This window comes from Mya arenaria, chromosome 9 (assembly GCF_026914265.1).
Source record: "Mya arenaria isolate MELC-2E11 chromosome 9, ASM2691426v1".
NCBI lineage: Eukaryota > Metazoa > Mollusca > Bivalvia > Myida > Myidae > Mya > Mya arenaria.
This window is the reverse complement of record NC_069130.1, coordinates 33,825,613-33,897,701: the sequence shown is the minus strand read 5'-3', so window position 1 is coordinate 33,897,701 and position 72,089 is coordinate 33,825,613. Positions and strand designations below refer to the sequence as shown.

The 72,089-nt window shown below is 35.5% G+C and overlaps 2 protein-coding genes and 2 long non-coding RNA genes across 5 annotated transcripts; 3 read left to right on the top strand and 1 right to left on the bottom strand.

Annotated features, from left to right (window-relative positions):
* Positions 1-562: 562 nt before the first annotated feature.
* On the bottom strand, positions 563-1,979 carry LOC128245703 (uncharacterized). Its single transcript, XR_008263224.1, has 3 exons — positions 1,767-1,979; positions 1,342-1,473; positions 563-1,078 (listed from the first exon to the last, which is right to left on the bottom strand). It is a non-coding gene; the product is annotated as an uncharacterized LOC128245703 (long non-coding RNA).
* A 24,736-nt stretch (positions 1,980-26,715) lies between these two features.
* Positions 26,716-31,105, top strand: LOC128246888 (uncharacterized). Its single transcript, XM_052965417.1, has 5 exons — positions 26,716-26,863; positions 27,390-27,634; positions 29,410-29,570; positions 30,259-30,425; positions 30,861-31,105. The coding sequence occupies exons 2-5, from the start codon at positions 27,396-27,398 to the stop codon at positions 30,999-31,001; spliced, it is 708 nt and encodes a 235-aa protein (XP_052821377.1). The 5' UTR covers positions 26,716-26,863; positions 27,390-27,395; the 3' UTR covers positions 31,002-31,105.
* A 1,822-nt stretch (positions 31,106-32,927) lies between these two features.
* Positions 32,928-37,846, top strand: LOC128246889 (uncharacterized). Its single transcript, XR_008263388.1, has 2 exons — positions 32,928-35,033; positions 37,636-37,846. It is a non-coding gene; the product is annotated as an uncharacterized LOC128246889 (long non-coding RNA).
* A 2,678-nt stretch (positions 37,847-40,524) lies between these two features.
* On the top strand, positions 40,525-54,837 carry LOC128203519 (metalloproteinase inhibitor 2-like). Of its 2 annotated transcripts, XM_052904965.1 has the most exons (5): positions 40,525-41,351; positions 42,176-42,420; positions 44,223-44,362; positions 44,754-44,917; positions 46,093-46,593. In XM_052904965.1, exons 2-5 carry the CDS (start codon positions 42,182-42,184, stop codon positions 46,243-46,245), a joined length of 696 nt encoding a protein of 231 aa, XP_052760925.1. In that variant the 5' UTR covers positions 40,525-41,351; positions 42,176-42,181; the 3' UTR covers positions 46,246-46,593. The 2 variants fall into 2 exon arrangements, with proteins under 2 accessions (XP_052760925.1, XP_052760926.1); XM_052904966.1 differs by lacking the exons at positions 40,525-41,351; positions 46,093-46,593 and adding an exon at positions 54,810-54,837 and having other exon boundaries at positions 41,365-42,420.
* The last annotated feature ends 17,252 nt before the right edge of the window (positions 54,838-72,089 follow it).

The following is a 72,089-nucleotide window of genomic DNA, read 5'->3' as shown; positions in this document are numbered from 1 at the left end:
AATCAAATTAAGAAAACAAATCCCCTGGCATTAGTTGTATCGTTTTCTTTGTATAATTTTTGGATGGATTCAACACAAAACTTGTACAAATAATAATCATAGAAATTCTTCTTAAGGTCATTTCAGTAAAAGCTATTAAATACTGATACTTATAAACATACAAATAAAGCTCATATATGACATTACAATGCTCTAATATTAGCAGTTAATTTACAAACACCCTGTTATATAAAAATAAAATACATGAGCTTATACCACAAGTACTTTTACACAAGCATATACAACAATATAAAGCTATTGGTTAATAAGGTACAAAATGTGTCAACAATAATACAAAATGAAAGAAACTGCCTTAGCCTTTTGTCATTTAATGAGAGTAATTGTACGACCAATGCCCCTTCATCATAAAATTCCCTGACTTGTGCCAAAAAAACATTTTTCCCTGACCAATTTCAAAATTCCATGACTTTCCCCTGACCGTGGGAACCCTGTTAACATAATATACGTGCACATATCCAGTGTCAAATGTTGTCAACAATTATAAATAATAATCACCCCCAAACTGAGCATGTCACGATTTTATCAGAGAAAAACACATGGCTAAATAAACTTACGCCATGCATTGTTAAGTGATAACATCGAATATTTTTCTCTGGGTTACTAGCCGCCCAGGCAAAACCCCGTTTTTGTTTTTGAAATGGACGAGGAAACCTGTGTTCGTAAAAATGCGCGAAACAATTAATGTTTCTTAGACTAACCCTCCAAATATGAGATAACGGACATTTCTCAACATGCTCCATTCAACAAATACAAATATGATTTTATCATCCATATAATTTTCAATATAAGAATGTCACATCAGTATAGGAATGTCACATCAACAAAAGAATGCCACATCAATATAAAGATGTCACATTAATATAAGAATGTCACATCAACAATATAAATTTGCAACAACAATATAAGAATGTCAAATCAACATAAGAATGTTACATAAAGTCAACGAAGAATTGTCTTGTCAATAAGCACAAATCCTGAATTTTCGTTTCCATAGTGTTCCCCGTGAAACCGCATCCATCTGAAAAAAAAATAAAAAAAAATACTCAAACTTATTTCAAATGTTTTTTCTGAACATTTTAATTAAGGTATTGGAATCACAGAACGGTAAAACTTTCTTGCAAAGTATCAAATATATATATTGTCATTATCAACATTATGCAAGACAATCACTTTCCAGAATATGATTGCCCCTATTACACTTGAAACATTTTTTTTCTCAACACTATTTACCAATATCTTTGTATTACCATGATAAAAGTTTCATAAACAATTCACACCTACCTGATCCAGTCAGAAATCAGGTCATTGTGTCATCAGTGAGGTGTCACCCATTGTGTCATCAGTAGGGCGTCGCCCATGGCCAACTCCAAAAGCGCTCTATGCCAAAGCCAGGTCTGTGTTTTCTTCTTGGGGCTAAAATTACATAACACATCAACAATTCAATAAGCCTATCAATCATGTTTTTAACTATATTACTGTTAATTGGATGGCAAAAAGTACCGCTTTCATTACCCTTCAGAATACCAGCAACAAGAGCTTTGTCAACAACAGCACCACCATCATCTTTTTATGATCATAATTATTGTTGTACAAAATGATATTAAAGCTGGAGTGATATTTCAATTAATGATATTTCCTTAAATTAATATCGTTACCGTATTTTAATTCTAAAATCCAACCAAGCAAACTTTTTTTTAAATTCTTACCATGGCTGATGGAGCATTGTTGGACAGAGTATCACTTCCAGTTGCATGGTGGGGCCTTTCCGATTGCATAATGGGGGAGTTTCCGGTTCCATGGTGGGGCACTTCCAGTTGCATGGTGGGGCACTACCAGTTGCATGATGGAACACTTCCGGTTCCATGGTGGGGAACATCCAGTTGCATGGTGGGGCACATCCAGTTCCATGGGCGGGCACTTCCAGTTCCCTGGTGGGGCACTTCTGTTGCCCTGGACACTGAAATATTGAACCAAACCGTGTATATTTATTTCAATATAAAAGTTATATATCACTAAACCAAGTATAATAATTACAACAAATGTTAAACATATGGGCCAAATGAAGGATAAGTTAATCATCATCATCAAAAATGTCAAAAACAAAAGTAAACAAGGGCCATAATATGCAATTAAGATGTTATGGAGCTAAAATCTAATTGTTTGATGGTTGTGAACAACATGATGAGAAGTATAGACATCCTTAATATTCGAAAAGCTAAAAACAGTACCATAATCATGCAAGAAAAAAGTCTCATTCCATGAATACCCTTTACTGTTAGCATTTTACATTATTATTAACCAATGACCATGTATTTACCAATTATGGTCAACCATAAGTTTAATAGACAATGCTTACATGATCCAGTTCAGCCATGAAGCAAGTGTGTCATAATAGCCCAATTGTACGGGGCATCACTTCTGACTAGATGGTGGGACACACGCTGACCATGTATTTACCAATTATGGTCAACCATAAGTTTAACAGACAATGCTTACATGATCCAGTTCAGCCATGAAGCAAGTGTGTCATAAAAGCCAAATTGTACGGGGCATCACTTCTGACTAGATGGTGGGACACACGCTGAAATATAGAACGGACGCAGTCACCTATTTCAATAAAGGGTCAATTTATCATCAAAACAAGTAAAACAAATGTTAAATATTTTAATAAAATTTATAATAAGCATATATCGTTCAGAATGAATTCAAAATATATTATTTAACAAATATATTCATTATTTTTAAATAATTTCTATAATTATTATTTCAAACTTATTCGATCAAAGTCCCGCCAATATGCAAAAATATAAGCAAAAATAATTAAAAATATGTTTTATATCACAAATATATTTAAATTGCTTTAATTATGCCTTATATTACTTTTCACATCATATTAATGAGCCTTTCCTACTGCTACGTTTCCAAGCCCTCCAATGTCGAATATAATATTTACATATAATTATATATACATGAAAATGAAAAAAACAAAACATTTTCTGCTACTTGGGTTTGGTTTAAGAAATCTTGGGAAAGAATGCTGTTACCTTTTAGCATTTTCACTGTAAGATTTCAAAAATTAACAGAAAATGCCTTCACAGTTTTCATGTATTTCTTTAAAAACAAAATTTGAATTATTAAAACAAAGAATAAAATAAAATTTGTCCAAAATTAAAGTATGAACAGAAGAAAATTTGATCTATAAATTTTAATTCATAAATGATAGGCTCATGAAATATAAATGACCTATTTTGTGAAAATATTAGTTTTAAGCTAGACTGTTTTTAAAAGAACAAAAAAACAAGGTTGATCCAAATAGTGCAAATCATTACACTTTCTCCATATTTAAAAAAGCATCCTGATTTTTTACTTTTAACATATTTCAATACACATCAATAAGCAAAATAATACATATCTTTGTTGATCATGTTGTCCACATAATCTGATGCAAAAAACACTGCCACCGTGAGCCCCACAACCACCATCATCATCAACACCATTACTGCCGCCACCACCATCATTATCATCATCATCACCACCATCATTAGCACCACCAACATCATCATCATCATCAACACTATTACTGCCGCCAATATCATCATCATCATCACCATCATTAGAACCACCAACATCATCATCAACATCATCATTTTAAGTCGTTTTCCACTTTTCATTTCATGAGCCTTTTCTACCAGTCTATAACAAGCCACGTGCAAAATTATACATATGAAGCCAATCCATTATGTGCAATATTTTGTATAAAAATATTATATATAGATATACACGAATATGAAATAAACCTTTTCTGCTACCCAAGTTTGGTTAAGGAAATCTTGGGAAAGAATGCTGGTGCCTTTTAGCATTTTCACTGTAAGATTTCAAAAACCAACAGAAAATGCCTCCTCAGTTTTCGTGTATTTTTTTTAAAAACAAATTGGAATTAAGAATAAAAAGAATAATTTTGTTTTTGTCCAAACTTTAATAATGAACAATTGAAAATTTTGTCCATGAATCTTAATTATTTAATGATAGGCTCATGAAATATAAAGTGACCTACTTAGTGAAAACTTTTCTTTTAAGCTAGACAATTTCTTAAAAAGAAAAAAACAACAACGTTTATCCAAATAGTGCAAACCATTTAACTTTTTCCATCATTTAAAATGCATAATTGATTTTTTTTTACATTGAACAAATTTTTAAACACAAAAATGACAAATAATACATATCTTTGTTGATAATGTTGTCCACAGCATCCGGTGCGAACAAGACTGACATTGTAGACCCAGAACAACCATCATCATCACCAGCACCACCACCATCAGACCATACACCAGCACCACCACCATCATGACCACCATCACCACCAGCAACACCTCACCCAGCATCTGCACAAGCATCAGCACCACATCCACCAGCACCATCATGACCACCAACACCACCGCCACAAGGACAACCACCACCACCATCATGACAACCACCATCATCACCAACAAAAACAGCACCAGCATCACCATCATCACAACCACCATCATCATCAAGACCACACCCACCATCAACCAACACCATCATTATCATCACCAGCACCACCATCATTACCACCATCAACACCAGCATCATCACCATCTATTCCTTTTGGATGATTGAACACTTCCTATCAAATAGACACTGAAACATGGAACCAAAACAGTTACTTATTGCAAGAAAACTCTTATACATAATTGAAACAAACATCATAATTAAAGAAGAAAATATCAAAGGTATTAAAAATGTGCTAATATTTAACTAATATCAGTCAAAATTAATTTAAATAAATATATGTTTATAACTAATATATTTACATTACTTAAAATATTTCTAAATTGTTTTTCACTTCTCAATTCACGAGCCCTTCCTACCAGGTATTACAATCCACGTGCAAAATTATACATATGAAGCCACTCCAATGTGCAATATTTTATATAAAAGTAATATATATTAATATACACGAATATGAAATAAACCTTTTCTGCTACCCAAGTTTGGTTAAGAAAATCTTGGGAAAGAATGCTGGTGCCTTTTAGCATTTTCACTGTAAAATTTCAAAAACCAACAGAAAACGCCTTTTCAGTTTTCGTGTATTTCTTTAAAAAAAAATGGAATTAATAATACAAAGAATAATTTTGTTTTTGTCTAAAATTTAATAATGAACAATTAAAAATTTTGTCCATGAATCTTAATTATTAAATGAAAGGCTCAGCAAATATAAAGTGACCTACTTAGTGAAAACTTTTCTTTTCAGCTAGACGTTTTCTTAAAAAAAAACAAAAACAACAACGTTGATCCAAATAGTGCAAACCATTTAACTTTTTCCATCATTTAAAATGCATTATTGATTTTTTTTACATTGAACAAATTTTTAAACACAAAAATGACCAATAATACATATCTTTGTTGATAATGTTGTCCACAGCATCCGGTGCGAACAGGACTGACATTGAAGACCCAGCACAACCATCATCATCACCAGCACCACCACCATCAGACCATACACCAGCACCACCACCATCATGACAACCATCACCACCAGCACCACCTCACCCAGCATCTGCACAAGCATCAGCACCACATCCACCAGCACCATCATGACCACCACCACCACCAGTACCCTGAAAAACACCACCGCCACGAGGACCACCACCACCACCATCATGACAACCACCATCATCACCACCAAAACCAGCACCAGCACCACCATCATCACAACCACCATCATCATCAAGACCACACCCACCATCAACCAACACCATCATCATCATCACCCACCATCATTACCACCATCAACACCAGCATCATCACCATCTCTTCCTGTTGGATGATTGAACACTTCCTATCAAATAGACACTGAAACATGGAACCAAAACAGTTACTTATTGCAAGAAAACTCTTATACATAATTGAAGCAAACATCATAATTAAAGAAGCAAATATCAAAGATATTAAGAAATGTGCTAATATTTAACTAATATCATTCAAAATTATTTTAAATAGATATATGTTTATTACTAATATATTTACATTACTTAAAATATTTGTAAATTGTTTTTCACTTCTCAATTCATGAGCCCATCCTACCAGTCTATTACAAGCCACGTGCAAAATTATACATATGAAGCCACTCCAATGTGCAATATTTTATATAAAAGTAATATATATTAATATACACGAATATGAAATAAACCTTCTCTGCTACCCATGTTTGGTTAAGGAAATCTTGGGAAAGAATGCTGGTGCCTTTTAGCATTTTCACTGCAAGATTTCAAAAACTACAGAAAATGCCTCTTCAGTTTTCGTGTATTTCTTAAAAAAACAAATTGGAATACCAAGAATAATTTTGTTTTTGTCCAAAATTTAATAATGAACAATTGAAAATTTTGTCCATGAATCTTAATTATTAAATGATAGGCTCAGGAAATATAAAGTGACCTACTTAGTGAAAATTTCTTTTAAGCTAGACAATTTCTTAAAAAGAAAAAAAAACAACGTTGATCCGAATAGTGCAAACCATTTAACTTTTTCCATCATTTAAAATGCATAATTGATTTTTTTTTTACATTCAACAAATTTTTAAACACAAAAATGACCAATAATACATATCTTTGTTGATAATGTTGTCAACAGCATCCGATGCGAACAAGACTGACATTGTAGACCCAGCACAACCATCATCATCACCAGCACCACCACCATCAGAACATACACCATCACCACCACCATCATGACCACCACCACCACCACCTCACCCAGCATCTGCACAAGCATCAGCACCACATCCACCAACACCATCATGACCACCACCACCACCAGTACCATGACCAACACCACCGCCACGAGGACCACCACCACCATCATCATGACAACCACCATCATCACCACCAAAACCAGCACCAGCATCACCATCATCACAACCACCACCAGCATCACCATCATCACAACCACCATCATCATCAAGACCACACCCACCATCAACCAACACCATCATCATCATCACCAACACCATCATCATTACCACCATCAACACCAGCATCATCACCATCTCTTCCTGTTGGATGATTGAACACTTCCTATCAAATAGACACTGAAACATGGAACCAAAACAGTTACTTATTGCAAGAAAACTCTTATACATAATTGAAACAAACATCATAATTAAAGAAGCAAATATCAAAGATATTAAGAAATGTGCTAATATTTAACTAATATCATTCAAAATTAATTTAAATAAATATATGTTTATTACCAATATATTTACATTACTTAAAATATTTGTAAATTGTTTTTCACTTCTCAATTCATGAGCCCTTCCTATCAGGTATTACAAGCCACGTGCAAAATTATACATATGAAGCCACTCCAATGTGCAATATTTTATATAAAAGTAATATATATTAATATACACGAATATGAAATAAACCTTTTCTGCTACCCATGTTTGGTTAAGGAAATCTTGGGAAAGAATGCTGGTGCCTTTTAGCATTTTCACTGTAAGATTTCAAAAACCAACAGAAAATGCCTCTTCAGTTTTCGTGTATTTCTTTAAAAACAAATTGGAATTAATGATACAAAGAATAAAAAAAAAATTGTCCAAAATTTAATAATGAACAATTGAAAATTTTGTCCATGAATCTTAATTATTAAATGATAGGCTCATGAAATATAAAGTGACCTACTTAGTGAAAACTTTTCTTTTAAGCTAGACAATTTCTTAAAAAGAAAAAACAACAACGTTTATCCAAATAGTGCAAACCATTTAACTATTTCCATCATTTAAAATGCATAATTGTTTTTTTTTTACATTGAACAAATTTTTAAACACAAAAATGACCAATAATACATATCTTTGTTGATAATGTTGTCCACAGCATCCGGTGCGAACAAGACTGACATTGTAGACCCAGCACAACCATCATCATCACCAGCACCAGCACCATCAGATCATACACCAGCACCACCACCACCAGCACCACCTCACCCAGCATCTGCACAAGCATCAGCACCACATCCACCAACACCATCATGACCACCACCACCACCAGTACCATGACCAACACCACCGCCACGAGGACAACCACCACCACCATCATGACAACCACCATCATCACCAACAAAACCAGCACCAGCATCACCATCATCACAACCACCACCAGCATCACCATCATCACAACCACCATCATCATCAAGACCACACCCACCATCAACCAACACCATCATCATCATCACCAACACCACCATCATTACCACCATCAACACCAGCATCATCACCATCTCTTCCTGTTGGATGATTGAACACTTCCTATCAAATAGACACTGAAACATGGAACCAAAACAGTTACTTATTGCAAGAAAACTCTTATACATAATTGAAACAAACATCATAATTAAAGAAGAAAATATCAAAGATATTAAGAAATGTGCTAATATTTAACTAATATCATTCAAAATTATTTTAAATAAATATATGTTTATTACTAATATATTTACATTACTTAAAATATTTGTAAATTGTTTTTCACTTCTCAATTCATGAGCCCATCCTACCAGTCTATTACAAGCCACGTGCAAAATTATACATATGAAGCCACTCCAATGTGCAATATTTTATATAAAAGTAATATATATTAATATACACGAATATGAAATAAACCTTCTCTGCTACCCATGTTTGGTTAAGGAAATCTTGGGAAAGAATGCTGGTGCCTTTTAGCATTTTCACTGTAAGATTTCAAAAACCAACAGAAAATGCCTCTTCAGTTTTCGTGTATTTCTTAAAAAAACAAATTGGAATACAAAGAATAATTTTGTTTTTGTCCAAAATTTAATAATGAACAATTGAAAATTTTGTCCATGAATCTTAATTATTAAATGATAGGCTCAGGAAATATAAAGTGACCTACTTAGTGAAAACTTTTCTTTTAAGCTAGACAATTTCTTAAAAAGAAAAAAAAAACAACGTTGATCCAAATAGTGCAAACCATTTAACTTTTTCCATCATTTAAAATGCATAATTGATTTTTTTTTACATTCAACAAATTTTTAAACACAAAAATGACCAATAATACATATCTTTGTTTATAATGTTGTCAACAGCATCCGATGCGAACAAGACTGACATTGTAGACCCAGCACAACCATCATCATCACCAGCACCACCACCATCAGAACATACACCATCACCACCACCATCATGACCGCCAGCACCACCAGCACCACCAGCATCACATCACCCAGCATCTGCACAAGCATCATCACCACATCCACCAACACCATCATGACCACCACCACCACCAGTACCATGACCAAAACCACGGCCACGAGGACAACCAGCACCATCATCATGACAACCACCATCATCACCACCAAAACCAGCACCAGCATCACCATCATCACAACCACCACCAGCATCAAGACCACACCCACCATCAACCAACACCATCATCATCATCACCCACCATCATTACCACCATCAACACCAGCATCATCACCATCTCTTCCTGTTGGATGATTGAACACTTCCTATCAAATAGACACTGAAACATGGAACCAAAACAGTTACTTATTGCAAGAAAACTCTTATACATAATTGAAACAAACATCATAATTAAAGAAGCAAATATCAAAGATATTAAGAAATGTGCTAATATTTAACTAATATCATTCAAAATTAATTGAAATAAATATATGTTTATTACCAATATATTTACATTACTTAAAATATTTGTAAATTGTTTTTCACTTCTCAATTCATGAGCCCTTCCTATCAGGTATTACAAGCCACGTGCAAAATTATACATATGAAGCCACTCCAATGTGCAATATTTTATATAAAAGTAATATATATTAATATACACGAATATGAAATAAACCTTTTCTGCTACCCATGTTTGGTTAAGGAAATCTTGGGAAAGAATGCTGGTGCCTTTTAGCATTTTCACTGTGAGATTTCAAAAACCAACAGAAAATGCCTCTTCAGTTTTCGTGTATTTCTTTAAAAACAAATTGGAATTAATGATACAAAGAATAAAAAAAAAATTGTCCAAAATTTAATAATGAACAATTGAAAATTTTGTCCATGAATCTTAATTATTAAATGATAGGCTCAGGAAATATAAAGTGACCTACTTAGTGAAAACTTTTCTTTTAAGCTAGATAATTTCTTAAAAAGAAAAAAAAAAACGTTGATCCAAATAGTGCAAACCATTTAACTTTTTCCATCATTTAAAATGCATAATTGATTTTTTTTTACATTCAACAAATTTTTAAACACAAAAATGACCAATAATACATATCTTTGTTGATAATGTTGTCCACAGCATCCGGTGCGAACAAGACTGACATTGTAGACCCAGCACAACCATCATCATCACCAGCACCAGCACCATCAGATCATACACCAGCACCACCACCACCAGCACCACCTCACCCAGCATCTGCACAAGCATCAGCACCACATCCACCAACACCATCATGACCACCACCACCACCAGTACCATGACCAACACCACCGCCACGAGGACAACCACCACCACCATCATGACAACCACCATCATCACCAACAAAACCAGCACCAGCATCACCATCATCAAAACCACCACCAGCATCACCATCATCACAACCACCATCATCATCAAGACCACACCCACCATCAACCAACACCATCATCATCATCACCAACACCACCATCATTACCACCATCAACACCAGCATCATCACCATCTCTTCCTGTTGGATGATTGAACACTTCCTATCAAATAGACACTGAAACATGGAACCAAAACAGTTACTTATTGCAAGAAAACTCTTATACATAATTGAAACAAACATCATAATTACAGAAGAAAATATCAAAGATATTAAGAAATGTGCTAATATTTAACTAATATCATTCAAAATTAATTGAAATAAATATATGTTTATTACCAATATATTTACATTACTTAAAATATTTGTAAATTGTTTTTCACTTCTCAATTCATGAGCCCTTCCTATCAGGTATTACAAGCCACGTGCAAAATTATACATATGAAGCCACTCCAATGTGCAATATTTTATATAAAAGTAATATATATTAATATACACGAATATGAAATAAACCTTCTCTGCTACCCATGTTTGGTTAAGGAAATCTTGGGAAAGAATGCTGGTGCCTTTTAGCATTTTCACTGTAAGATTTCAAAAACCAACAGAAAATGCCTCTTCAGTTTTCGTGTATTTCTTTAAAAACAAATTGGAATTAATGATACAAAGAATAAAAAAAAAATTGTCCAAAATTTAATAATGAACAATTGAAAATTTTGTCCATGAATCTTAATTATTAAATGATAGGCTCATGAAATATAAAGTGACCTACTTAGTGAAAACTTTTCTTTTAAGCTAGACAATTTCTTAAAAAGAAAAAACAACAACGTTTATCCAAATAGTGCAAACCATTTAACTTTTTCCATCATTTAAAATGCATAATTGATTTTTTTTTACATTCAACAAATTTTTAAACACAAAAATGACCAATAATACATATCTTTGTTGATAATGTTGTCCACAGCATCCGGTGCGAACAAGACTGACATTGTAGACCCAGCACAACCATCATCATCACCAGCACCAGCACCATCAGATCATACACCAGCACCACCACCACCAGCACCACCTCACCCAGCATCTGCACAAGCATCAGCACCACATCCACCAGCGCCATCATGACCACCACCACCACCAGAACCATGACCAACACCACCGCCACAAAGACAACCACCACCACCATCATGACAACCACCATCATCACCACCAAAACCAGCACCAGCATCACCATCATCACAACCACCATCATCATCAAGACCACACCCACCATCAATCAACACCATCATCATCATCACCAGCACCACCATCATTACCACCATCAACACCAGCATCATCACCATCTCTTCCTGTTGGATGATTGAACACTTCCTATCAAATAGACACTGAAACATGGAACCAAAACAGATACTTATTGCAAGAAAACTCTTATACATAATTGAAACAAACATCATAACTAAAGAAGCAAATATCGAAGATATTAAGAAATGTGCTAATATATAACTAATATCATTCAAAATTAATTTAAATAAATATATGTTTATTACTAATATATTTACATTACTTAAAATATTTGTAAATTGTTTTTCACTTCTCAATTCATGAGTCCATCCTACCAGTCTATTACAAGCCACGTGCAAAATTATACATATGAAGCCACTCCAATGTGCAATATTTTATATAAAAGTAATATATATTAATATACACGAATATGAAATAAACCTTTTCTGCTACCCAAGTTTGGTTAAGGAAATCTTGGGAAAGAATGCTGGTGCCTTTTAGCATTTTCACTGTAAGATTTCAAAAACCAACAGAAAACGCCTCTTTAGTTTTCGTGTATTTCTTAAAAAAACAAATTGGAATACCAAGAATAATTTTGTTTTTTGTCCAAAATTTAATAATGAACAATTGAAAATTTTGTCCATGAATCTTAATTATTAAATGATAGGCTCAGGAAATATAAAGTGACCTACTTAGTGAAAACTTTTCTTTTAAGCTAGACGTTTTCTTAAAAAGAAAAAAAAAACGTTGATCCAAATAGTGCAAACCATTTAACTTTTTCCATCATTTAAAATGTATAATTGATTTTTTTTTACATTCAACAAATTTTTAAACACAAAAATGACCAATAATACATATCTTTGTTGATAATGTTGTCCACAGCATCCGGTGCGAACAAGACTGACATTGTAGACCCAGCACAACCATCATTATCACCAGCACCACCACCATCAGACCATACACCAGCACCACCACCATCATGACCACCAGCACCACCAGCACCACCTCACCCAGCATCTGCACAAGCATCAGCACCACATCCACCAGCACCATAATGACCACCACTACCACCAGAACCATGACCAACACCACCGCCACGAGGACAACCACCACCATCATCATGACAACCACCATTATCACCACCAAAACCATCACCAGCATCACCATCATCACAACCACCATCATCATCAAGACCACACACACCATCAACCAACACCATCATCATCATCACCAGCACCACCATTATTACCACCATCAACACCAGCATCATCACCATCTCTTCCTGTTGGATGATTGAACACTTCCTATCAAATAGACACTGAAACATGGAACCAAAACAGTTACTTATTGCAAGAAAACTCTTATACATAATTGAAACAAACATCATAATTAAAGAAGCAAATATCAAAGATATTAAGAAATGTGCTAATATTTAACTAATATCATTCAAAATTAATTTAAATAAATATATGTTTATTACTAATATATTTACATTACTTAAAATATTTGTAAATTGTTTTTCACTTCTCATTTCATGAGCCCATCCTACCAGTCTATTACAAGCCACGTGCAAAATTATACATATGAAGCCACTCCAATGTGCAATATTTTATATAAAAGTAATATATATTAATATACACGAATATGAAATAAACCTTCTCTGCTACCCATGTTTGGTTAAGGAAATCTTGGGAAAGAATGCTGGTGCCTTTTAGCATTTTCACTGCAAGATTTCAAAAACTACAGAAAATGCCTCTTCAGTTTTCGTGTATTTCTTAAAAAAACAAATTGGAATACCAAGAATAATTTTGTTTTTGTCCAAAATTTAATAATGAACAATTGAAAATTTTGTCCATGAATCTTAATTATTAAATGATAGGCTCAGGAAATATAAAGTGACCTACTTAGTGAAAATTTCTTTTAAGCTAGACAATTTCTTAAAAAGAAAAAAAAAAACAACGTTGATCCGAATAGTGCAAACCATTTAACTTTTTCCATCATTTAAAATGCATAATTGATTTTTTTTTTACATTCAACAAATTTTTAAACACAAAAATGACCAATAATACATATCTTTGTTGATAATGTTGTCAACAGCATCCGATGCGAACAAGACTGACATTGTAGACCCAGCACAACCATCATCATCACCAGCACCACCACTATCAGACCATCCAACAGCACCACCACCATCATGACCACCACCAGCACCACTTGCACCACCTCCACCAGCATCAGCACCACATCCACCATTATCAGAACAACATCCACCAGAATCATCATGACCACCACTACCACGACGACCACCACCACCACAACCAGCACCAGCACCACCATCATCACCACTGTCACCATCATTATGACCACACCCACCATCAACCAACACCATCATCATCATCACCAGCACCACCATCATTACCAACATCAACACCAGCATCGTCATCATCTTTTCCTGTTGGATGGTTGAACACTTCCTATCAAAAAGACACTGAAACATGGAACCAATGCAGTTACTTATTGCAAGAAAAATCTTATATATAATTGAAACAAATATCATAATTAAAGAAGCAAATATCAAAGATATTAAGAAATGTGCTAATATTTAACTAATATCATTCAAAATTACTTTAAATAAATATATGTTCATTACACTAATATATTTACATCACTTAAAATATTTGTATATTGTTTTTCACTTCTCAATTCACCAGCCTTTCCTACCAGTGGGCAGTCTATTACAAGCCAAGTGCAAAGTTATACATATGAAGCCACTCCAAAGTGCAATTTTTTGTATGAAAATATTATATGTTGATATACACGAATTTGAAAAAAAAAATTTGCTGCTACCCGTGTTTGGTTAAGGAAATCTTGGGAAAGAATGCTGGTGCCTTTTAGCATGTTCACTGTAAGATTTCAAAAACCAAGAGAAAATACCTTTTTCAGTTTTCCTGTATTTCTTTAAAAAAAATGATTTATTAATATGAAGAACTTTTTAGAAAATTAATCAAAATTATTGATTTAATAATTGAAAAATTTGTCCATAAATTTAATCATTGAATGATAATCGCATGAAGTATAAAGTGAAAAGATTTCTTTCAAGGTCGACTGTTTTTTTCTTCTAAAAAAACAACATTGATCCAAATAGTGCATATCATTTAACTTTCTCCATAATTTAAAATGCATAATAGATTATTTTTACTTTGAACAAATTCAATACATAGGAGTGAGCAAAAAATACATATCTTTGTTTATGATGATGTCCACAGCATCTGGTGCAAACAAGACTGCCAATGTAGCCACATCACAACCATCATCATCACCATCATCATGACAACTACCACCACCACCACCATCACCATGCCAATGTAGCCGCATACCACCAATCTAAATAAAACAGCTTAGGTACAAAGGCAAAGACATTTAAAGAACTTCAAAGGTAAGCTTAGGGAGAAACGAGTGCCAGGGATCATCACCATCATCATCATCATCATCACATGACCACAACAACAAACACCATGACCACCACCACCACAAACATCATCACCACCACCACCATCACCACAAACATCATCATCACCACCACCACCGCCCCCATCATCGCATGACCACAACAAAAACCATGACCACCACCACCACAAACATCACACCACCACCACCACCACCACCACCACCACCACCACCATCATCATCATCATCATCATCATCATCATCATCATCATCATCATCATCATCATCATCATCATCATCATCATCATCATCTAAATACAATACCATAGTCCACAATCCATTACATACTCATTATATTGACTTTGTTCACCTGGTCAAGTTCAGCTATGAAGCCATTGCATCGTAACTGCGTGGACACCCATAGCCTACTCCACTGCAAGAGGCATCTCTTCTGGTTGGATGGTTGGACACTTCAGTTTTGCAGTAGCTGAAAAACGGAACAGCTGCAGTCTCTTATTTCAGTAAAGAATTTATTCATAATCAAATCAAGTATCATAGTTAAACAAATATTAAACATTTGAATAAAAGTAGTAATTGACTGAAATTGTTGAAGATACGTGTGTGTTCTTGAAACAAATATAGTTATCTTATTTAATTTTTTTCTTGTATTGATTTGCACTTTATATTCATAAGCCTTTCCTTATGTGCCTTTTTACATTTTCACTGTATTTCTTGAAAGAAAAAAATTGAATTGTTCATTTTGTCATTAGTTTTTATTCATAAAATGATATTCTCATGCAACAGTAAGTGACATATTAAGTGAAAACTTTGTTTTAAGCTAGGCTGTTTTTCTCAAAAAGTCCATCCAAATAGTGCATATCTTTAATCTGTATATCTTTTGCCATATCTTAAAACACAATGTTTTTGGGACTTTCAAAAAAGACTTTTAGAACTTCAAAGTAGCATTATCTACTAGTATACCATGTTTACACATAGATGTTAAGTTTCATACACTAAAATCACCTGATGCAATGCAGCTATCAAGCCAGTCATCAGTGAATTGTCATCATCATCATCATCATCATCATCATCATCATCATTGAAATCACCATCAATATCAACATCCAACAGCAGCATCATCTCCCCCATCATCACCTTCATAATATTCAAGAACATCACATGCATTCTTTTCTCACTAGCATTATCTATATATTTACCAAAAGATGCTAAGTTTTATACTCTTTGATCACCCGCTTAAATCCAACTGTCAAGATATTGTCATTAGTGAGTTGTCGCCCATAACCAACTCCATTGCATGTTTCATCACTTCAGGTGGACGGGTGTACACTTGCGGTACAGTGGACACTGAAACATTGAACTGATGCATTCACTTACAAGTATCAAAATTAAACAAATACTAAACATTAGAATGTCTTGAATGAATATTAAGTTTAATGGTCATGTGCCATCATTATCAACATCATCATCAACATTGAAATCATCATCATCATCATCAAGACCATTATTACCATCCATTACATATTTAATCCTTGTACAGTGACTATGCATTTTTCTCACCACTACTAGCAACAAACAAATATTAAACATATTAATTGTTTATTAACTAATATTATTCAATAGTAATAAAAAATAAACGGCTCAATAACTATAACAAGAACTACCATTGCACACTTAAATTAATATTAAGACATAACTTTCAGTTATCACCTTTCAGAACGACAAGTGTTGTATGGGAAACGAAATCGAATATTTAGGGGATTCGGTTTTGGTTAACGTAATCCGTTCTGATTAGGGCGGCGCAAAAGCACATTTACCGGTACCCTGTATTTGCAATCACTTTCCAATAGGACTGCTATAGTTGACATTATAATAGTACGATCGCTGTTGTAGAGTTATGATTATGAAATATTCTCTTACTTTAAACTGAATGCCTTCATATGATAAAGGTTATTATTAAATAAGATATCCAAATCATATCCAATTATAGATTTTTGGTAGATAAGGCGATAAACCGAAACTGGACCTTTTTACTTTTAGTCAATTGCACACTTCAACAAGAGCTGTCACAGAGACAGCGTGGTCGACTATTACGCCGCTTTTTTTGTGTAAGGATTGACGTTTTGGCAAAACATGGATCACTGTAAAATTAAATTAGATTTCAATGCAATACATGATGTATTTGCTGAGATATTAACATGAATGTGGTTACATGCAAAAATTTAACCAGAATTTCTAACTCCAATAATGAAGGGCCATTAAATTTGCAAAATATAGTTATCTTACTTGGTTACTCAAGTAGGTTGGGTGGTTGAGTACCATTGTATAAAGTCTCAATGAAATACATGAAGTAGTTGCTGAGATATTAACCTATGTGTGCTAACATGCAAAACCTTAACCAGAATTTCTAAGTCGCATAATAAATTGGGCAAAAATGATTTAATATAAAAGAGTTATCTTTCCTGATTAATTAAGAAGGTTGAATGGTTGGGAGCCACAGTGTATAATGTTTCAATGTAATTATTATGAATACATGATGTATTCGAATTTCTGTCGAATAAAAAAGGGCCATAATTTGAATTTAATGCAAACTAGAGTTATTCTACTTGGTTATTTAAGTAGATTGGATGGTTGAGTACCATTGTATAAAGTCTCAAGGCAAAACATCAAGTAGTTGCTGAGATATAAACCTATATGTCCTTACAAAATCCAAAATGGCGGCTGTCACATGTTGTATTTGACCTAAATACAACCTGTTTTCGACCATGACCTTTAACTATACTTCACAACAACAGTTTGTGCACAATATTTTTCATTTTAATTGGTATAAATTGTTTTAACTGTTTAAAGTATTTTATTTATTTTTCAAAAAATTAAATACATATTTGCCATACAGTCACTTTATAGTAAATTATCATCACAAGAGGAGCAAAGGAATGCATCATCCCTTCTTATGGCTTTCACATGTTTACAAAATGATAAATTCACCCATCATGAACCCTTGCATCACTGGCCCAACTCTGAATGAGCCTCATATGACCTGCCTATAATGTATAATTTTATGATAACTGAGAGCCCAATTATAATTATATATATTACCTGTAGATAAATTTCATTAATTTTAGAATAAGCAATATACCATATTTTGATGCGCTTTTAATGTTGTGCACTATACTTAGAAAATGATAGAGCATAGATTTTAGGCTCTGGTAGATATGTTAAATCAGCAAACAAAAACAACACGATTTTAAAGAAGTATTTTACACATGAAATTATTCTAAATGAAGGGTTTAATTTGGCATTAATTAAAAATGACTAATCGGTGTTTTTTTTAACACGAGCATTCCCATTCTTTTTCAAATGAAGTTTTCTGCCGTTAACAATTGGAGCTTTTTTTTAGGTTACACACCACCATTGTCATTTCCTCTATAATTCAATGTGGAACTCCTCAGCTACTTTACATCGTTTTTCAATGAAAAATGGCCGAGATGTTCCGAATGATGTGAAAAGGGAGGCGGTCAAATGTTTTTAATAGCATACTGTGTCAAAACTTGCCCCATTAACGATTTTTGTATCAAGCTTTGGAACAGCTGTTTTAGCTGAACTAGTTTTACTGAAATATATGAGCGCATCATCAACTACTTCACGTTTAAAAGTTAGAAACGAAGTTGTAAATCACATTTAATAACTTTAACAATGTGCTGTGTTCAATGTTCAATGGAAATAAGAGTTTTCTCTTGTTTGTGTCATCCTTGGTTCGGTGTGCCTGTCATGGCTATTGATAATATCATGTATGTATAATGTTATTTACTATACATGTTTATTTTAAATGTTCATGTGCGTGCATTCCTTACTAAAATAAATATATCTATCTATATATATATCTATATATATATACATGTCTTCTGAACACTCGGCCCAATTGTTAAATCATTTCTTTCATATACAAAGCTCACCTAAATTATCCACCATTGCGCCACCAATTAAGTGTCACTTAATGCGTCTCTTTAGCCAACTCCATTGGAACGCTTTCATATCCGGTTGGATGGAGCGACACTTCCGGTACCGTTAGCGCTGAAACATTGAACCAATATGTATATTCTAAAATGCCGATTTAGACTTTACACGAACAACACTAACTAACATCATTAATAAAAGACATTTTTAAGATGATTTAAAGTGGTAACACATAAGTAAAATACATGAGCCGCATTGCGCCATTTTTGGCCTTCGGTCATCTCGTTGACTGTCAGTATCTGATTGAATATTTGAATTAAATGACATTGCAGAAAGCAATACTTAAAATCTCGTGATGATGTGACTATATATCAAGGGTGCGTGTTTACAAGTAATTAAGACATTGTATTCCACATTTAGAAAAAATACATTTGACGTCACGCACATGACAGGCTTACGAACGTACATAATTTATATTACGTGCAACATCAATAACGCATCAATATTACAAGGCGTATAATCTTAGTTGTTTTCTTAATACGAAATGTTTCTGGACCATAAATAAACATATAAACATTTAGTGTGTCATTTTTGTACTGATAATCCATAGGGCTATTTCACGCATAGACTATGAATTCAGTCAAAATAAGTCGGGACGAAATCCGTGTTTGCTATGGAATTTCTATTTAAATATAATCATTAATCTTATTGAAAGGATTGTCTGTAACAATTTGCAGTATTATATGCATGTATGTATGTATGTATGTATACACGAAAATGAAACAAGTACATACTTGTTCGGGTTAAACATATATATTGGGAAAGTAGCAAACGCTTATATAAGAATGTTTATTGTAAAAAGAACAAGCAGAAAATGCATGGTCGTGTATTTCTTATATTCATATTTACTTGTGGTCATTTTGTTGTTCGCTGTCTTACAACATTTGAAAGCAAAAGAAACAACAACATAAAATCAGTAGAAACAGTTCGGGATATTCGTACAAATCATTAAAATTATCAGCAAACAAAGTGCATGTAAAACACACAACATACCTACAATCCCGAAGACAACCATTGTGAAACGTCAGTGTTATCTCGGTTCCCGCCTTCAACTGACCAATTTAAACGGTAAATGCAAGGCTGACCACATACACATAATGTATCGCTCCATGTATTCACACCTATACACATGTCCAGGGGCTAGAAGGCATATGGCCATTACTTAGTCTATTTGGTTTCGATACTTTCATTCAGAGTGTAGACGCGCTGGTCCGGCACGGATTAAATTTATTATACTGCTCTATGCCTCTATTGCGAGCTGTCCTAGCGGGGTGGAGTTGAAGTAAGTATGTTTTGTATTTCATACAGCATTCATTTTTTTGTGTGCAATATATTCATGCATGTTTAATTAATTGGATCTTTATAATTGCAGAGTGTAATATGTGAATCATTTGCGATCTACATACCGCGTCGGGGTTACTAACTTACTTTACTTTACTGTACAGTACAGTACTGTAATTGTAACTTACTCGATACTGATTTTAGGGATTGTTCAAGATACCGCATCGAAGGGCGAGGCTAGAACAAATAAAGCGTGCCGGTCTGTTCTGCTCATAGGGTCAGGATCATGCTTCCTTGAGTTTTTATTCTTTTATACACATCGTTATTGAACTTTACCACAGCTATATAAAACTGTTGACTGTTACCTTAACGTTGCTTCCCTTTATTAAATTTATTTTTGCAAAAATTGTATACAGACCTTCTCCACTTTTTAAAGGTAAATAGCATTGTTGTTTGGTATGAAAGAAACATATTAAGATGTGTAATACTTGTATAATGGTGTATATGATTGATATTAATCGCTATTTTTTTTTGCTTTAAATTCGGGCCAGTACTGTACTGTAAGTATATGTAGTTCCGTAACTTAACTTTTGGTATTGTATAGCCACAATCATTTTTTTTTTAAATTGGATATTAATTTTGTTCCCTTAATGGCACAAGTCGAATGATTTACTACTAAGTAAAATATATTCTTTTGAATTCTTTATGAACCAGATACAATTAATCTGAAAAAGAACGTGATTGACTGTATGGTATACCAGTACTGTATAACATATATTTAACAGCTTTACAACAAACCTTGCAATGAGAAGGGTGATAATTTTGTTCATGTGTTAAATTTATCAATGCTATCAATGATAGTGAGAATTTCTTGCATTTGCCAAATGTTATAAATGAATTAAGCATTCAAATATCAGAACAACTGTATGTTATCTATAAATACAATTGAAATTTCACTATTAGGGAAACATATTACAAAATATAAACAGATTGAAGTTGAATTTTTCGAATTTGCTAATATTTTTTATTTAAATAAGATATAGAAAATGACATAAACATGTTTTTATTATTATTTTCTCATATTTAAATGCCTTCATAAGTAGATAAATGAACAATCATAGAAAGGGAGAGACTTCAAATTAATACAATGTTGAATAAAAGCACATCCTTTAGCAGCAAATCAAAGACGTTGATATAAACAGAAATAATTTAATATTTATAAAAAAACATTTAACAGAACAGAATGTTTATTCAACTTAAGCATATATTCCTCATCGTTATAAACACAAAAATAAATACACATATTAAATATTGCATATTACATGCATGAAAGAACAAAATGAATTATTTTGCATTATACTATTTACAATCAAGTTATACAATACCGCGAGAAAAAAGCCAACTTAAAAATACTAATTAAGCAGAAGTGAATGTGAGGAGGTCTTTAGGGGTTATTTATACATTCAAGTCTCTTATTTTAAAAGCTAAAAGTAGCTAATCTTACTAACTGAGATTTATTGTCAGAACTAAGTAATGATATAAATTTTACCATAATAGGATGTCTGACATAATATCTAGGAATATAATTCTGCCTTATATCATTATACGTAACATTGGACAAACTATTACAAAATGAAATTCATTCTCAATATCGTTTAATTACACAGTGTACATTTCCTATCTTGTCTATGAATATTGTTATGTCTCCCAAGTCAAATGTTTAGATTATGGGAGGATAATCAGAGCTTAGCTAAAATAGTTCTATATTTGAAATTTTCCAGTAAAACAGTGTAAGTTGATATCTTTTAACGTTTCCTATTAGTATGATTTCCTTAAACAAACCCGGGTGACGATAGTTTTTACTCTGTCGGCCCAATTTAGACTTTGTGGGTTGTTAACATGATATAATATTTATATAGACACATTTTTTTTGTTTTCCTTCAATCCATACTACAGTACACTCCACGCGGAACTACCACTTTCCTCGGTGACTCGGATGCGTTTTTAATTTATCGCGGATTTCCGCCGAGTACGCAACCTTTTTCCTCGCTAGATTTCGCCGAGTTGCACCGAGTTAATCGTTTTCTGTGGAGGGTTTTATTGCCTGTAGCGCCGGTGATCGTATCGATTTATTGACATAACTCCGCGTTTTGTGCAGAGCTACTACAGAACATTGCTTCTGTTAAAACAGTATTAAATAATTTTTCAAAGTGAAGTAAGTTTTTTTTCCATATCAATTTTCATCAGCATCGTCTAACAACTGTTGTTTTTCACATTATGTAATTAAAAGATATACCATAGCGTGTGTTTGTGTTTGTTATTGTCATCTTTCTCTTACTATATTAAGGTGTTGAGAACTTAATAAGATTGGAGTAATGAAGGTGATGAGAACTTTGTAAGTGTGAATATTTTTCGGTCATTATTTCTTAATTTGCATTTTACCACTTATTAATTTATCCGTAGTTATCAATGGTTCTAAACTTATTTATTACGCATATAAGTGTAAATCCTTCATCAAGTTAATTAAAATCCCATTCAACACCATTGTACACATGCATTGAAATAAATAACACATTGTATCGGCTTCAGATCAGGCTCTGTGATAGAGACAGGCAGCCAAGAAAAGCATGTCTGGCTGAGACTTAAAGTAGCAAATTGTGTATTCAAATACTTCAACCTGCCATCTGTGATATAGTGAATATGACTTAACCATTATTAATAAGAATTTTCATTTATTATTAATAACAATCTGTGATACATGAAGCTATATTTATTTTCATATATAAAAGTCATTTATTCGCACGTTATAATTTACATTTAAACTGTTATTTTACACTTTACTGTTTACATATCTTTTTATGCTTCATTATAATATCATGGTGCATTATATTATATTATGTGACATTATGCAAAATAATTACGATTCCACTCGCAGTTCAAAATGCAACACTGACAACTCCCACTCGCATTTCAGCATGCAACACTGACGACTCCCACTCGCAGTTCAACATGCAACACTGACGATTCCCACTCGCAGTTCAACATGCAGCACTGACGATTCCACTCCCAGTTCAAAATGCAACACTGACGACTCCCACTCGCAGTTCAACATCCAACACTCCCACTCGCAGTTCAAAATGCAACACTGACGACTCCCATTCGCAGTTCAACATGCAACACTGGCGACTCCCATCCGCAGTTCAAAATATAAAAAAGCTTCATTCATAATCTGTTAATTGTGAAATCTTGGTGCTAGATTCGGAGAGTACGGGGGATGTTCTATAGTTTAATATCTAATCATACGACATACGTATGGGTTTTGCGTTGTCATGGTAAAAGATAGAACTCGACGAAAAGCTCTGGTCTCTGCTTCGTTACTGCTCTTATCAAGTCACGCCGCAGCACCTAAAAGCGGCAATTTTGCATGTGTTCTTTTCCTGAGCTAATTATTAATGCTAGTTTTACATTTAGTATCTTACTACGATAAATATAAAGTGTAGCATATAAAATTATTACCTTTGAATAGTAGATGAGAGGGTACTGCATGGCTTAGGATGACGCCCTTCATGTCGAAGAATACGATGGCCATCATATTTTTCACAAACGTCCTCACCAAAGCTCGATAAGTATTCTAAGTATTCCACACAGAACTGTCTTGTTTAGTTTCGGGATCAATAATAAAAAATAACCAACGTTTCATCAGATGGATTCTAGCAATCTGTTATGTCATGTCTTCTGTATTTCTACAGAAAAGTGTTACTATCAGCAACTCGTTGTTGTTTCTCCTGGACAATGAGAACACGTGAAATCCAGCAAGCACAAACCATTATTTTATGAACAGAAGCAGTCCCAAGTCCAACTTTCGATATGATATCCCGAACAGTTCTCCTGTCAGCTATCAGTAACGTCCCAATCTCATCTGCTTTTCCTGACGCTGAGTTGGGATGTCCAGCCCTTGGATTATCTACTGCATCACGCGTAGGGTCTTTCTTGAAAGTGTTGTACCACTCATAGACCAGAGTCCTCGACATAGCCGTAGCACCATACGTATTGTGGATCATAAATAATGTATCTTGTCTGCGTTTACTTATCATGACGCAAGCTTTGCCGGAATATCGTTGTTCTGGTTTCATTCTTAATAAAGTCACTAAATGCCTCAACTTGTTTACCGAGCAGACCGGAATTAACGTCATGGACGTCCAGTAGTTTCCCGGAATAACGTCAACATTAGTTATCTTCAATTTGCAGAGCTAATTAGGACCATTAATGTAAAACAAACTCGTAATCAAAGAATATGTGTATGCATAATTTGAATGAATAGATGACACGGGAAGGTATAAATACTGAATAATTCATATGAAAATATCTAGAAATAGCCTTTTTTCCGAAACTTTCCGGACACTCCTCGTATGCTTAAAATACGAGACCATGGTGTCCGTTATTGACATCTGAACTCAGCTCGTAAATTTGCAAATGATTAGATTAGCCGGTATGAGACTTCGTATGGCACGGCAATACCACGGAAGAACGGTGGTTACATTTCAAGTTCAATAATATTTAAAGATTCCACGATTTCAACTTCACCAAATCATGATATGTTTGTGGTGAAATTATGAACTCGTGGAGTTCCTAAAACGTGATTTCTTGAAGTTAATATCGTGAATTTGAGTTGCGTTTATAATCATTGCATTTGCAAGAAATAAGCATTCAAATAAAATTGTATTTGACTGTATTGATAGAATACAGTGATGTAGCTAGATTTGAGAATAATGTAATAGAGTTTATAATACATTCCGCTGCGTAGTATTTGCTTAAAAGGGACCACCAAGTTGTTCAAATTGATTAGTCTTGTTAACTAATTTGCAAAACAGATAAATGTACTCTATGTATATGATATTGTTAGAGAACATTTACCTAGAAAAGTATACCCCTAATCCTATTCCCAAAAGTAGAGGTGCAACTCTATATTCTAAGGTGCAGGTCACCATATTCAGGTGCATCTCTTTATTGGAGAGAATAAAAATAAAACATGTTCGAATTACACCTACAATATTTAGACGCACCTCTTATTATAGAGTCACATTTCTATTTTGTGCTTTACAATTTTACATCAGTTAAAATTCACAACAGTTTAACAATTAAGGTGCACCACTGTACTGAGGATACACTTGCGAACTGATATTCACTCAAAAATGCGTTGGCTGGTAGCATAAGTTTTTAAAACAATAAACGAAATGTGAAATAGTGTGTTTAAGTTATTACGAGCATGCATATCGTGCAGAGCTCATACATGTGTCATATGTGATATGTTTATCAAATACTATCGATACATTTTTTTTATTTTTATGACAGAAAAGTACTTCTTTAAAGCTGAATCCTATAATATATATTGCGTGTTATATTTCTTTAAATAAAAGTTCTATACTACCAAGGAAATGAAATCCGAACTATAAAGAATTGGCGTGATATGTGCAACAATACAAAATAACACTCTTAATGAGTTTTGTTTTTATTTTACATGCCTTTAATTTAACCAAACTATTCTCCATTGCAATGTTTAAAAATAAATATGAATAATATGTTCGAAATATAAGATCATATTTAAACGTTGTATTTATGGGTTTGATAACAACGTAATTAATATCTATGATTACTGTGATTACTGAGTACTCAGAGTTATGCACCTTATATCTTAATGCCATCAGTCTGGATCAGAGGAATTTATTTGGTAAACGGGAGAAATTACGAGGTATTGATAAGGGCTGCAACAATTACAGCAATTTGGTAGCATTTTATGAAGTTCTCCGGATAATTATTTTGGCCGAAAAACTATGACATTTTGAAACATTTTATGCGAAAACATACATAATTGTAAATTGTTGTCTCGTTTTGTTATACGGCCATTGCAATTGTTAACAAGCATCAGTGTAGAACGCATGGATGTATTTGGTAATTTCACTTTGTAACAAGGCGGGAAATTACGTGTAATTGATAATAACTGGAATTATTACAGCCATTTGACGTCATTTTGAGAAGTTCACTGGATGATTATTTTTGCTAAAAACGTTGCCAATTTCAACCATTTTATGCGAAAGACCTATATATTGTATTCTTATGACTCTCTGTGTGATACGGCCGTTACAATCTTCGTAAGGTAAGAGGTTTCACTTTATTTCTAAATATATATTTTATTTATAATACGACATGCACATCGTTTTGTATTTTGTATTACAATTCTAAACGTGTTTTTTTGCATTAAGTATTTTTATTAAGCTTGTAATAATCAGTACCATTTAAAATCATGTTTAGTTTTGCTGATGAAATTTTTATTTTTTATTTAAACAATTGGGTTGTTCTTGTAACATTCATATCATCCTTTTTGTAGTTAAATAGCGTATTTTTAAGTTAATACTGTTTTAAGTATTCTTATGATAGTAATATCAAAGTTAAATTCCAACTGCGTTTTACTGCTCAAATATGCAAGCTGTTGTACAGAATTAAAGATCGAAAACATGATATGAAATTATTTTTCAATGCGCACGTTATATCACTATCCATGTTTTAGACCGACACATCGTAAAGCTCCGAACAAGTTTCTTATTAAAAAACAAATGTACGTTGTTCCATCAAGATTTAATCCCTCAATAAGATAACCAAATAGCACAGACATTTTTATGTAGGGAAAAATGATTCGACTGATGATTGTCGCCCTAGCGGTGGCCCTAGCGCTGCTTATAACGACTCCATGTGCGGAGGGCTGTTCCTGCACACAACGGGAGCCCGTGGATTTCTATTGCAACATGGACTACGTGGCCCTTGTTCAAGTCCGGAATGTATCTGAACCCTTCTATGAGGATATCATGGAACAAGGTCCTCGGCAAAATCCAGTGTATGATTATAAAGTCGATGTTCTGCAGGATATAAAGTAAGTGCACTTTTGCATTTCACAGTTGGATTCAAAAACTAATTGTTACCAGCGCATGCATGGTAAATGTAATACAGAGAATGGGTAACCTTCTTCCTACAGATAAGGGTTAGTCGTACAAACAAACGTCCACGCCACTAGCGGATTGAGAGGATGGTTAGGGGAGCGAACACTTGGAAATTGTCCATGCGTAAAGTCAAGATCATTAAACATGTTCATAAACCAATGAAAACTGAAATTTAAGATTATTAATCAACTATTACGTTTTTGACGAGATACAGAGACAATTCCGATATCAATACCAGACAATTGAAGACAATATATGCCAGAATTCGCTCAATATCTGCCAAACACGGCCAATATCAACAAAACCCGCCTAATATGAGTTTCCTCCGTTTTGATTGGCTACAAAACTCGCCTAATATAGGATTTGAGAAATGGGCCATTTTTATTGGCTGTCGAAACTCGCCTTATATGAAAAATATACTCGAACTTATTTTTAAATGTAGCCTTTTTGTTTTCCGTTTCCCGACTGTTTTGAAATTTTTGTGCTTCGTATAACTTTATTTGGAATACTTGAACCTATTGAATGATTGCACCACTTTGTACGGTCTGATATGACAGTTGTATTTAACTCGTTGGTGGATTTTACGACTAATATGATATTGTACGCCGACAAAATGGACGACGAATGAGAAAAAATTGACGTTTTGGCAAACGATTTACAAAATTAAGACGAAAAGACATGCTTCCTTACAATGTACATTGCTTTATTCATAAGTATGTGCAATTTCACTATAAGGATGTATGTCAAAATCAGCAAAGTCAAGTCTAGAAAAGCAGACACCATGCATGAATAAGGGATAAATACGGCTTCAATGTGAACCAAAGGTAAGTAAAAGACTGTTTTTAACCTAAACGGTAATAGGTAATTAATAAAATACTTATTAATTAGGTGATTTCATATTTGCCCAGTTATTTGTCCTCGGTCAGCTGTATTTGCCCTTCGCCCTTTCGGGCTCAGGCATCTACAGCTAACCTCGGACAAATAACTAGGCCAATATGAAATCACCTAATTAATAACATTATATTAAACTTTTCTTTTCTGTCGCATCAACTGCATCCTTAAGTTTATTTAATAATCAATATGCAAGAAACAGTTGTGAACACTGAATGTTTTTGTTTTATTAATCAATTATTGCTCTAAACAAACTTTCCATTAACGTTTTCTGACCAGACATGTATATCACTAGGATATGTGATAGAATAAGGTTATAAAGTAGTTAACCTACTTTATAAAAAGTGAACGACGCTAGGCTTTAAAGCGGTGAAATGAGTTAAGAAGTTTTTACGGCAATTACTTAAGTATTTTCGAAAAATTGGTGTCTGATTATTGTGTATTACTTTTGTGAACAATGAAAGTATTAGTTTTAAATATAAAAACAAGAGCTAGTTTTATCAATTTAAGAAAATACTCAAGTCAGTCTAGTTTTGATTGATCACTAATGAGCAATTCCATTCATTTGATGCTTTATAAATTGCTAGACATATATAACGTCTACATACAGCGCGCATATTTCCAACACATTTAGCACATCACGTTAAACTATATTACACCTTCTTTTATGGTACGCGGTTTTCGTTTACTTTTAAATAATAGTGTATAAATAATATTACATTATTATATTTATTATAAAAATATGTTTCATGATAATATTTATTTTTAAGAGTAAATGATATGATGTGAACATGATTGTATTTTTTGTCTTTTTAAGGGGTACAATCTACTCGAATCCTTTGCTTACCTGGAAACCTTTGCTTCAAGCCCGGAGTAACTCGGGGTTGTGCGGTGTCACTTTTTTACCTGATAAAGTTTATCTCATCATGGCCGACTTTGCAGACAACATGAAGCCTTGGGAAGATGGACTAGTTCTCAGTACGTAGAGTATGCGTCACGTTTTGGTGACGGTCTAACGCAGGCATTTTCCCCGTCATTTATTCTATAGGTGACGGGATTAGGCACTTTTCATGGGCGACTCCATGAGTTAACGTTAGTGCGGACGTAACTTAGGGGCGTAAGCTTTAATCTTGCACCCCTCTCTCAGAACCGAAATTCATTTGGATTAATGTGTTGGCAGCGCCCACCTAGATCCGCTAGTAGCTTTTGTTCTGTTAATTAATATGTAAAACATCGTTGTAATCCGATTGTGTGGTTCGTATCATCGGTTTGAGGCTGCTTACAAAACGGGCCGAAAGCATTTCAACGCTTTAAGCGCTTTGATTGATAATATGCCAGTAACTTTCAAAACAAGCTCTATAGCTGCCGTTCGATATCGTGTGCCAATCATCTTCAAGCACATCGCCTGGGCAAACGCCCCGGAAATGTTAACACATGCAGTACATATTTTTATACATTCATGATATTTTTTATTCTACAGCTTATAAGTTTAAGTAAAATATTTCGATGAGACACATTATAACATCTTCTTTCGTTTTAATCCGTTTCAATATATCATGCATACAACAGGATGTAATTAACGGTTGCAATCTAATTGTGATATATCAAAATCTGTTGTTTTTTTTTATTTAGGTACTACATGTATATTGTTGTTGTTTTCCCTCAGCTTCTTGGTCGTGCGCTTTCAACCGTTACATCGACATCTCAAATCTACAGGTGGCCAGTGCCGAGGTTCAGTCAATATTGTCCTTTCTACTAAGCCGCAATTTCACGTGTGAAAATGTCGCTGAAAAACGTACGCTCGCCAAGTTCTTCGCACAGAGGTCACATTCAGTAAGGCCTTTAGTTTAGTTTAAACTTTATTAAGTGTTTACGATTGTGGATAAAATTTATTTAACTTACGCTAAGTAAATTTGTTAAAAAAACCCACTTAAACCGTCAACATTGCATTTGAATTTAATTGCAGTTATACAAGAAAATGTATCGTACACATGTATTCGGGGCGGATTAAAAATATCCGACAATCGGGGACGCTATGTGTAAGGTTACTCGATAAACCCCGTTACCGCCTTCTGAACGAGTCCATGTTCGGATTGTTCAATCCGCTCGGCGTACATGTGACAAATACTTATATTCTGCTACAGACAAAATTTGAGATCATGAAAAATAATAAAAATAATTTAAAATACAGTGTGCCCCTATGTATATAAAGAGACACTATATGAAAAAACAAAGAGAAAACCATGTTAACGATTGTAAATATTACAGACACTGGAAAAAGATCTTGGGGATTTGTCGGCTTTGCAAGAAAAGGCTAGGAATACCCAAACAGACCTGCAACGGAATGTCGATGCGCAGGCGGGAACAGACAGGCTGCGCAAACTTCTCAAGGCTGCGTTTCAGAAGTAAAACGGTGGAAGAAAATAGATCGGAAAACTGGACTGTTTATCAAACACATGCATTGTTTGATTTGTAAATAAATAAGTATATGTACATAAAGCAATATCCAAGAACGTAGCTGTTGATATGTTGCCATATATTGAGCCTCTGGTGGTAATTACTAAGATTAAAATGAAAACTTCCGGGACAAGCCTTGTGGTTTAAAACTCTGATATAGTTTGCCCCTTTTAGAGGCACAAGGTAAGGGCCAAACTTGCACCGAACAAGAGACACAAACGTACAAAACCACAAACAGACCAAATCATTCGGAGCTCCTCGGCCATTTTTTTCAAAAACAACCTCGGATGTATTTGGACGGTTTACATACTCAAAATGTTGTACGTTTAAGTCCGCTGCAAATAGATCGCGTAGTAATCTTATTTAGCAGTTAAACTTTATGACTTAACTCTTGGGAATCTTAATTATGTTTGCAATAAAACACTTCACTGGCAATCAATTTAAACTGAGGTCAATAAATACAACTCTTAAACACTACATTTAATGAATGATATTATTCAAATAATTACGAACTACTTCAACTGATGTACCGGCATACATCCGAGGTTGTTTTCGATAAAATGGCCGAGGAGTTCCGAATAAGACCAAATATGCATTAAATTAACTTTATCAATAAATGATGCGATTACCGCCTTGGAATGGTCAGTAAAACACGAGTTTACTGGAGCACAAGTTTACTGAGTTTGTTAGAACACGAGTTAATTGAAAGTTTAAACCAGTTCTTACACGTGAATATGTAAAATGATTAACTTGTTCAGCTTACAAAGAGGCTCATGCTTTTTATACGTGTCGATATTCTTTTTAACATCAGGATATAACTTGATGTACAGCTACTGATAGATGGATCATAGACACTTTGCCTTTGGTGTTTAGATGCATTCGTTATATAACGTGAAACGTATTAAGGACTCCGACTTACGAATAGTTCACCATGAACTCTATCAAAATAATGATAGCTCAGGTATCAATTAATTGGTTAATCTTTTACTTCTATATCAAACAAATGGTCTTATTTGGTACAGAGACAAATTTTCCACTTCATCATGATCATACAGAAATAACAAACCAAGATTCTTTTGTACTAATAAAGCATGGTGAAGTATCCGCAGTGCAGTATTGTGTACGGGCAAATTAAATATAGTGCACTTATTAATGAATACCTACTGTCAATTAAACTATCTAAGTCTATTCTTAGCGTTTGTAATTGTGTCCAAATGAACTAAAGGTAATGCGTTCACTATCATCGTTTTTGTCCAGGAAGATGACTTTTATGCACACATCTGATATAACAATGAAATATTGGCCTTTTGGGTGGGAATATATAATGTTTTGAACCAAATTAATGTGTAGGATGCCACATGACCTGTAACAAGCGTATGAAGGCCACTTTACATTTGTGAACGAACGTACGACAAAATATCGAATGATGGTAAATTAATGAAAAAAACTAAATCAAACATGCGATCTGTCGACACGTGTGTTGTAATAAATGTCCAATGTCTGTATTGGCTCGCTTTGTCTTTTTCAGAGAGACAAAACTAAAATACAACAGCAACAAAACGAAAAAAGTCCAATTTCGTATTAATTTTTCTAATAAAGTCATTTCATTGAATATAATGGAACTGATGCACTTAATTATTTGTATGTTTTTCATATACCTTTTTTACGTCAGTCTAACACTCCCGAGTGAATATGCTAAATATGTCACTGAGCCGTTTAGTATTCATTGCCGATAAGGAACGGACGGTCAACACTGCTTTCTCAAAGTTTTCGAGTCTGTTAGTGGGCAATGCTGGAGCTCGCGATGACCGAATAGCTGCTCTTGAAGCCAAAGTTGACCAGTTACAGCTGCAACTTGAAAAAGTTTCCAAGGTAAATGTTATGTTTCGGATATGTGATCTAAATGCGTTGTTTGACGAGACCAGAATGTATATTTAGGCACGGTTTACAAGCGGTTCGGGGACATGATTCCTAGTTATTGCTGATAATATAGGACGCGCTCAGGCGCTTTTTTCCGCTTGGAATAAAAACACACAACAAGAAGTCCAACCATAAAAGCAAGCTTAATAGTTTAATATGTCTTGACAAGACTTCCATAGCACATATCTTTCAGAAATGAAAGGCAGAAGGCGCGACAAACGTGTTTTAGGATATATGAACATTGTTTTTTCATTACACAAGTTAATTGCTAGTGAAAAGTTAATTAAATGAAACTCGCTATTGACCGAGAACGTTTTGAGTATTTGTAATTGGTAAAGTAATGCAAAACGTTTTAATTAAGTTCTTATGGTTCTGCGTAATTATCAATAATTATCTGTTCCCCGTAAGATATAGTTAAGATTCTTTGACTTGTTTGTGATTTTTGTGGCGTAAGTTTGTTTTTGGTGTTTATTTTACGTATATGCTGTTTATATGTTTGTGTTTATAGTATATTGTCGTTTGGGTCTTTGCCTTGTTTCCCTAAACAGGATTATTTTTGAATTTTCGACTACTGGGCTTGTCCCTGTATCTTTCATGTTATTATTGCTTTTAATATAACATTAACGTTGCAATTTTATGAACGTCCTTAAAAAATGTGGCATTGTAATTCACAATCGTAGATCGTGTCCATACCGGATTTCGATGTTCGGTACTTATGTTTGTAAGCCGCAGTCGTTAATCGTTTTCAATCATACGTGTGCCAAGTAAGGCTTTCACAGCCATTGGGTTGACGATCAAGTGTCCATTCTCTGGACCATTGATCGGCTACTTATATATGTGATAAGAACCCAGCTCTAGTTTATACGACGTATGCAGACTATTGCCTCTTTGCGAATCCCACTCGGCAGTATGTTTTCTTGTGAGGCTTTCCCCTGTCAATGCGCTTTGTTGAAACATTGTGGATGTACAATTACTGCCGGATATCTCTATGTGGGAAAATTGTTCTTATTGTAAATGTTTTGCAAAAATGGCCACTCATATTCGCGCGCTCTATCTGACCTGTCTCTAAGCAACACTGGACTTTGGAGTGAACTTTTTGACAACTACGGCTTATATTTAAGATTATATATTTGTATGTGTCGACTGCATGTTTGACAACGTTAAATAGTGAATTCTGATAGTCAAACTACAACATCTGCATAATGCATCGGTATAGCGCGTATGTTCATCTGTTTTGTACGCTACTCAATGCCAGTGCCAATTCAAGGGAATTACCTCATACCACACAGTGAATCCAATCAACTTCCCGTCAAGTATAGATTTCAAAATAAACAACTATCAAAGTTATAACGTTATTAATTAAAGGAAAATTTTGAACAATCGGCCATAAAAAAAAACACTATTAATGTTTATTTCTACAGGGAATGCGATAATAAAAAAAGGTTTACAAAACAGTAGATAATGATGGGTTCTATCACCACAAACCGTACGTATTTATGTAATGTATGATGATAGACCCATTCATGTGGGCACCCGTGAAATAAGTATGCGTCGGTTTAAATAAAGTTTTTGAGTCTGATTTCAAAGATGATGGCAAAAATGTAAACACACACAATTTTTGGGCCATATTTTGACCGGGTTAGTAGTAATATTAATACATTTCCTTTAAAGGATGACACTCTTTCGACTCAACTGATTTAAGTTTCTGTCGAGTTTTTGTTTATAATTGTAGGATATAGAACAAAAGGGTTTTCGAAATCAGACACAAAGATCCCACTTGAAAGCACGCATACTAACTTTACGCGTATCACTGCGCCTGTGATTGTTGATTATAATAATAGTTATTGTTGTCAAAGCTAGTATGGTATCATTTAAGAATCAGATAGTTCTGTGTATTCTTACAGTATTTTACTATATAATTATATCATCTAGGCCGGATTTTATGCTGTAAAGGTATTTGACGCGTTTCAAAATAATGCATTACAATACATTTTTTTGTTCTTCTGTAGACCAAAGACGTGGAGGGAAAATCTGGGCCAAAGATTACAGTCAGCAGACGTCAAGGTTATTAATATCATTATGGAAGAATAATGCAGTTTTAAGAGAAACTAGTGTATTTGGAAGCCTAAAGGCAATAGAGCCGACAGGGCATTATTATTTATGGGAAGTATATTATTAATACTACCATGTTGATAAATTGCTCAAAACACAGTGTTCTCTACATTTTTTGATACACATTTGCAGGCGCAATTAACATATTCCACCTCATTTTATTTCATAATCAATCATACAGTACACTCTCTATTCTAATGTTCTGCCAAGGACCAACATATACAGTAGGGAATACTGCACAGGTCCAGCACTGTTCAACTTTCAAACGTTTTGTTGTTCGAGCACTACCTTGCATGACTCATCACTTGAATGCAAATCAGGTTCTCGCCTTTAACAAGATCACTACAAATCTTGGCAGCGCATATCATGCCAGTGGACACTTCATAGCCCCAGTAAAGGGTAAGACATTCTTGTATTATATTTTACAAAACGATTACATGACAAGCATCATGTCTCTCTTCCAGACGAATTTGCGTCAACATAATGTAGTGGTAAAAAAAGTTTGCGACCTTGTTTAGAATTCTTTTTTGGATGGATGTGATTTCAAATGTTTCGAAACGAATAGTTAGATTAAACGTATACATTAAATTGATATGAGTTTGCAAGTTGAAGTATATATTTGATTTCTGTATCTCTTAGTTAGCCATAAAATGTAATTCTATTTATTGCTTGTTCATTTGAAATATGAAGGTTACAAAACACCCTGTATGCATTAACCAGCTTATTTAAGTGTCTACACAGTTCAATATCTGCAAGGTAAAATATGTTTTATTCCATTTGAGGTCTGTATGTTTTCACCGTCAGTGTCGTGATTTTTACCAAGGAAATATTTCTCCATCTCAAAGTGGTGAGTTTGATAGTGTTTCTTACACACTGTGCATATATAAGTGTTAAATTATGTAATATTAAGAAAATGGAACCCGGAGATAGACCGCATATAGAAATGACCATACATATGACGCAGCGTTATGCAGACGCAATTCTCAGAACTATGATAATTATATGAAATGTTTGAATCATGTGCCACCTAAATATGTCAGGATTGTCAAGCGTAAGAAAAAATGTATGTGTTCAGAAGTAACGAGCTCACACTTTCATGATAGTAGTCGAAGTTCGTGCAATGTCAATTTTTGATAAATACAACAGTACATGTCACGTCAATGCAACAACTATCACCGATTGCACGTGCGTGATACTGAGACTCATAGTTATTAAATATCACAGAAAGTTAACATGAATTAAATCATACTACTAGAATATATATAACTTCAGATATTTATGATAAAGCGTTATGATCTTGTAACACATTTAAATATTTTAACGAATGAGATTACATTTGCACAGGCTTACCCGTAAAGCATTTGCTCAAGTACAAGTGCTTATTTCCAACGGGGTCCATGTCTAAGGTATTTAAGTTATTAAATAGTGCTCAAGCTTTGCAATTATGGAACGAGAATAGCAATACAAATGGGACAAGATAATTGGACGCAAAAGCTATAACAGTAACCTACTTGATTCGTGTACATTTATTTCCTCGCACTGGACAGACATACGGCTTACCGTACATATGCACATAAGCCTTTACAGGCAAAAGGCCTGGCTTATATATATGGCTTAGCGTACATGTACACTTACGCCTTAACATGCAAAAGGCCTGATCGATACATACGGCTTAGCGTAAATGTGCACTTAAGCCTTAACATGCAAAAGACCTGATCGATACATACGGCTTAGCGTAAATGTGCAGTTAAGCCTTAATAGGCAGAAGGCCTGGTTGATACATACGGCTTAGCGTAAATGTGCAGTTAAGCCTTAACATGCAAAAGGCCTGATCGAAACATACGGCTTAGCGTAAATGTACACTTAAGCCTTAGCATGCAAAAGGCCTGATCGATACGTACGGCTTAGCGTAAATGTGCACTTAAGCCTTAACATGCAAAAGGCCTGTTCGATACATACGGCTTAGCGTGAATGTGCACTTAAGGCTTAACATGCAAAAGGCCTGATCGATACATACGGCTTAGCGTGAATGTGCACTTAAGCCTTAACAGGCAGAAGGCCTGGCTGATATATACGGCTTAGCGTACATGTACAGTTAAGCCTTAACATGCAAAAGGCCTGATCGATACATACGGCTTAGCGTAAATGTGCACTTAAGCCTTAACAGGCAGGAGGCCTGGCTGATATATACGGCTTAGCGTACATGTAAACTTAAGCCTTAACATGCAAAAGGCCTGGTTGATACATACGGCCTTGCGTACATGTGCACTTAAGCCTTAACAGGCAGAAGGCCTGATTGATATATACGGCTTACCGTACATGTGCACTTAAGCCTTAACAGGCAGAAGGCCTGATTAATACTTACGGCCTAGCGTACATATGCACTTAAGCCTTAACATGCAAAACGCCTGATTAATACTTACGGCCTAGCGTACATGTGCACATAAGCTTTAACATGCAAAAGGCCTGATTGATATATACGGCTTAGCGTACATGAGCACTTAAGCCTTAACATGCAAAATGCCTGCTTGATAGTGTATCTTCATTTTTTCAGGACGGACAAACATATGGCGGAGGCTACGTTGACGCAAGGGTTGCTACAGGCGATTGTAGGGTTGGTTCTTACACATGGGTTGTGGAATTGAACCCGTCCTCTATGGTATGGTTGGAGAATATTTATGACACTGAATTTCACGGAAATGGACTGACGTACTTTTCTGGGTTTCTGCTGTATGAAACAGAAGTCAAATAAATCGCGAAATTATTGTATCAGTTATATGGGATCCCCGCTGATATGCATTTACGCACAGGTCCCCAAACTTTTGTTATTGATTGTTTATGTACAGGATGCCCATTATGTGTGCCGCGGTTATTAAGTTTTGGACCTCAGCATTGTAACACTGTGAAGGTGAAGACGGTAAAAAAGAGTGTTAAATCACTATTTTAATAGTAATGCCTTATTATAAATCTTTTTCAACATTCCTTCAGTTTTAAACTGAGTTGATCATCGACAACCACTGTACTCCTTGTTAAGACTCGGACGCTAACATTGCGTTCAAGTGTATGCAAAATAAACGCTTCGTATTTGGAGTATAATTAACGGAAAATACAAACAACCAAAAACTCAATTATTGAGTCTAAATATATAGTCGATTGATTTAATCATTGATATACTGATTTGATCGATATTGACCTACGCTAAATCATTTTCAGCAATGCGGTATCGAGTGAAAATAAAAGAGCATGTCACAGATACAGCACGCTCGACTTTTTCACAGCTTTAATACCTTATATTACTAATACTATTACAGCGAACCTTAACCAGAATTTCTAACTCAATCAAAAAGATTCGTAGGATGCATTGTATGCCAAATACAGACATCGGGCGTGATTCATTAAGTTGGTTTGGTAACTGAATACCTTTGGGGGGATGAGGGGTGAGGAGGTCACGTAGTTGCTGATATATTTACCTACGTGTGCTGACATGTTAAACCTTAAATCAGAAATTCTTAGTTGATAAAAGGGCCATAATTTGCATTATATGCATAATAGAGTTATCTTAATTTATTTATAAAGAGAGGTTTATAGACGGGAACACTTGTCTTATTAAAATGACAAAGGACCATAATTTTTGTTATTTGCATATATTTTGACGTCGTTTGCTTTGGATCCATAAAAATAAGTTTAGACATGGCTTAGACACACTAGATGAGCTCATATCTATGACACAAAACATGAGTGGTCGATATTGCTTTGTTTTAATCTAAGAATATGTTATTGTAGAACACATAAATTACAATGATGACAACATCAATGCAAAGTTAAACTCAATATTTGATACAAGCATAATAAAATCACACATGCAAGGGGATGGGGCCACGAGTTTATTTTCAAACATAAGTTACGGCCCTTTTCTATACATACGATATAAAGCTTCTTCTTTTTCTACTCCTAACCCTTGGAATTAACTTTGCTTTGATTAAGTTTATACAAATCATAAAAACTTGAAGACAATGAAATTTGATCGAATTCAAATATATATTTTATTTAGACATAACTAAGACTGTTTGAACAGTTCCAAACTTAAAGGAAAACATTGTGCCCGAATGGCCATACTGATTATCATCTATTTATTTATTTATCATAAAACATGAAACTGCTATAAGGTCGTGCTTGAGATAATAACGCCATTTGCAAAGTTTCTGTTTCCTAATAATTTGAAAATGTATTTATTATGCAACTGTTTAACGATCACGGACTTAACAAGATAATGCTAATTAAAACCATTTTAAAAATTATGCATGCAATTATGCCAACTCTCTCAATGCTTTTTACGACAATGTGATACAATGTTGACTATAATTGCCTTAAACGTTTAATGCTGAATAAATGTAATGTGATTTCATGTTATGTTTTAGTCCCAGTAGCCTTGTGGTTTAAACGTCGATTTTTTATTTTTTAGTTGACTTTACTGGCGTGGGTTCGCCCAACAAAAACGACAAAATACAAAATATTTTATTACTGTACTTTTTTTGCAATTTTGACATAATAGTGTTAAGTAATTATACAATGAATGTACGCAGGAATGTTGTACCTGTTAAAAACTATATGCTTTTATTTTCAGGTCGCCAGCTCTTTGTTATGTTTTAATATGTTATGTATGTTTGATATTCATGTCGGAAAATGGCTCATTGAGGTACTGTTTCTTGTTAACATACACCCGGATTTTAATAAAAATGCTTGTATCTTTTATCTTGTAAAAGTAAAACATTATGTTGTCGCTAGTATTACACGTAGTTATCACGTTTTATCAATACATTCAGTTTAATGCTTCAGTTTCCACTCTGTTTGATTGTAAATGTTTTTCAATATTCCTGCATACATTCATTGTATGATTATTTAACTCTTTTATGTTAAATATGCAAATAAACAGTACAGTAATAAAATAAAAAAAGTATTTTGTCGTTTTTTTTCATTCAGATGTTCACAAAGTCCATAGCATTCCAATCATTATATAGATGCTATATCATTGACGGTTTTTGTTTGGTTAACGGAAAACACTCGTGTATCTATATTCTAGCAACATACACGATGTGGTTCATTGTTCTTATAGAACAAATGAAAATGCAAAAGGGACAATCAAGTTGTAAAAATCTATAAGATTGATTACTACTTAAGGGGACTAGACATCAGATGCTCCCAAAATCGGCAAATACAGTATTTCCCCAAAACAAGCCAAGCATTATCAATGCCACCTTGTATGAGGGCGGTATACATTATTTTACATGCTTAAAAGAATAAAAGCAATAATCATGTCCCTGTATAAGGTGATTCGCCCTGTTTAAAAATAGCACAAAATGGTTTTCCAGTTTAAAAACGCGTAAAACTTTTTTTCCGAAAGCATGCAAGTCATGTGATCGTTTCACACACTAAACTGCCAATATGCGTTTTAGCAACTCTCTGTCATTTTCAGCAGAATAAACCAGTTTCAAAACTTTCCTTTGATAAATTTCATCACCGAAGTTGATGACAGATCTGTGTCTAAGTTAATTCCAGCCGTTTTCCGCATCATGTTTCTTCTTCCGGGAAGACATGAAGTTTCTATATTTAGCATGTGAAAGTCACGTGATCATTACAGATAAAAAAATTGACACTATTTTTAAGTTTTCTGGTTTTTACGTGGTAGACAACCCAAGTAAATTTCGAATTGGAAAAATGGGCAAAAGCTGCAAAAGATACATGTGTCGTAAGCGATACGATAACCAGTAAGTGAGATTCAATGCAATTTACACAAAAATATAAATTTCATGAAAGTTTTTGACAATTTCTTTTTCTTGCAATTGTATCATCTTGTGTCTAGTCCCTTTAATATATAAACCTTTCAAGTTATGATATTTTAAGCTAATATGAAGTGCTTGCATTTCTCTCGTACGCGGGCGCCACACACTGTATAATAGGTGGTTGTAAAGGTCACTAGGTTTATGTTCATCTAGCATATGGTAATAATTTGACGACGTACTAGAAGATAAATATGGCCAGTCCTTAAAACCAAATTTTCAAGTAAGTTATGCAAATAAAAAATGGTATCGCCAATGAGCAATGGGGAGTTGGTGGGAAAATATGAGTAAATCATTATGGCTGGAAAAATAGCAGCAATTTGCCATCATTTTATTAAGTTGGAAGATAATTTATGCTTTAAACGATGTCAATTTAAAATATTTCACGGCTAGGACCTTTATATTGTATTAACATGAGTTTTTGTGTCATAAGGTAAGTCGTTTAATTTATTTTTAAGACATTTATTTTATTAATAATACGACATGCACATCGTTTTCAATGCTATTTATGAAGTTGTAAACATGTATTCTTAATATAGTATTTTGTATTAAGCATATAACCATATAAAAACTTGTTTAATATTGCTGCTGAATATAACTTTTTAATTCAATAACTCGGGTTGAAGGTGCGGTAGCATTTATATCATCTTCATAACAATCGCTCCGGGAGAGCAATTCTTGATAACCATACAGAGACCTATGGGTAGGAGTGGATAGTTAAAATGCGTATATTAAAGTGAATAGTGTTATAATTGTGCACACGAAAGTAATTGCAAGGTTAAGCCCAGTCTGCGTGCTACTGCTCTAATATGCGAGGTAATGTACCGACAGAAAGAACGAAAACACTTTCAAACGTGGCACAAAATTTATTTTGCGATGACATCCGGCCACAATTTCTCGAAACTTCTTAAGTCCTTTATAACAGGATTAAGTTAAACTCACTATTTTTGTTGTTCTATAATATGCGTTATATTTACTTCTTTAAGAGTTTTTTGAAATTATATAAGAAAAATCTGTATGCTAATTAGAAGAAACCATTTTTCATTTAGCAAAATTTATTATTAGTATGTATTTTGGCTAATTGAAATAAGCGACTTAAGCCTGTAAAGCTTAAGAAGTTTCGAGAAATTGGGGCCCGTAAATCATTGTTTATATTTCGATCGACACATAGTATGAAGCTGCATCGTAAAGCTACTAACAAGTCTCGTATTAAATACATAAAAATGTTACGAAATAGTTCAGAAAACTTTCCTTTAGGAAACAATGATTCGGCTGATGATTGTCGCCATAGCGTTGACCCTGGCGCTGCTGCTAATGACTCCCCGGGCTGAAGGATGTTCTTGCCTTCCACGAACGCCCGCGGAAATCTATTGCAAGTCGGACTACGCGGCCCTTCTTAAAGTAGTGGATGTTTCTGAGCCTTTCTATGATGATAGCATGCAGCCAGGGCCTTGGAATATGCCCTTGTTTGATTATGATATAGAAGTTCTGACGGATTTCAAGTAAGTGAACTTTTTGCATTTTACACTTGGATTAAAAACAATTAACTGTGTCCAACGTTGGTATGGTTAATGCAATAAACGCATAAAATGTAAAGGGGTGCTTTACTTCTTTCAAATAAAATGCCGTAAACATAAACATTTATGTCTCTAGCGGATTTTAATGTGGGTTAGGTGAGGGACCACTATCAATTTGTCTAAACGTACCTTTATAACATCAATATTGGAGTAAACAACATTAAAGCATAGTTCTTAAAACATGTTGGTGACGTCATTCATTGTTGTTCTCTTTCCACTCAATATAGGTTATTGGACTGCGTTTCGTACTTCCATCTAGCTGAGATTTACCTTAGTTTGAGTTGTTTAAAACTGATATCAAAATGTCCAAAAGACTATATATTTCATAAATTTCGTCCTGAAAATCTTTGAATTCATGAACTTTTCTGCATATTTATCACATTTATGACTACATAAAAGGTTGTGTAATGCCTCGAATGAGTGTTTACAGGCATGTTTCATACTTTGACAGTAGAAGCAGATAGTTTTATTCTGCGTAAAACAGTACTTTTGTGTCTCGCTTGCAGATTATGATACGGTCCATATCTTGAAGAATGGACTGTCTAATATTTAAATAGTGGACCGTTACTGTTCAAATAACAGACAATCAGTAGAAAGAGTAGAAACATAAGTATTTTGTTGTTAACTTACTGTAGACTCAGGGCGTGTGTCGACAAACATGTTATTCTGAGTATTAAAAATATAGCATGTATTGTAGATTTTACAACATATTAAGTATAATTTTCTCCAACCCTCTTACAAATTTAAGATCAAATATTTGGACATTTACAAAATTATAACTGCACTTGGTTGATATTGCAAAGAACCTCTACTCCCGTTTTCTTGGAAAATTTTAATGTACTTACTCAACTGAGTAATCTATTTGAATCCTTTGTATATTGCAACTTTAAACAGAAACATATTCTGATTATTTCAAATGTAGAATATGTATTTATTTCTTTATATGTTCACTATATGTTGTGCATCAACTTTATCTTTAAGGTTTATTAAATAATCAATATGCAAAACAACCGCTTGGGAACAATGATTTCTTTTGGATATAAGCCAATCTGTTCTGTTCTGAATAAGATTCTCTTAAATCCCGATAAACATGATAGAATATGGTGAAAACACAGTAAATTTAGCTGTAATGTGATGAAAAAAGTTGAGTAAATTATTGAACAATTACTTAAGTATTTTCGAGAAATTTGGGACTGATTGGTGTGTAAGACTTTTGTCAACAATATGTTTAAAAATGTTTCTTATCAATTTAAGAAACTCCTGTAAATAATACTGTTTTGAATGACCAAAAATTATATTCTATTCATTAGATGCTTTATTATAAGTGCTAGATATATAAAAACGTCTCCATATTACGCACATACTTTTTATACATTTATAATATTACGTCAAACTGTTTTACAGAGATATAATTTATCAACAATATATAATGACGTTATATCAGTAAATACCGAAAGGATCAAAGCTATGAATATAGCTTTTGTTTACGTTCTTGAAGCACTTCTACAGGCAATAGAAAACTTTGTTCGGATTGCGCCTCCCTTCCCGAATTAGTAGAATCTAAAACCTCCATTTTCGATACGCGGTATTCATTTACCATTAAATAAGAGGTTATAATATAATATAATAGTATCACTATTTACAACAATGTCTAATTATTTTATTAATTAGTATTCATTGTAAATGTTATGATATAAACATTATTGTGTTTTCTTTGTGTATCTCAGGGGAAATATCTTCTCGAACCCATTGCTTCAAGCCAGCAGTAACGATGGATTGTGCGGTGTCAGTTTTGGTAATGGAACCTACCTCATTATGGCAGACTTTGCACCAAACGTGAGGCCTGGTGGACACGGAAAAGTTATCAGTACGTATTGTATGCATGTTCTTTTGACGACGGTCTAACGCAGGTATTTTCCCGTCATAAGTGCTATAAATATAGGTGACGGTATCAGGCGGCTGCCAGGGATTTGTAGGTCATCCGCAAGCACGCCTGGGCGAACGCCTCTGAGTTGGTAACATATGCAGTTCTTATTCTTATATATTTGTTAATCTAAAGTGTTCTTTCTACCGCTTATTAGCGTTGGTAAAATTATTCGAAGAGGTACATTAAAACCTCTTTTTTCGTTTCAATCCGTTTCAAAATAGCATGTACATATTTGGATATAATTTACTGTTGCAACTTGAAGTGTGATGTAAAGGTTATATATAATTTGTTTAGTTCAAATGCTACATGTATGTTGTTGTTTTTCCATCAGCTTCATGGTCGTGCGCTTTCAACCGTTACATTGATTCCTCAAACCCAGAGATGGCCGCGGCCGAAGTTGCGTCATACATGTCCTTTCTAACTGATGATTTCTCGTGCGAAAATGTCAGTAAGAAGCGTACGCTGAAGGAGTCGTTCGCAAAGAAGTTCAATTCAGTAAGGGCTTTTTTGCAGTATTCAGTTTAAACGTTATTATGTTTTTTTAACAAAGGTGGATAACATCATATTAACCAATGCTTGTTATCATATTAACTAATGTTTAGTAAATCTCTTTTGTACGATGTTATTCGAGAGTGTGGTTATGGGAAAACCAAAATGCCCAAAGAATTTTTCCGGCAAACCAAATTCACGTAAGCCCTTGACCCGGAATTGAACTAGTTTGGCATTGGTGAATAGTGACGCACTACCAACTTTGCTTACCGTAAATAATGCGGTAATTTAAAGACAATTTAGCAACGAGCAAACCCAAACCCTTATTTTATTTTATTTTCCATGAGGCACATTAAAATACAATAGGCCGATTGTTCAAAACAGTATTTAAGTTAACAACGTTGTTAACGAATCGTTGTGAACATTCATATCATACTACTTGGAAAGTTTTAAGAATACCGGTAATATGTTGTGTTTTGAATAAAATGTATGATCCCTTTAGACCAAAATTTCATTTAAGAAAGTTAACAGCGATAGCTGCACCCAATTGCTTTGAATAGTTTTGGAGAAATGATCCAGTTTTCTATTAAAATGATATTGTAACAAATTACCCATGCGTTATAATAAACTTCAAATTATCATCCGTCTATGTTCAAAACTTTAAACATTGTATGATTTTTTGCATTACAGAGAAATTAGATACAATATAAGATAGAACGACCCAGAAGAGCAGAGTTAGAGCAAGTGTACATCACTTAAAAATAAATACAAAATTAAGTGAATTCTTCAAAACGGCTACGTCAGTCGGGAAAGATTTGACGTTCACTTTAAATCACGGAACATCATGACGTTGTCGTCAATAAGCAACTTTGCACGCGCAATTTGGTGGATTATTCACAAACAACACTAACACGTCAACATTACCTTGAATTTAAATTTTCGGTATGCAAGAAAAAAGTATCGTTCACATTTCACATATATGCGGGGCGGATGAATAAAATCCGACCTTCGGGCACGCTTCGTTGCCGATAACTCAGCAAATCTCATGTGGCTTCCGAACGTGTCGAACGACTTCCCTTGAGTCAAATTTATCCACCCGCAACGCCGACATGCAAAACAAACTTATATTCTGCTCCGGACAAAATTTAATAAAAGATAGATAACGATTGTAAATATTCCAGGCACTGGAAGAAGACCGTGGAAAATTGTCCGCTTTGCAAGAACAGGCTAGAAAAGCCCAATTAGGCCTGCAACGGAAAGTCGATGCAGGCCGGGAACAGACAGGCTACGCCAACTTCTCAAGGCTGCGTTTAATTCCTTCGCAAATACTTTAAGATTTTTATGCATTTACTCAAATGAATCAAAACCATGTAGTTTTAGATACTTGAAATACTCATTTGGTATGTGGACTACCCATACACTTTCCATTCCATTCGGCACAATATGACTTTACTTAATGCTTTACGAGCTCTGATTTGAACTGTTAAAGTGTATAATATGCATTAAGTAATGGTTAAAGGTTGTTAGTATGTACTTACACAAGTAAATGGTTTAATGCGACACAGTCACATAACCATGAATTTTGTGTAAACACAACAATCTTAAAAAAGTCAATTAAGAGCCAATAAAGGTTATTAAAAACATAGAAAATATTCTTATGAATGAACACACTCACCAAAAGAACTGAGTAAATGCTAAACTGACATACTATATTTTCAATTAAAATATTTTGATTTGATTTCTTACGTCAAATTACCACTTAATTGCTTCATCAATACGATCCATGTTTTTCCTGGATTTAACGCGTGTTCCGGTTAATATCCGGGGAATAAACCTGTCTGATTTCGATGACCCAGATCCTATTTTAAACACATAGCGTTCATTTTGAAAACAATTGCGTATTCTGTTTTTTATATTGCCTTTTTAATTTGTCGATATCAGAATAATGGCGTTTTCTATTAGTTCATTTGCGCAATTACACAAAAACGCAGTTTATTCGCACTATATTTACCGCTTAACATATTTGAATATTCCTTACAGCGCTATTTTTAGCAAACTACTTAATATACAGAACGAGATACTTAGCTATTTGAGCTGATTAGTAATTATGTAATTTAGATGTAAATGTTAATGTAAATTAGCAGTGCTAACAGCGCTGAGATTAATACGCGTCAAAAGGTGAAAAGGTTATGATGATCTGCCGATGATAAATTCCGAGGTATGGTTATAAAAGTCAGAAGGCCTAGCGGCATACAGTCTAAAAACAGAAACAAACAGCGACTTGCGCTATTTAACTGGTTGGCATTCTTTACACGCAATGCCGAGCCCGAGGTCGATTCTACAAAGATTTGTTTATAATCACGGTTTTTAGTTGTAAAGAAAGTACACCGACCTATGATTCAAAGACTGTACCCCGGTTTCAGAGGCAACACTGGTTCTTTTGTACGTATAATACCAAAAGTGCCGTCGTTTTGAGACCATCTTAATGAGCGGGGGATGGATACCTTGTTGTCTGGATTGATTGCAATTCTTGCGCGTTACCGATCGACAAAATATTTGAAATAAGAATGATTACCAAAATAAGCAACACTACATATTCACGAAGTAAGCCTTCCAAACATAATATCAAAATCAGCTCGTAATAAATGATACTAAATTATCCCCATTAATTGCGCATTTAATAATGCATGTGTACGAGTAATGTCTTTTTCAACGTTGAAAAATGACTCGATACAGCCTGTGTTGTATTCAATATCTGTCTTGATTTGATTCTTGAAAAATGCGTGGTATAAACAACCAACATGTATAGGTAATAAATTTAATTAACATGACCACAGGATTGACCAAGTTTGATTTGGATAACCGACCTTGATCAGTTTTAAACGAGGTAAAACTTTCATGCGGCGAAGGGTCATATTAATTAAAGGTAATTAATTAGTGAAAAAATCAATTAACGGTCGGGGTCAGTTTTTAATTTTAAAGATGAAATTTCTGAATAAAAAAGGAACATATTATAACATCAAACGCTATCACAAAAGGCAGTTTATGAGCGCTGAGGGCAATCGTATCAGTAAACTTGCAAAGAAAGATTCAAAGTCATTCTGGAAAAATATTAAAAAAACAATATGAACAAAAGGATAGGGACCCAACTAGAGTGACACTAGATAATATGTGTGATCATTTTGATAATTTATATGGTGTACATGTAACCAATACTACTAATCATACGACGCCTACAAATACAACTATTCACGATGATGATTTAGATATTGTGTTTACAGAATCAGAAATAAAAGACGCTGTCTTCGCACAGAGTAATTCAAAAAGTCCCGGAAGTGATTTACATATTGCAGAAATATTTAAAAACACTTTTGACATAATTTCGCCATTTTTAGTAAGTTTCTATAATAAATTATTCAATGATAGTGTGTTCCCCGGGAATTGGGAAGAAGGTATTATAATCCCAATTTTTAAAGGCGGGGCTCATGAGGCTAAGAATTTTCGAGGAATTACGCTAAATAACATATTATCGAAAATATACTCAAAATTACTAGTAAATCGACTAATAAAATGGTCGGATTAATGACAACAAGTTCGGTTTCCAAAAAAAAAAATCGACAATCGACTGCATATTTGTATTACACGCCATCATCACATGATCTCTTGCAAATAAGAATAAAATATATGTTGCATTTTTTGACTGGGAGAAAATGTTTGACCGGATTGATAGGGTTTTATTGTGGAGAAAACTCTTGTCTTCGAATATAAGTACAAAATTTGTAAAAAGACTACAATCTATGTATTCTGTTGTCAAATCATACATAAGATACAGAAATGAAAGGTCTTCTCCAATTGATTCTAACATAGGCGCCAATCAGGGGTACCCGGCTAGTAGCATTTTGTGTCTCTTTTTTCTAAACGATATCTTAGAAAGTATAAATAGCAACTTAAATGTCATATTGGAAATTGATGACCTGAAAATATTCATGTTATTATTCGCTGATGACGAGATAGTTTTTGCAAATGATCCTAAAACTTTACAATAAATGTTAGATGACATCGAAAGCTTATGTAATACGTGGGGTTTGCGTCTTAATGTAAATATTAAAAAAAAATTATGAAAATGGTCGCCATACCTTATATTACTTCTATTTGTATTACTCTAAGATCGATGTTGTCTCTTCATTCAAATATTTGGGTGTATATCTTTTTAAAAATGGAAACTGAAATCGCACTCAACATAGAGTCGCCCAACATTAACTCGCTTGTTTTACCAATACTAAGTTATGGGGCAGAAGTATGGGGCTACCATGACGAACCGGATGTAGAAATTTAACACTTGACATTTTGTCGGAAAATATTAGGTGTGAGTCGCTCTACCAATCGCGAAGCTCTGTATGGTGAACTTGGTCAAATACCAATGTCAATACACAGAAAAATACTGTTTATAAAGTACAGCATACGATTGATTACTTTAAACGAGAACTTCTTAATACATAACACATATAATATGCTAAAAAACGATACTAATAATGAACTAAACTATAAGGGAAATGACTTGGCATTCAGAGTTAAGCAGATTCTAGATTAACACGGGCTTGGCTATTTCTGGGAGAACCAGCTTAATATGCTTATCGATTTTAGTGTTATAAAACAGCGTATACTAGATAATTATCATCAAAGCTGGTATCAATCCATAAATAACTCAGGACGTCTTGAAACATATTGTTTTTTAAACATACATTTTGCATAGAAAATTACCTTTTTGTTGTAAAAGATTCAAAATTTAGAAAAGCAATGTCAAAATTTAGAGTTTCATCACATGATCTACAAATTGAACGTGGTAGATACGTTAACACTCCTAGATCTCAAAGATTATGCATCTACTGCAACCAAAGAATGATTGAAAGTGAATATCACTGTTTACTAATATGTCCGAAATACGCAGACTTAAGAACCAAATATATTAAAAGATACTACTACACGTGGCCGACAAAGCAAAAGTTTATTAATTTGTAATCTAACAAGACAAATAAATCCATAATTAATTTATCAAAATGTATATACTATGCAAACATCTTAAGAAACTAATATGCATGTTGTTGTTTGTATCCATAAACAATGTGCTGCTCTTCTATTAAAACAATTCGTGTCTAAATCCATGCCTTGCACATGTATGTATTTTGTATTTGCTATATACATGTCTGATATGTTTAATGCAATAAAATGTTGAATTTGAATTTGAATTTAAAAAGTATATGGAGTCAATTTTCAACGAGGTGGCACACTTTAATACTTAGCCGGCTTTTAGCCATAGTAATTTCCCGGAGAAGTCATTGATACAACCATGGTTGACAATTCCATACGTTTTTATTTATTCATGACCGAATTAATTTATCAAAACGTTTTGACCATGATTGAATTACTCACTTCGTCGTAAGCAGCAATTTGCCTTTAGGCCCCGTCGTACATTCTTTGTGACACAGATAAGGTGCACACACTGTGTTTAGTATACGCAACATTAGCACGGCATGCCTTAGGTTATCGCGCAATAATTCCCCATAACCTAGTTTATCGAAATAACTTGTGATATTGGTTGATATCAAAGGTTTCAGGCGCCGTTTTCACAATAATACACCATGACCTAGGTTATCGAAATAACTGTTGATATTGGTTGATATCATAGGTTTTTCGCGCCGTTTTCACAATTATTTACCATAACCTAGGTAATCGAAATGACTGTTGATATTGGTTGATATCATACCGTTCCTCGCGCCGTTTTCACAATAATTCACCATAACTTAGGTTATCAGTGGAAATCACAGGTTTTATAAATTATTGTTTAAACGACATGCCATACAATTTAACTGCTTCGTTGTTGTTTTCTGCAAAGGTCATCTCCTTTAAATGTGCCCCCTTTCAATGTTAGTGTTACAAACTGCTTTAATCGAATATAATGCGTGATCGGAATTAAGATAACCCTTTTATGCCCTTGATGCCTCTGCTCCCGGATGAAAATGAGTATAAGCAGTAGCTAACCTTAACACAATAAACACTTTAAATAAAACCACCTGAGAAGTTAAAATAATTGTTATTTATGTACATCAATTCGTGATCCGTGGTGTGGTGGAGAGAACTATACGTTTCCATAGTTTTCACATCGCAGAAGATAGAGTTTCGATTTATTTTCATCTTATTTAAATTAGAAAGAATGCCATTATTAATGCATATACAAAAGGTATATCAGTGAGTTAAACCTACTTGCCGTTTGCATACCAAAATCTCCTTCATTTTCTGTCGTATTCTGCATATAACAATTATATTCTGTAAATCTAAATACCAAAACATACCAAGCGTGTTTCGGCGTATTATGTGTCATGTTTACTCCATAAAAGTCAATAAAAGTCGCTTTGTGCAAATCTGGTTTTTGCCTTTTAAAACCACATTTTGTGATTATATATGTACTTTGATACCGATACCATATATAGACTATCTGCATGTCTTAACTCGTCTAAAGAATAATTCCAATTTATTATACTCGTACCTAGTTGCACACCTGTAATTTATATAAAGGAAAACAAACGTTTTCATGTTAGTGTGATCAGATGAGGAAAGTCAGTCCTTTGTATCGTCTTACATACAGACAAGTCTTCCTGTCTATCCGTCAACAGCCCACGTCCTCGTAATATGGGGCATCCTTGTCTCACCGTCAACAGCCCGCGTCCTTGTAATATGGGGCATCCTTGTTTCACCGTCAACAGCCCGCGTCCTTGAAATATTGGGCATCCTTGTTTCTAACCGTCAACAGCCCGCGTCCTTGTTATATAGGAAATCCTTGTGTCTCACCGTCAACAGCCCGCGTCCTTGTAATATGGGGCATCCTTGTGTCTCACCGTCAACAGCCCGCGTCCTTGTAATATGGGGCATCCTTGTGTCTCACCGTCAACAGCCCGCGTCCTTGTAATATGGGATATCTTTGTCTCCCTATCAACAGCCCGCGTCCTTGTAATATGGGGTATCCTTTTCTCACCGTCAACAGCCCGCATCCTTGTAATATGGGACATCCTTGTGTCTCACCGTCAACAGCCCGCGTCCTTGTAATATGGGGCATCCTTGTGTCTCACCGTCAACAGCCCGCGTCCTTGTAATATGGGGCATCCTTGTGTCTCACCGTTAACAGCCCGCGTCCTTGTAATATTGGGCATCCTTGTGTCACACCGTCAACAGCCCGCGTCAGCCCAAGTACTTGTAATATGGGCCATCCTTGTGTCTCACCGTCAACAGCCCGCGTTTTTGTAATATGGGGCATCCTTGTGTCTCACCGTCAACAGCTCACGTCCTTTGAATATGGGGCATCCTTGTGTCTCGCCGTCAACAGCCCGCGTCCTTTTAATATGGGGAATTCTTGTGTCTCACCGTCAACAGCCCGCGTCCTTGTAATATGGGGCATCCTTGTGTCTCACCGTCAACAGCCCGCATACTTTCAATATGGGACATCCTTGTCTCACCGTCAACAGCCCGCGTCCTTGTAATATGGGGCATCCTCGTGTCACACCGTCAGCAGCCCGCGTCCTTGTAATATGGGGCATCCTTGTGTCACACCGTCAGCAGCCCGCGTCCTTGTAATATGGGGCATCCTTGTGTCTCACCGTCAACAGCCCGCGTCCTTGTAATATGGGGCATCCTCGTATCTCACCGTCAACAGCCCGCGTCCTTGTAATATGGGGCATCCTTGTGTCTCACCGTCAACAGCCCGCGTCCTTGTAATATGGGGCATCCTTGTGTCTCACCGTCAAAAGCACGCGTCCTTGTAATATGGGGCATCCTTCTCTCACCGTCAACAGCCCGCGTATTTGTAATATGGGGCATCCTTCTCTCACCGTCAACAGCCCGCGTCTTTGTAATATGGGGCATCCTTGTGTCTAACCGTCAACAGCCCGCGTCCTTGTAATATGGGGCATCCTTGTGTCTCACCGTCAACAGCCCGCGTCAGCCCACGTCCTTGTAATATGGGCCATCCTTGTGCCTCACCGTCAACAGCCCGCGTCCTTGTAATATGGGGCATCCTTGTGTCATACCTCCAACAGCCCGCGTCATTGTAATATGGGACATCCATGTGTCTCACCGTCAACAGCCCGCGTCCTTGTAATATGGTGCATCCTTGTGTCGTCTCACCGTCAACAGCCCGCGTCCTTGTAATATGAAGCATCCTTGTGTCTCACCGTCAACAGCCCGCGTCCTTGTAATATGGGGCATCCTTGTGTCTCACCGTCAATAGCCCGCGTCCTTGTAATATGGGGCATCCTTGTGTCTCACCGTCAACAGCCCGCATCCTTGTAATATGGGGCATCCTTGTGTCTCACCGTCAACTGCTCACGTCCTTTGAATATGGGGCATCCTTGTGTCTCACAGTCAACAGCCCGCGTCCTTTTAATATGGGGAATTCTTGTGTCTCACCGTCAACAGCCCGTGTCCTTGTAATATGGGGCATCCTTGTGTCTCACCGTCAACAGCCCACATCCTTTTAATATGGGACATCCTTGTCTCACCGTCAACAGCCTGCGTCCTTGTAATATGGGACATCCTTGTCTCACCGTCAACAGCCCGCGTCCTTGTAATATGGGGCATCTTTGTGTCTCACCGTCAACAGCCCGCGTCCTTGTAATATGGGGCATCATTGTGTCTCACCGTTTACAGCCCGCGTCCTTGTTATATGGGGCATCCTTGTGTCTTACCGTCAATAGCCCGCGTCCTTTTAATATGGGACATCCTTGTGTCTCACCGTCAACAGCCCGCGTCAGCCCACGTCCTTGTAATATGGGCCATCCTTGTGTCTCACCGTCAACAGCCCGCGTCCTTTTAATATGGGGCATCCTTGTGTCACACCTCCAACAGCCCGTGTCCTTGTAATATGGGACATCCTTGTGTCACACCTCCAACAACCCGCGTCCTTGTAATATGGGACATCCTTGTGTCTCACCGTCAGCAGCCAGCGTCCTTGTAATATGGGGCATCCTTGTGTCTTCTAACCGTCAACAGCCCGCGTCCTTGTAATAATGGGCATCCTTGTGTCTCACCGTCAGCAGCCAGCGTCCTTGTAATATGGGGCATCCTTGTGTCTTCTAACCGTCAACAGCCCGCGTCCTTGTAATAATGGGCATCCTTGTGTCTCACCGTCAACAGGCCGCGTCCTTGTAATATGGGGGTATCCGGTTTCTTCCGGAATATTATCATTCATGAGAAGTTGACTTTAAATCGTGATTGCATTAATGTCAATCTATGCAGCAAAATCGGAGAAACATATTTATATAAAACACCTGACAGCACCTTTTCAGACTAAGAATAGCCAATGTGTTCTTTGGAGAGGATCGTCATAACCATTTACTAAAAAAGTTTGATTCCTTTAGGTTGTGGCGCACGTCCAAAGGTGCGTTCCCGAAGTTGCGTCTCCGTTTGCACTAAATCCTGGACCCGACCCTGATGTATACATATTAACTACGTAAATGCAATTTTTGTACAAAAACAAGGTTATTTATTACTGGTTTCATGGAAAGATATTTAATGCAACTCTGTTACTGTGAACGCGCTAAAGGTTAGTAATTTGGTAAAACTGTTTTGAGTGTGGATTTCATGGAATGCTTTTTATTCATCGATGGGTGTCACCCGAGACGGCGCACCTGGTTAAAACGCGGAAACACATACCTTGCCTGTACAAGGTATCGTCTACAAACTTTTTGTTCCCATGGCTGGTAAAGGGTCTTTCAATGCATGTAGAGATCAAGACTATAATAAAGTTTGTATTGTCTAACGCTACTTGGCAAATGAACTATATATTTGGCATGTAACATTATGTCGCTGAATATCGTTGAATTTGTTCAAAACGTGCCCATTTTTTCAGGGACGGCAAATTGGCTAACTACAGAAATGATTCGGCCATAGACGGGACGTGCTACTCATGGTAGGCAAAAGGCCTCATAGCAATATCGTGACCGGGTCTATAGTTGTGGCTATCAATACTCATAAGTGAAAGTCAACAGTTTCGTTTGGTTTCTGGCCTGGTTCATTATTGGCAGAATCGTGATTTATCAGACTCGCGCGCTCTCAAATTGGTTATTTTTATTTCTAAACAAAATATTGCATATGTTACAATATGATGAAGATGTAAACTTAGACACCTTCACTCGTTTAATTACAGGTTTATGAAATCGTCTAGATTCATCTTTATAATAGATTGCCCAAGCACATATGTATAAAAATAGTAATTTGAATAACTATTTAAATTAATTTCAATTTTACGAGGCCCATTTATGGCATACACTATAAAGCTGGGTGTAGACGAAACTTTGTTATTACAGATGGGTATCTTTTTTATAAGTTTGTATTAAGTGCCCCATAAGAAAGAAGAAATATATTTGTCAAAAGTCGAATTTGTTTAGAAGCTGTTTAAATATTAATAAAAGGACACTTCACAGAAACATAATTGTGCTCGAAAGAACTGGCTTTTATGGAACGCTATTTCAGGAAACACCGTTTTTGCTAAACCCTCCCATCACAGCTATGACCGATATTTTAAATTTTATGTAACAGCGTTCGTGGATTGCTATTTATAGAGAATGCGGTTACCTTGTCACCATGTAAATGTATGACACTATGGAATGTATAACTGCAATACGATATCCAAGAGATGCATACCATTTAAAAAGTATTAAAATGGTTAGATTGATGTTTATGATACAGTTTCAAACAGTCTGTCTGACAATCATGTTTAATATCAGATTTTATTGCTTTACTTATTGTCTTAATTTCACTGCAATCGTTTATTACATACTTCAAATACAGTGCAAGCTTAAAGACGATATGGCAATTATCGTGAATTATCACTTATAAATGTTTGTTAAGCTTATGTTCTGACCCCGATTTCTCAACTTGCCAAATTAGTTATTTAAGCTTGATTTTGCAAAAGAAAAACTATTTATCATAATTTTCATTACGTCATTTTTTTCTTGAGATCTTAGTAAATAGAGACAAAAGCTCAATTTGTACCAAAACAAACTTAGAGTTATAAGTATAAGGTTAACATAATAATATTAACACCTCAACTTCCATCCCTTAAATCAACTGCCGTTCGGCAAGTTAGTGCGAATAGTTTCCGATGAACGCAACATATGATATGTTCGATCGCGATTTATCATATTAAAAATTATCTTTTTATTGTTTGTAATGTGTCAGCAGGCCCCGAAAAATGTAAATCAACAGAAAGTGTAAGAAACTGTTAGTTTAGATATGTTGAATGTATTGTTGTCACTAGTGTTTCAATTTCACGTATATTGACGAAACTGGAGTTGTTCTACCCCCAACTAATACGAAAATGCAATACTTCGCTTGAAAACATGACTGTAACTGAAAATGACGTAAAAGACATTTTAAATGATCTGGTGATAAATAAAGCATGTGAACCGGATCTGATAAGTCATAAAATGTTAAAGGAAACGGTGTCCACCGTACGGTTTTCACCGTGTCACATCAGTTATAATTACTGTTTAATAAATCGCTTCGTCACTGCTTGTATCATGCTTCTTGGAAGTTGGCCAATGTTACTCCTATTTTTAAAAAGGGTGATAGATCTCTTCCGTCCAATAACCGACCAATTTCGGTAATAAGCTGTTTAGGCAAGATAATGGAACCTTTTTTCTTCAAATATGTTTACAATCATCTACATGCCAATAATCTTATTTATAAATTACAATCTTGGTTTTTGCCTGATCACTCAACGGTTTTTCAGTTGATTGACATATACAATCAAATATGTAACGCATTTGATGAAAAGAAATGTACAAGCATGGTCTTCTGTGACATTTCCAAAGCTTTTGACAGAGGTTCGCAATGCCAGTGCTGGTGTACCTCAAGGGTCTGTACTTGGTCCGCTGCTTTTTCTTATTTATGTTAACGATATTACCGACTCCCTTGTAAGTACAATGCGACTCTTTGCAGGCGATAGCTCTCTAGCCGTTTCTTTGTCAGATACCAGCCATATTGTCTCTTCGTTAAGTAGCGATCTTAAAAATATTTCAAATTGGGAAAAACAATGGTTTGTACAGTTCAACCCACTAAAGACAGAAGTCATGTTTTTAACGTTGTGCAATCAGATTCTACCAAATATCGTGTTCGAGGGCAATTTGTTGAACTTTGTTCAAAACCATAAATACTTAGGGCTTTGGTTTACAGCTAATGGAACATGGCACGGACATATAAGCCAAATTATTAAATCGGTCTCTAAAGTGCTTGGATCAATGAGGTTGTTAAATATAAACTTGGTACGAAAACGCTTAATCAAATATGCATCTCGTTAATGCGACCTTTGCTTAAATTTTCATCTTTAGTTTGGGATATTTGTGCCGTCTATGAGAAGGAATGTTTAGAAAAAAAATGCAAGACGAAGCGGCTAGAGTTGTAACTGGGATTCACCCGATCAGTTTCTAATCATAGACTTTAACTGAAATTGGTTGGATTCCACTTAGTGAGCGCAGGGAAATACAAAAGTTAATTTTCATGTATTGTCAAAAGTTCGGTAGCTTGCCACAGTATCTTCGCGAACATATACCACAGACAATTGAACAAACAACCAATTATCCGCTTCGAAACAGGCATCATTATGTCACCATACCTAATCGCTTAATTATTTACTCGAAATCTACAATCCCATTTTCCATAGATTTTTGGAACCGCCTTGATGTTCACCTTGATGTTACCAACAGTAACACGCTCAATGAATGTAAGGCACGTTTAAAAGATACATACAAAGGCTCAATTGTTCCGAAATATTATTTTGTCGGGACAGACTTTCAAATATCAACCATACAAGAATCATAAATGCTAGTAGCAACCTTAATGCACATATCCACATTAACTTTCTTCGTTATAATCCTATTTGTGACTGTGGACAAGGCACGGAAGATGCAGAACATTATTTCTTTAAACGTAGTAGATACGGCGAAGAACGCGTGTTTTTTTTTCGAAATACTCGAATATCATCCTTTAAGTACATCAAAATTATTATTTAGGATAGAAGACAATAATTCTGTTTACAAAAGAGCAATTAAATATTATAAAACTAAATTTCACGTTTGAAATTCTTTTGAAGTAATCGGGTTCTTTTTCCTGCGTGACGTTTCCGGTTAAAGTCGGTTCGTTCTATAAACAGAATGGGTGAGAAAGAATGACGGTAAGGTTTTATAAATAAAATGAAATCTGTTTCAAAAATGTTGAATGAAATGATATAATAACTATAATTGGTGTAAATATAATTGATGAATTGAAGGATTGATGTCAATTTCATTTATTTACACCTCAACTTCCACCCCTTAAATCAAGTATCAGAAATACGACCTTAATGCACATATCCACATAAAATTTCTTCGTTATAATCCTATTTGTGACGGTGGACAAGACACGGAAGATGCAGAACATTATTTCTTTAAATGAAGTAGATACGGCGAAGAACGCGTGTTATTTTTTCGAAATACTCGAATATTTCATCCTTTAAGTACATAAAAAATATTATTTGGGATAAAGGATAATAATTCTGTTAACAAAAGAGCAATAAAATATTAGTTAACTAAATTTCACGTCTGAAAGTCATTTAAAGTGTTGGGTTCTTTTTCCAGCTTGACGTTTCCGGTTAAAGTCGGTTCGTTCTATAAAATGAATGGGTGAGAAAGAATGACGGTAAGGTTTTATAAATAAAATGAAATCTTTTTTAAAAATGTTGAATGAAATGATATAATAACTATAATTGGTGTAAATATAATTGATGAATTGCGGGATTGATGTCCATTTCGCGGATATGAGCGCAGTTTGACTTCGGACTCCACACACTTTAACCAGCGCAACTGCGTTCATACCCTAAAAATGACATCCACCTGCAATTCCTTTTTTGTTGCTTATTTAACATAATCAGATTTAAAAAAACACACACCAAAATACTAACTACGGTTGTTTATTTCTTTACGAACCTACTTTGCTAATATCTAAAACTTTAACACGTTCTGTATTCTAACTTAAATATATCTCTATAAATGCCTGTTATAATTTTAAACTTTTAGTATCTTAAATTTTAAAATTCATTCAAACGAGATAGAAAATAAAACAAATGATAGCGTTTCTTCTGATAACTGCCCTCAAAAACAACGTAATTGGTCTGGGATTCTAGTACAATGTATGTCAAAACATGATAGAAGCCAATTCTCTATTTCAATGTGCAAAACAGATCTATTTTTGAAATATTTACCACTTTTTCTATTTACGCTTTTTTTAAATATACATAGGAAATTGACGTCACAATGACGCATTGGGGACCTAATGTTTTAATTATCTGTATCCAACCCAATTGGTTCTTAAAAACATAAGACATTAACTTACAACAGTTGTTATTAAATACATACGACAGTGACGTCACAATGACGCATGGGGAAACTAGAGTTGTTAGAGTTGTTATAAGCTGTATCCAAACCTTTTGGTTTTAAAATACATACAACATTGACGTCACAATGGCGCATGGGGAAACTTATGTTGTTATATTCTATATCCAAACACATTGGTTCTTAAATACATACAACATTGACGTCACAATGGCGCATGGGTGAACTAATGTTGTTGTATCCTGTATCCAAACCCAGTGATTATTAAATACATACGACATTGACGTCACAATGACGCATTGGGAAACTAATGTTGTTATAAGCTATAACCAAACACATTGGTTCTTAAATACATACGACATTGACGTCACAATAACGCATGGGGGAACTTATGTTGTTATAACCTGGATCCAAACCCATTCGTACTTTAATACATACGACATTGACGTCACAATGATGCATGGGGGAACTAATATTGTTATGACCTGGATCCAAACCAATTTTTCTTTAAAAAATACGACATTGACGTCACAATGACTCATCGGGGAACCTAAGTCGTTATAATCTGTATCGAAACCCATTGGTTCTTAAATACATACTACATTAATCTTACAATAACGCATGCGGGAACTCATGCTGTTATTAGCTGTATCGAAACCCATTGGTTTTTAAATACGTACGTCATTGATCGTACAATGACATATGAGAGAACTAATGTTGTTATAAGCTGCTATAACAGTTCCACAGTTGTGTTATTATGCGAATTAGTTTCGTAATTGATATAGATTATTAACTTGTAGTTATTCTTCTGAACAATAGACGCATATATATATATATATATATATATATATATATATATATATATATATATATATATATATATATATATATATATATATATATATATATATATATAGCGTATACTATAACAATAGACGGCATTATATAGCGCATACTATAACAATAGACGGCATTATAAAGCGCATACTATAACAATAAACCGCATTATATAGCGCATACTATAACAATTAACTGCATTATATAGCGCATATTATTACGAAAGACGGCATTATATAGCGCAAACTATAAGTATAAATATAGTAAGTATTATTTAGCGCATACTGTATCAATAGACGGCATTATATAGCGCATATTATAACAATAGACGGCATTATATAGCGCATACTATAACAATAGACTGAATTATATAGCGCATACTATAACAATAGACGGCATTATATAGCGCATACTATAACAAAAAACGGCATTATATAGCGCATACTATAACAATAGACGGCATTATATATCGCATACTATAACAATAGACGGCATTATATAGCGCATGCTATAACAATAGACGGCATTATATAGCGCATACTATAATTATAGACGGCATTATATAGCGCATATTATAACAATAGACGGCATTATATAGCGCATACTATAACAATAGACGGCATTATATAGCGCATACTATAACAATAGACGGCATTATATAGTGCATACTATAACAAAAGACGGCATTATATAGCGCATACTATAACAATAGACTGCATTATATAGCGCATATTATTACGAAAGACGGCATTATATAGTGCATACTATAGCAATAGATGGCATTATATAGCGCATACTATAACAACAGACGGCATTATATAGCGCATACTATAACAATAGACGGCATTATATATCGCATGCTATAACAATAGACGGCATTATATAGCGCATACTATAACAATAGACGGCATTATATAGCGCGTACAATAACAATAGACGGCATTATATATCGCATACTATAACAGTAGACGGCATTATATAGCGCATACTATAACAATAGACGGCATTATATATCGCATACTATAACAATAGGCTGCATTATATAGCGCATACCATAACAATAGACGGCATTATATATCGCTTACTATAACAACAGACGGCATTATATAGCGCATACTATAACAATGAACGGCATTATATAGCGAATACTATAACAATAGACGGCATTATATAGCGCATACTATAACAATAGACGGTATTATATATCGCTTACTATAACAATAGACGGCATTATATAGCGCATACTATAACAATATACGGCATTATATATCGCTTACTATAACAATAGACGGCATTATATAGCGCATACTATAACAATGAACGGCATTATATAGCGCATACTATAACAATAGACGGCATTATATAGCGCATACTATATCAATAGACGGTATTATATAGCGCATACTATAACAATAGACGGCATTATATAGCGCATACTATAACAATAGACGGCATTATATAGCGCATACTGTAACAGTAAACAACATTATATAGCACATACTATAATATAAGACGGCATTATATAGCGCATACTATAGATATAACAATAGACGGCATTATACAGCGCATACTATAACAGTAAACGACATTATATAGCTTATACAATCACAATAGACAGCATTATATAGCGCATACTATAATTATAGACGGCATTATATAGCGCATACTATAACAATAAGATTTGGTTACTTTAATTAAACAACACATTATTTAATTGTTATATATGACAATTTATTCACGAAACAAAACGAATATTAAAACGTTTTGCAGCAAAACAAACATCTGTTATTGGTTGGCCACAATGCTTGGTTAAAATTAAATCGTAACAAAAAAAGCACGAAGACTGATGTTATTTTTGCAAAATATTCCGATATTTTACTTTATTTGGTTGCATACAAAATTATTCATAAGTGTTCTTTTACTGTTGTTCATTTAAGTAGTTACAGACAAAGGTGTAGTAGTGTAACGTGCGAGCCAGTGAAACACCAACATTTCCCTTCAGGGAAAAGCATGCTCGACCCTGAAGGGGTTCACTGGTCTTTATATACACTAACTTCTCTATTCTCACATCGTCCGGGCTTTGCTAATTTGCATATTACCAACCAAGTTTACATCCGGTATGAACGTACTTCCGTTTTATACGGAATATTATTATAAACGCACCTCCGCCGCTGTAGACCTCCGCCGCCTACAGCGGACGGTTACACTTCAACCAACAGGAAAGCAGAGCTTTCTCTGAAAGATTGTTTAAGTTCCAACTTACTATGCCTCACAGGACAGCTGAGCTTTCTAGCAAGAGCATAGAAGTGGACACTATAAACGCACATCCGCCGCCTACAGCGGACCGTTACTGTAGAAATGATCTCCCAATTTTGTTTTTGTCACATATTAAGTACAATATCTTTCTTTATATTGAGTACAATCCAAGCGACCTCTTTCAAAGTGACATTTTATGTTCATAGTTTTTAGTCTACAAAAGGATATGGCTTTTTGCTTGAGGGGATCAATTTAAAGTAATGCTCCAACTGCATATGCTCGACCTTTATGACACGATTCCAAAACAATAACTTTTTGTTTTTTTGCGGTATTAACTTTAAGTTTCCAATATGAACACTCACTTTCAGAAACAGTATCTTTGAATGTCAGAATGTGTTCGGCCCGTACTTTAGTAAAAACTTCAAAGAGCAGTACCAATATTTGAACGTTCGCTGTTGTTCCTTTGATTATGAAATCAATACAGTCGGACCCCCTTGACTCCAATTCCTGGTTGGCTCGAAATAGATGTAGAGGACTGATTTGTTTATACTGAATGCTAACAATCCCGTACTCAACGAATAAGGTAATTAAATAATTCAAGACAAATGTATACATGATCGGTAGTACTGTAGTTAATCCAGCTTTGTTATTGATGACTTGGTGCTGAACACTTAACTTTGTGATCATGAGTCGCACGTTTAGGACTGCTTAAATAACTTAAAGATAAATTAATATAGTGAAAAGGTAGTAGCTTGCGGGATCTAAAGGTAACCTTCGCCTTTTTAAATTGGAATTAAGTAGCAAGTTGTTCAATGTCCGAATACCACTCCAAAATCAAATATCAGGTTGAAAAGTTTAGTATATTTTGGTAAGAGTAAGTGTTGAATGTATTCATTACATATTTCGTCTGATAAGCTAGATGCTTTACCATCATTGCATTCATTATCATATTTTATTTTAATTTAGGTAAAAGGGGAGTTTAATATTTCATCATTGTCTGTTAAATCAGGGCTTATTATGTAAATGAACGATTGAGAACAAACTATTTATATCTTGCAGACTGTTTGTTTCAAAATTAGTTAGGAACCCCATTTTTTTATCATTTTGCCATTTTGGATGAGATTGGCAGCTAAAATTGACTTTGGTAGCCACAGTTGAATGTTATCCGAAGTAATTTGCGCCCGTCAGAAAAAACCCTGACAACATCATAAATTTTCGAACGTATTACGATATTTAGCATTTCTCAGGACAAATGTTAATCTATAACCGGGGTGTATCGAAATGTGAATTGACCTATGTTTTTGTCGGAATAATATCTTCCTTTTAAGATGTGTAAATCATTAGTGTTATGTTTTGAGAGAGAGACTGAGTCCAATCGATAGTGTTAAACTATGTTTTATTCTATTACAACTGCCAAGATGTTATGGTAGGGGCATGGCTATCTGTAACGTTCTAGACATGCACACTGCGTACAGTGTAATCATGTATAACAATTATTTTTACAAATATCTTATACATTTCGGCCAATCAGATAGACGCTTTTGGCTCGTGATACTCTACATATATTTAAGTTTGCTTCTCGCAAATAATGCTTATGGTTGACAGTATTTGAAGAATCATCATCCAATCAAAAACACTGGGATCGAATTGTGGCTAATGCATTCTCTGGCTCAATTCAAATGATCATAATCGTTTCGGATTAGGCTTATTCTTCAAAATTCAACAATTCCCCATGGTTAATAGAACAATTGACGGCTCTGGGGAAATAAATTTAGACCCTCTAATAAAACTACTTCGAACATTGTTATTTTTATCCACAAGACATAAATCCAAAAATTAACAGTTAATTTTAAAATAAAAGTTTAGAAAATATTTCTACCTGAATCACACATTGCATACACTAAAATAACAATACTGAACTTGCAGTAAAATGCATGTATACCTGCTTTTATTGCTTTCTTTTATCATGCCCTATGCATTTTAAATCTGATTGTCAGGAATAACTTTTGTATTATTATCGTCTGCTTCTGTGTACTTGTCGGAGCCCCTTACAAAGAGGTCAAGTGACACTGTAAGTCAAGTCAAGTAGACGTAGCCTTATTGCTTTCGGCGTGGTTTCACTTCTTGGTAGTTTAGGTGTTGTTTTATGACAGAAAACCTATCCGTAGTCTACCATTTAACACAAGCCTTTAATTTTTCTTAAGTATTGCTTTCCGTAAGAGGTGTAGGCGAGCATCCACCGCCGAAAGTGCTTCCTCAAAAGATATAATAAAAGTGATAATCATTTATTATAGTTTTATATATCGCCGTTAGGATAGAAAGAAAACAGCTTTAGATAATCCTACCAACAGCCTTTCCATTCGATTGTGTGGTAGGCGGACAAAAACATCGTCTACCTTATGAAAACTGTTGAAATGAGTTGATGTCAACGTTTTTGTAATTTTGCTGTGTAAGAGTTTATTTAGAAATTTAAGTCTGCAATGTAACTAAAATTATAACAGAACGTGATCTGTGTCTTTGTCAAGGACGAACGTAGCCTGTTTGCATATAAGGTGTCGTAAACATCCTTTATATCGTCTTTCAAAACGAATCTTCCGCGTACTATTTAACATGCCCGGGTATATTTGTCTCTGATAAATCTGCGGAGGCTACCATAGCCTGCTGTTACGTTAGACGAGCGGTGCTTAAATGTGTGGACTGCTGGAATAAGCGGAAAACTGCATAATAAATTAAGTTTGTAGTTAATTTTGTTCTTTCAATGAAAACGAAAAACTCGAAAACAAAATAACTCAAGTCTTTTTGCAGACATGTATACAAATAGTAGTGATGTTGAGAAAAAAAAATAGAACATTATTTTTACAATCACTAACCCAGGGTTTTGTAGGTAATTCAGACTATGTTGACAGTTTGCTAACGCGATTCACAGATTTGCAAAATCGCAGTCTTGCGTTTATTCTACGTGATCGTGCCAAAGAAATGAAACAGTCGTTAATTAAGCACAAAGCTCTAAGTATTAGTAAGATGACAACCACATTGGCTGATACGCAAAATCGCAAAAGGTACGCTCGGGTACTCTGCAGCGTGCATATATACATACACTGCCGGGCGTTATGAAGTGTTTTTTTGGTACGCCATGGCGTTCTGGTGTATGGATAGGTACGCCCGAGGGTTCTGGAGTATGCATAGATACGCCCGAGGTTTCTGGAGTATTTATAGGTACTTTGGAGTATACATATGTATGCCCGGGCGTTCTGGTGTATACATAGGTACGCCCGGGTGTTCTGGAGTATGCAAACGTACACTCGGGCGTTCTGAAGTCTCGTTGGTACGCCCGGGTGTTTTGGTGTTTACAAAGGTACTCCCGGGCGTTTAGAAATATGCAAAGTACGCCCAGGCGTTCTGGAGTATGCATTGGTACGTCTGGGTATTCTGATGTATGCATAAGTGCACCCTTGCGTTATGTAGCATGCATATGTACGCCCAGGCACTCTGGAGTATGCATAGGTACGCCCAGGCACTCTGGATTATGCAGAGGTACGCCCAGGTACTCTTGAGTATGCATAGGTACGCCCGGGTACTCTGGAGTATGCATCGGTACTACCAGGTACTCTGGAGTATGCATAAGTACGTCCAGGAACTCGGGAGTATGCATAGGTATGCCCGGGTTATCTGGAGTATGAATAGTTACGCCTGTGCAATATGGAGTATGCAGAGGTACGCCCAGGTACTCTTGAGTATGCAAAGGCACGCCCGGGTACTATGGAGTATGCATCGGTACGCCCAGGTACTCTGGAGTATGCATAAGTACGCCCAGGAACTCTGGAGTATGCATAGGTACGCCCGGGTACTCTGGAGTATGCATAGTTACGCCTGTACAATATGGGGTATGCATAGGTACGCCAGTGCAATCTGGAGTATGCATATGTATGCCCAGGTACTCTAGAGTATGCATAGGTACCCCCAGACACTCTGGAGTATGCATAGGTACGCCCGGGCACTCTGGAGTATTCATAATTACGCCCGGCCACTCTGGAGTATGCATAGGTACGCCCAGGCACTCTGGAATATGCAAAGGTACGCCTGTGCAATCTGGAGTATGCATAGGTACGCCCGGGTACTCTGGAGTATGCATAGGTACGCCCAGGTACTCTGGAGTATGCATAGTTACGCCCTGGTACTCTGGAGTATGCATACTTACGCCTGTGCAATCTGGAGTATGCTTAGGTACCCCCAGGCACTCTGGCTTATGCATAGGTACGCCTTTGCAATCTGGAGTATGAATAGGTACGCCCGGGCACTCTGGAGTATGCTCAGTTACGCCTGTGCAATCTGGAGTACGCATAGGTACGCCTTTGCAATCTGGAGTATGCATAGGAACGCCCATGCACTCTAGGGTATGCATAGGTTCGCCCGGGCGATCTTGGGTATGCATAGGTTCGCCCGGGCGATCTGGGGTATGCACAGGTATGCCCGGGAATTCTGGAGTATGCATATGTACGCCCGGGCACTCTGGAGTATGCATGGGTACGCCAAGGCATTCTTGAGTATGCATACTTACGCCTGTGCAATCCGGAATATTCATAGGTACGCCAGGTCACTCTGGAGTATGCATTGGTACGCCCGGCTACTCTGCAGTATTTACAGGTACGCCCAGGCACTCGAGAGTATACATAGGTACGCACAGGCACTCTGGAGTATGCTTACTTACGCCTGTGCACTCTGGAGTATGCATCGGTACTCCTGGCCACTCTGGAGTATGCATAGGTGCGCCTGTGCAATCTGTAGTATGCATAGGTACGCCCCGGTACTCTGGAGTATGCATAGGTACGCCCAGGCACTCTGGAATATGCATAGGTACGCCTGTGCAATCTGGAGTATGCATAGGTACGCCCGGGTACTCTGGAGTATGCATAGGTACGCCCATGTACTCTGGAGTATGCATAGTTATGCCCTGGTACTCTGGAGTATGCATACTTACGCCTGTGCAATCTGGAGTATGCTTAGGTACCCCCAGGCACTCTGGCTTATGCATAGGTACGCCTTTGCAATCTGGAGTATGCATAGGTACGCCTTTGCAATCTGGAGTATGCATAGGTACGCCTTTGTAATCTGGAGTGTGCATAGGTACGCCTTTGCAATCTGGAGTATGCATAGGTACGCCTTTGCAATCTGGAGTATGCATAGGTACGCCTTTGCAATCTGGAGTATGCATAGGTACGCCTTTGCAATCTGGAGTATGAATAGGTACGCCAGATCACTCTGGAGTATGCATTGGTACGCCCGGCTACCCTGCAGTATTTATAGGTACGCCCAGGCACTCGAGAGTATGCATAGGTACGCACAGGCACTCTGGAGTATGCTTACTTACGCCTTTGCACTCTGGAGTATGCATAGGTACTCCTTGCCACTCTGGAGTATGCATAGGTGCGCCTGTGCAATCTGTAGTATGCATAGGTACGCCCCGGTACTCTGGAGTATGCATAGGTACGCCCAGGCACTCTGGAATATCCATAGGTACGCCTGTGCAATATGGAGTATGCATAGGTACGCCCGGGTACTCTGGAGTATGCATAGTTACGCCATGGTACTCTGGAGTATGCATACTTACGCCTGTGCAATCTGGAGTATGCATATGTACCCCAGGCACTCTGGCTTATGTATAGGTACGCCTTTGCAATCCGGATTATGAATAGGTACGCCCGGGCACTCTGGAGTATCCTCAGTAACGCCAGTGAAATCTGGAGAATGCATAGGTACGCCCGGCCACTCTGGAGTATGCATAGGTACGCCCAGGCACTATAGGGTATGCATAGGTACGCCCGGGCACTCTGGAGTATGCATAGGTAAGCCCGGGCACTCTTTAGTATGCATTGGTACGCCCGTGCACTCTGACGAATGCATAGGTACGCCCGGGCCCTTTTGAGTATGCATAGGTACGCCCAGCCACTCTTGAGTATGCATAGGTACGCCCGGGCACTCTGGAGTATGCATAGGTACGCCCGGCCACTCTGGAGTATGCATAGGTACGCCCGGGAACTCTGAAGAATGCATAGTTGCGCCCGGGCACTCTGGAGTATGCATAGGTACGCCTGGCCACTCTGAAGTATGCATAGTTACGCCTAGGCACTCTGGAGTATGCATAGGTACGCACGGGCACTATGTAGTATGCATAGTTACCTCCGGGCACTCTGGAGTATGCATAGGTACGCCCGGCCACTCTAGAATATACATAGTTACGCCCATGCACTCTGGAGTATGCATATTACAAATACGATCTCTTCAAGAGAACTGCTTGCGTGTTGTACGAGTGCAAGGAAGATTGCTACTTCGTTCATTGGCAAGAGTTCATTTGCAAGGGTGACGTCAATATCTGTGACGTCGGCAAAAAATAAAATACCACCTATTACTTTCTTGCTTCCTGCACTCGAACACTGTGTACTTCTTCATAGTAAATGACACTATCACATTTATCACATCGTTGTAGACACTATAAGCATATTAATAAGCAGCATGTTTTTTTTAAATTATTATTAGTGTTCCAATATGTTTAAATAGTTCGTGGCACAATTATTATTCTCGTACGCTTTTGAAACATTCGAATGTAACATGATGAGAGGTTTAACTCTCAAACGTCTAAATTTCTCGCATGATATAGTTATATATGTCCCAAACAATAGAATGTGTCTTCTGGACGCACGAGATACTTTACAATATATTTCCATTGACGTCTAAATCGCATAAGTTCAGCGTATGTTTAAGCATGGTTTATAAAGTGGTGTAGTCTAAAAGCACGTACTTGTTTCTATTATAAGTGTAAGTTAAAATCCTGAAGTAAAATATCTTTCTTGCACACACTGAAAATATCGGCAGAATATACAAGTCATTTTGCTGCAGAGGTATTGCCCTTGAATTGCTTAAATTGAACACAAAATTAAAAAAACACAGTTTCGACGGCCGTATTTTGTAACAGTTTGACAATCTTGTTAACTTTTTCTACATCACATTAATATGTAGACTTATGAAGGTTCGGAAATTTCAGGTAGACAAAGATGAACGAATGCAATCTCAGATTGCATGAACAGCAATCAACATAGGCTGCACATGCAACACTAATGTATCTCCAAAATGCAATAGGTGTCCAAGCATGAAATAGTAGTGTTTCTTCAAATTCCTTCACAAGGGTGTTTGCCCAAATTGCTTATCATGTTTCAAAATGAGAGTTTCTATATACCCGGCTAGACCCGTAATGCGCCCGTAATGCGTTCTTAAACGTACATCGCGGACGGGAACCAGCGCCGAACCAGTGATCAGCCGGTATGCATATTGATTTCGGAGGAAACGGTTAGAATGTGATAGATTTTATTTGGTGAGAGTGAAAGGTCTGAAGGTCAATTTAGGCATTTTCTGTCCCTAAAATATGTAAAATGATTATTTCTCGGTGATAATGCCATTTTGCTGCTAAAATCTTGCAATCCTGACTAGTTTAACTCGAAACTATGTTGGACATATCTCCATGTTCGAATCCGCGGCATGGCTAAGCATATGTTGTCTGGTTGGTTTAAAAAGGTGAAATTTGACCATTTTTTCGATTTATTACCACCACCGCATGTTTTAAAGTGGCAACTGGAAAAGATCAAGAGATGCTCATTTTCAAGTACTTTTACGTGGATGTAATGCATAGAAAACTGAATTGTTTGCATGACATTTTTCACCCTTAACTCATGTAATGCAATGTTTTTAGCCTTTTGTAAAACCTAGATTCTTGTGAAGTTATTTTCTTTGTTTAGGTTTAACAGCTCGAGTTCGAACCTCATGCTTCGATGAAATGTATAGAACACCTGCTTTTATTGTATATAAATCTTCACCCCATTTTTCATCATTCATTACAGCTGCTGCATGTAATACATTAATTTTCAGCATTTTTGTTAACCCACCGCCGAGAGAAAGTTGAAAATGCGACTTCATTTTTCCAGGTTGATTGGAGCTCCAAATGCTTTGCATTTCTTGTTCAATTAGAGCCCCACGCCTCCTTTTGCAGGAACAAAAACTACTGCCTTTTGAGCCAGTACCAGTGTTAGTGTTTTGGAAGAATTTTCAAAAAGAAGGGTAATTCTTTTTGGGAGACTTATTTGATATTGGATATACATGTTAGATGCATATGTAGGCCAGGTAAGTTGTTGTAATTATCTTAAATGTATTTGCGATCTGAGCATGTATCCGTATCCGTGTGTTTATTCCAAATAACATACCGTCTTAACTTGATAGTAACTTGTAGAAACTTTTAAACAGTTGTACGTGTAAAATATCACAAACGACAATTAATTATTTGTTTATTTTATGCAGTGTTCTAGAAATCCTGTTTTAAATATCATGCCAAGAGATCAATTCGGGGACCCAATCGCTCGACTGGACGAATCAAAAGTTCAAGTTTCAAGGTAACTGTGATATTTGAGGGAAAAGAGTGAAACCATGTTAATATATGACGATTCCATAAGTACATGGTCAATAAAATGTCGATTTGAGGTCATTTTGCAATCGTTGACACCCGCATAAAAAAATGCGTAATGAAAAGCCACACAGATGTTGCAAACTGACTTATTGAAGTCAGTCATTACATGATGGCATATAAACACTCACTTGTTTCATGAATAAGAGTATCTTCTTTCAATGTTAACTTATTAATACCAAATAACAATGGTTTCTTAAACAAAAGTACAGTAACAGCTTTTCCTTACTTTAAGGTAATAAATTAAACAACATTCCAATCAACATTAACAAAGCAGTAGTTATTTATGTGTTTTTATTACTATTCATGAAAGTAGCAGATATATTTATTCATTGCGTTCACTAATAAGTGCAATATCAACCATAAACCCGTCTAACATATTTGCAGGCGGTTAGCCAGAGAACATTATACCCCTACAAATCAAGTAAGGGAACGTTATTTTCATAATTGAATGTAAATTTCAAATTTCATTTCCACCTTGTATTTGCAAATACTCAAATTTAATACCTCAAATGTTTGGCATCATCAACGCCGGAGTGAACATGCACAGTTATAGAATTAATAATTAAATGTGATTTCACAAAATGGCAAATTGAAGGAATGCGTATTCATTGCATTTCGTTGTGATTTCAGTTCAAATGACGAGTCCGCCTCATTTGAGAAATGTTCTACGGGATTGTGATAAAAGGAGCTGCTTGATTGTAGACACTTATTAAAATGATGTTCCCTGGTTTAAGTGTATGTAAATTTTAATTATTATTAACTTCGCTTATCAGCAACATCAAATCTCGACGTCGTTAACATCGACATTTCATGGGCTCCTAATAACCCGACATGGCTGCTTTAAATAACAATACATTTCCTAAAGAAAACCATATTTGGTGATACTGTACATATCTGTTACAGTTAGAATGTTGAGTGTTCATGATAACTATATTGCAAGAATACTTTTGAAGCTGAATGAAAAATCCACGTAATATGTGACCATCCCATGCAAATAAATACATGTAGTGCGTTAATTAAGATATACCTAGTATGCTCAGTATTATCGTGTATATAGGAATATAATGTTATGCTGTGTATAATACATATCAACTTAAAATTCTCTTCAGTATGAGGTGCAACAAATGAGTATAAGACCCTTACCGAGTGTAAACCGTTT

Coding starts and splice junctions, on each gene's coding strand:
- LOC128246888 (XM_052965417.1), top strand. CDS start 27,396: ATGATTCGACTGATGATTGTCGCCCTAGCGGTGGCCCTAGCGCTGCTT. Junction 27,635..29,409: donor GATGTTCTGCAGGATATAAA/GTAAGTGCACTT, acceptor TGTCTTTTTAAG/GGGTACAATCTACTCGAATC. Junction 29,571..30,258: donor GGAAGATGGACTAGTTCTCA/GTACGTAGAGTA, acceptor GTTTTCCCTCAG/CTTCTTGGTCGTGCGCTTTC.
- LOC128203519 (XM_052904965.1), top strand. CDS start 42,182: ATGATTCGGCTGATGATTGTCGCCATAGCGTTGACCCTGGCGCTGCTG. Junction 42,421..44,222: donor GAAGTTCTGACGGATTTCAA/GTAAGTGAACTT, acceptor TGTGTATCTCAG/GGGAAATATCTTCTCGAACC. Junction 44,918..46,092: donor TCGCAAAGAAGTTCAATTCA/GTAAGGGCTTTT, acceptor TAAATATTCCAG/GCACTGGAAGAAGACCGTGG.